This window comes from Sylvia atricapilla, chromosome 6 (assembly GCF_009819655.1).
Source record: "Sylvia atricapilla isolate bSylAtr1 chromosome 6, bSylAtr1.pri, whole genome shotgun sequence".
NCBI classification, from domain to species: Eukaryota; Metazoa; Chordata; class Aves; order Passeriformes; family Sylviidae; genus Sylvia; species Sylvia atricapilla.
This window is the reverse complement of record NC_089145.1, coordinates 46,349,600-46,413,864: the sequence shown is the minus strand read 5'-3', so window position 1 is coordinate 46,413,864 and position 64,265 is coordinate 46,349,600. Positions and strand designations below refer to the sequence as shown.

At 40.4% G+C, this 64,265-nt stretch overlaps 4 protein-coding genes, 1 long non-coding RNA gene and 1 pseudogene across 7 annotated transcripts; 5 read left to right on the top strand and 1 right to left on the bottom strand.

The window, feature by feature from the left end:
- The first annotated feature begins 8,309 nt into the window (after window positions 1–8,309).
- On the top strand, window positions 8,310–13,087 carry LOC136362893 (alpha-1-antitrypsin-like). 3 transcript variants are annotated; one of them, XM_066321821.1, is made up of 6 exons: window positions 8,310–8,378; window positions 8,458–8,459; window positions 9,170–9,853; window positions 10,275–10,545; window positions 11,261–11,408; window positions 12,145–13,087. In XM_066321821.1, the coding sequence occupies exons 1-6, from the start codon at window positions 8,332–8,334 to the stop codon at window positions 12,349–12,351; spliced, it is 1,359 nt and encodes a 452-aa protein (XP_066177918.1). In that variant the 5' UTR covers window positions 8,310–8,331; the 3' UTR covers window positions 12,352–13,087. The 3 variants fall into 3 exon arrangements, with proteins under 3 accessions (XP_066177918.1, XP_066177917.1, XP_066177916.1); XM_066321820.1 differs by lacking the exon at window positions 8,458–8,459 and having other exon boundaries at window positions 8,323–8,378; window positions 9,164–9,853; XM_066321819.1 differs by lacking the exons at window positions 8,310–8,378; window positions 8,458–8,459 and having other exon boundaries at window positions 9,144–9,853.
- Window positions 13,088–19,889: 6,802 nt separating this feature from the next.
- LOC136362886 (uncharacterized) lies at window positions 19,890–27,021 on the bottom strand. Its single transcript, XR_010743863.1, has 3 exons — window positions 26,340–27,021; window positions 22,245–22,308; window positions 19,890–20,356 (listed from the first exon to the last, which is right to left on the bottom strand). It is a non-coding gene; the product is annotated as an uncharacterized lncRNA (long non-coding RNA).
- LOC136362885 (alpha-1-antitrypsin-like) lies at window positions 25,403–31,527 on the top strand. Its single transcript, XM_066321810.1, has 5 exons — window positions 25,403–25,442; window positions 27,083–27,752; window positions 29,225–29,495; window positions 30,126–30,273; window positions 31,256–31,527. The coding sequence occupies exons 2-5, from the start codon at window positions 27,095–27,097 to the stop codon at window positions 31,445–31,447; spliced, it is 1,269 nt and encodes a 422-aa protein (XP_066177907.1). The 5' UTR covers window positions 25,403–25,442; window positions 27,083–27,094; the 3' UTR covers window positions 31,448–31,527.
- A 6,717-nt stretch (window positions 31,528–38,244) lies between these two features.
- On the top strand, window positions 38,245–44,117 carry LOC136362883 (alpha-1-antitrypsin-like). Its single transcript, XM_066321808.1, has 5 exons — window positions 38,245–38,341; window positions 39,971–40,612; window positions 41,306–41,576; window positions 42,130–42,274; window positions 43,727–44,117. Exons 2-5 carry the CDS (start codon window positions 39,985–39,987, stop codon window positions 43,937–43,939), a joined length of 1,257 nt encoding a protein of 418 aa, XP_066177905.1. The 5' UTR covers window positions 38,245–38,341; window positions 39,971–39,984; the 3' UTR covers window positions 43,940–44,117.
- A 2,173-nt stretch (window positions 44,118–46,290) lies between these two features.
- LOC136362884 (alpha-1-antiproteinase F-like) lies at window positions 46,291–48,615 on the top strand. The gene is made up of 3 exons (XM_066321809.1): window positions 46,291–46,583; window positions 47,214–47,361; window positions 48,344–48,615. The coding sequence occupies exons 1-3, from the start codon at window positions 46,396–46,398 to the stop codon at window positions 48,533–48,535; spliced, it is 528 nt and encodes a 175-aa protein (XP_066177906.1). The 5' UTR covers window positions 46,291–46,395; the 3' UTR covers window positions 48,536–48,615.
- A 6,726-nt stretch (window positions 48,616–55,341) lies between these two features.
- On the top strand, window positions 55,342–61,144 carry LOC136362894 (alpha-1-antitrypsin-like; annotated as a pseudogene).
- Window positions 61,145–64,265: the final 3,121 nt, after the last annotated feature.

The following is a 64,265-nucleotide window of genomic DNA, read 5'->3' as shown; positions in this document are numbered from 1 at the left end:
CATAATTGTATTGGGTTTGTATGGCAAGGTTTTGGTAGCAGGAGCCTGTGGAGGACCTATAGAGGTGACTTCACTTAGAAACTGCCAGAAGCCTCCGACATATCTCACAGACCCACTGCCAGCCAGCTCCAAGATGGCTCTGCTGCTCCTGAACGCTGAGCCAAACGGGAATGACAGTAACACCTCTGTGGTAACATATTTGAGTAGTGAATAAAGTTATTTCACACAAGTAATTGAGCCCAGAGAAGTGTAGATTGAGAATAAATTACAGAAACCACCCTCCAGACACCAAGGTCAGTGAAGAACAAGGGGAGGAGCCACTTCATGTGCCAAAGCAAAGATCCACCTGCAGGCTGTGGTGCAGACCACGGTGAGCAGACTGTCACCAGGCAGCCCATGGAGGTCCAGGGGAGAGCTGAGATCGACCTACAGCCCATGGAGGAGGCCCACTCGGGAATAGGTGGATGTCCACGAGAATGCTGTGATCCCATGGGCAGCCCACACTGGAGCAGACTCCTGGCAGAACCTGTAGAGCCGTGAAGAAGGAGCCCACTCCCAAACTTGCCCACCTTACACAGAGGTGGTTTTCAGGGACCCATGGGTGTTTGTAGGATTGGGTTGGGGTATGGTGACCTGTGCTTCTGACTCAGGGGGACTGGAGATTGCTGCCTGGTATGAGCCCCTTTGCTCCAAGTGGGAAGAACTCGGCGGAAGCCCTGAGCTGTTGCTCCTCATGAGGCAAGACGGCATCACTCAGGGGACTGGGAGAGACCATGCCTCTGTGCAAAGCAGAGGCTTTTACAGAGTTAAGATCAATGGTAACTTGCTGTGGTGTGAGGCAGCGTGCTCTGCCTATACAAACTCAACAGGAGCTGGGAGCAGTTCCCATGAGATCACATCCTGATAAATCTGTGCAGAAGGACTGATTAGAAGGTAGGATGGTGAGATTTTTATCAGAGCCATGAGATTTTTATCAGAGTATGCCAGAAAAACAGGTTTTTGGTCTGTTGCTAAAGGGAAAGAAGCTAGGAAAAATCCCATAGTTGCCAGGACAGAGCAAAATCTTTGGGAAATCACAAACAAAGCAACTTCCTTCCCCATCTACCTCCCAGGCCTTTGGGTTTGAGATAGCAAGACAACAGCTGCATTGGTAGTTTCCCCACTGCACTGCGAGGAATGGCTGCTACTAGCAAAAGTAAAAAATGGGATAGATACCTCTGAATACTGGTTTGGGACTTATCCACCAAACTGTAGGGCATCTCTACAGTTTTCCTCCAGCTGAGCAACTTCATGCTCCAGACCAGCAGGTTGACCTGAATTGTGGCAGGGACTGAGGGTATGAAGAGGGATCATCCTAAACCCCTCTGGAAGAAAGGGATGCACAGCGATTAGGAAACCAATAAATCTTGTGCCAAACATACACTAAAAACAGAAAAATGCCCACAGTTCATGCAGTAAGAAGACCTACAGAGCCTGGGCACTGAACATACCTCGCTGATATTACTCTTAGCACAGTTCTGATAATATTCTTTAGGAACTATTTTGGGATAATAAGAGTAACAGGACCACTGAGATATGTTTCAAAACATGATTTATTGCTCTTCTACAGTTTCATGAAAGGTGAGAACATCTTCACCATAAGTCAGAAGTCTGTGGTCAGTGATCCTCAGTGGTCAGTCGACCACAGGTTACAAGGTCTTTTAAAGGTTAATTAGCCAATGAACCACTGCCACAAAGAATGTTTCTAGTTTCACACCAATGCCTAATTAAATTGTATCACATCTTGCCACAGAGTGGACTTTCTTAACCAATCACATAATGGCACACAAAACTACCTGCTACACCTTAAAACTTCTACTATTTCTATAACTACTTCTATACCCAGACTTTAAAACCTTAAAACTTTCCACTACCTAGCTTCATATGTTTCTGTCAAAACTACAAATGCACATTCTTGCTTATGGTCTCTAGATCTGGAAGCCTTTTTTGAGGTGCCAAGTCAAACCCTGTATTAATTTCTGTGTTTGGGCCTGCATGCAGAAGATTTTGAGAATTTTCTGTGCCCAGATTTACCCCAGAACTGGGCAATTCTGCAAAGCTTTTGTAGGGAGATGGAGCATTTTTTCCTAATTCCAAGAAAATCTGTCTTGGTCTATTTCACATCATTTGTCCTTGCAGCTTTCTTTTGTCTTAACATGTGATAGGGAACCCTCTTCCTTCTATTAGTGTCATTAAAGGTAGACAAAAAAAGGAAATATTCTGATAGACATAAATAACTAAAATTTTCATTAGGGGCTGTGTACCTAATCTGTGGTAAACGCATGTGTTTTATGGTGCTTCTCATTCATCTGGAGATGTCTTTATTCCCCTACAATTTCCACTCATTCATTCTCTCAGCCTATGGGGCAGCTGGATCCAAACTAAGCCCTGAAAGAAAACTAGACCTTCTTCATAAACTAAAGATTGTAACCTTTACAACCTAATCCACCTGAATTCCTGCAGTGGCAGTCAGCAGAAGGGAATAATACAGCTTACGGTGAAGCATGTGACCACCTATAATAAACATCCAACATAAATGGCCTGCTGTGGGTTGGTGAGCCATGATCTGACACATTAATGGGAAGTTATGAGGAAAAGGACTTACCTAGAGAGAGCTCCACTTGAGTGAGAACCCCTGAGAGGCAAAATAGACACAGGGCTGGGTCCCTGGAAGGAAGCCTGGCTGTGCCCCAGCAGACCGAGTGCCAAATTTCTCCAGGCAGCCTATGATCCATGTGGGAGACTAAGTTTGTTCTGTCTGACCTTGTTTATGGTTCAGTGGGACTCTGCTTGATGACAGGATATCTTCTGTCAGTATTTCCCTGTTTGCTTTGCCACATGGCAGAGTCCAGGTAGAATGTTGTTACAAAACATGAAGCAGTGGAATTGCAGGGCTGCTGCAGAGTGTGTTCCTTTCAGCAGTGAGCAGAGGTGCAGACAATGCCAGAAGGCACAGAGCATTTGGGTAGTTACAGAAGCACCAGTTGCTCACATAAACTCTGCTGTTCAGATGCTACCAATACTTCGGAGTTTCTTGCTCCCAGCTATGCAGTTTGAGCCTCAGCCTTGGTATCTGGAATGCCTTGAATGGGCACATCCACCCTCTCCTCACAGCCCTATCATCTGTACAGCCTGTGATCATTGCTTTTATTGCAAGGAAATGGGAATTTGAACAGGTTGTAAGCCAATCCTATTCTAAATGTTTCAATAGATTCAGTGCAGCAAAAGCTGCAGGCCTTCTCCTTGTACTCACACTAATTTCAAGCAGAGAATCACTAAGATCTTAAAACCAGATGATTGTGATAGTTCCTAGGCATGGTTGGTTTTGAATGGGGATTCTGAGAACCCAGCTATTCATCTTTGACACAAGTCTTGGTAGCTTTGGAGGCATGAAAAAACCTCAAACAGCGTTAATCCCTAATCCAGCATTCAAATTGTGTCTCCAAAGCACAGAGGCACTAGGATTTCCAACCACAGAAAAAGTGCAAGAGAAACACAAGCATTCTTAAATGCGCATTTCACTTGAAAATTTTAAACATTCACTGCAGTGGGAGTTAGAAGGTGGGTACCAAAAGTGACTAGGAGGCATCTAACAGAAGCAGATATGCTCCAGCAGTTCTGTACACTCTTAGGTTGGCAGGTTGGGAAGGATGGTGCAGTAACCATGACAGAAAGCATGTGTAGGTGCATCCAAGATCCCAAAGTGTCCTGTGGATGTCTGATACTGTAATTGATGTAAATGGAATTGTGCTGACCTGCCAGGCTGTGATCTGCAGAGGTAAGGGCAACAACATAATCTCGTATTTTGCCTCCACTGAAACTGAGAGGAGAGTTGCTCCATTAAACCATCTTTAACCTATCAGAATCCACAAAATCCTAAAGTCTTAGAGTCTCAAAGAATTGCTTAAGAAAAGGGATTTGAGCAATAGAATCATACAATAAATTTCATTTCATTGAATATATTCATTCAGCTAGTTGGTCTTCCTTCTGCTTCTTCATTGAGGCCATCAATATTAATCTGTTGTACAAATAATAAATAACAAATAACAAATTATAAAACTTTGGAAAGTTTAGCCTTAATACTTTCTATCTGGCCTTGGAAGTAATAAACTTTAAATGTAATTCCAAAATATTGACATAAGGGATTTTTCTTAGTGCTTGATTAAGGCCATGTTTGCATCAAAAAAATATAGAACACAAGACATCAATTTGAATTTAATTTAACACCAAGAAGTTTCTCTGGGTAGACAACTTCATTTCAAAATAAGAACTTTTATTCTCTGGTGAACTTATTCTAAAAGTTGTTTGCATAAGAATGGCTCTTTTCTTTACAGCAAGAGAAAAAGGTCCATAGGGCAAATTCTACTAGTAAAATATAATTATTTCAGTATTTCAGTTATGACTAAGATCTTTGCAAGAAGCCAGCCTTTCAGTGTGATTCTTCTATTCTACTATCTTTGTGGAACTGTTATGCATGGAGCCTCGAGTTCTGGGGATTATAGAAAAAAGAGCCCTGTGCCACCATCTCCTGGCAAAATAAAGGAATGGACAAGACAAATTCTAACTCATTTTTTACAAGAAAGAGCAGTATCTTTCTTGTAATTGTGTTGATAGGGACTTTGATTTTCTGTCTAAGTTTTAGCTGCAGGTTTGGCAAAATGCTGCACTTGAACTGACTGCTGTCACACAGGATTAATGGTTTGTTGTTCTGGTAGGAAATACATACACACATCAGCTTAGTAGTGGAACAGAAATTATTAGAAATTAGTGGGAAAGAAAAAAAGAGCAAATTGCATAGCAAATCATCTAAATCTCTCGGCCATCCACACATGCTTCTATAATAATAGAGGGAAAAATGAGAGCTATTAAATCTTCAGAAAAAAAGTCATAAGATTAATCAAAGGTCTGGAACAGCTCCTGTTAGAGGCGAAATATTTTCAGCCTTGAAAAGAGACAACTTAGCAGACATAAAGAAGGCAAAACTTATTCGTGGCAGAGACTGGGCAAAGGGAGACTGTTCCATTACTATGTCTGATGCCAGAGCTACAGACCTTCACATGAAGCACGTAGGAGCCAAGTTCTATGCCAGGAAAATGAGATGCTTTTGCACACACAGGCAATGTATGTGGAGCAGCACATTGCAGAGTGATGCTACAATTCCAAAGGTGTTCCAGCACACTACTTGCTCCTCATGTGTTCCTGACACAATTTCCCAATGATCAGTATGACTTTTTTTAAAGCTGTACCTTTATCCACAATGCAGCCTACAAACCATAAGCTTCCTGGGTAGATATTGCTCACAGAGTTTTTCCACTTCATGTTGTGTCTGTTGCATATTTCACAGGAGTAGTCTCTGCTGAGCAATCCATTTTTCAGGGAGCCCAGATTGCTGATGGACTGAGGAAAGGCAGGACCAACGTGCAAGTGTAGGGCACTTGGTTGGAGGCAGATGGGGAAGGGGTAAGAGTTGGGAATGGGAACTTACAGGAGAGAATATGGAGGTTCCTCCACAATATGTTCATCTTCCATTGTAAATGCTTTTTTGGACACAAGGAAGAAGGGATTAAGTTTTGCATTTAAAATTCTGTAAGGATGATGATGGATGAAGCAAAATGTATTTGTTCCTCATGCATCTCCCTCTGGTGCTTCCCTGAATGACAGACTTAGGCTGAGAGCACTTTTTGTGAAGAATGCTTAGGCCAAATTCAAAGAATAAAAAATAGAATAAAAATAAAATACTATTTTATAATATCATAATAGAAAAAATTATAATAGAATAAAAAAAGCCCTTGACCTGTCATCCATCTCTTGCACTGCCACCCTCAGACTTTTCTGTTGAGGGGAAATTGAGCTAATATAATAAGAAAGGTTGGAAAAGACCTGTGTTTACCCAATTGGATGGGCAGACTCCCTGTGAAGGACTCCAGAAAGCAATGTGTAATGTCCTTCCACTACATTAGCACTCTGCCCAGAGATTGTTCTCCATGCATGAGGAACAACTTGGAGTTTTTTTCCATTCTCATATTAACTGATGTAAAAATATTTTAAACCTAAGAATCACTTTCAGATGTAAATAAAATGATAAAATTAATAAAAGTAAGATAATTAAATAAGTTTATTAGGCTGTAAATAATCAGGCTGAGAGACATTAACTCTCTCAGACAATCTGTCATCAGAAAAGAAAATGACCTTCTACATGACTTCATATCAGGATAGAAAAGAATGCCCTCATTTTTACTAGCTTTTAGAAAAAAAATGTTTGAAACAATTGCATATAAAATCTACCAAATGTGCAACTCTTCAAAGTTCTTAAAAATGTTTTGAGGTTATTATTTATGTTATCATATTATTTATATATCATATATAATATTATTTATATGTTATCAAAATATCACAAGTAATTCGAGATAGCATTTCTTGGTTTTTTTCAGTTCAAGTCATAGAATATTAATTATTATTGCCAAGGTTCTGTTCAGATTTAACAAAGGTAATGATTCTCTTTAGCAGAACTACTCACACACTGCTATGACTAGAATTAATAGCAATTCCACATACTCATCAATCAGTTATCACATTCAGGAACAATTCCTAGGGCCTTTGTTTCCTCTGTTTGAATTGATCTCAGAGGACAACCCAAGTTTCCTGTCTCCCAGACTTGTGTATGTATTATTACATTAACAGGCCACACTTACTAGATGATCTTTTTCCACTGCTGTGAATACTTAGAGGTGTGTGTATTTACATACATCTCATTCACAGATAAGTGAAAATACATTTGGTTATTCAGACACAATTATCTACAAACATCACACAAAAAATTTTATATTTATTTGATCTTTAAGAGGAAGACCCTCAGAAGGAAAGCTGTGAATGGCCTTTCCCCTCACTTTCTCATCAACCTCTTGCAGCTGCATATCAGCCAAGTGGGTCACTTGGGTCTGATGGTCTCAAGTAGGATGGTTTGAGGGTCTTGTAACCAGATCAAGTGATCAGGTGTTCCAGTCCCTAGTATACAAAAAGATGAACATTGCTGAATTCAAAATGAAAAGGTCTGTCCTGTTTTGCTACTTGACTATGCAGCCATACAAAAAACCTACAGGACAAGAGCCTTGATTTGAGATTGAGGGGAAGAAGGTCCAGTTCCCATTCCAGCATTGCCTTCAACTCCCTAAGTGAAGCTTCCCAAGTGCAGCTTCCCACCAGTCAGAGATGTTGAACATCTCATGTGGGGCGTTTTGATATCTGATATAGTCTGGGGCTCCTGCTCAGAAACCAAATGCTTGGGAGCTTGCAGAGAGGAACATGTTGGCAGCCAGATCTGTTAAAAAGGGCTCATTTTCTGCCTTAGTTCCTCTTTCAGTGATTTGTTCATATGTTATATTCAACCCTGAATATCATCCAGTGATGGGAGCATGTCTTCTTCAGTACTGGATGAAAGGTGAATTGGCAGCCTATTCTGTGTCCTCCTGGTGTCCTTTTCAGCTGCAAATGATGCAGAAGAATAACTCAAGGAAACAAGATGTCTGTTTCTGACCACGTGTTTCTCTTTGCAGTCAGTACTGCTTCTCAGCAGTGGTGGTTTTGTTGTATATTTTCTACAAAGCCAGATAAAAACTCTTCCCCAGTTCCCCAAATACTAGTCACAGGGGATGGCCAACAGGAATGAGTAAACAAGTTGTAAATGTCTCACTAGAGTGATAAAGTCACATGTTATTCTCCTAAGAAACTTAGAGACTGTTCACCAATTACACACAATCTGGTCTGCGTAAGAAATTCCCCAAAACCATTAACATGGTGTTGAAGGTCATGACTGAGGTATACAGTATGGCAGAAGGACTTTCTAAATCCAAACCCTGTTTTGAAATCCTGCCAGAGAGGTTATGGCTGCAGCAGTGCCCCCAGGATGAATCAAAGAGGACATCCTGGCAGGGACACTGTGATCCATGAGTGGCACTGGCTCAGACAGCCCCAAGCAAGGGGTGTCCCTCACCCCCAGTCACAGCTTCCAGCTCCAGCCAGGAGAGGCATGGCTGGGGGCTGTCTTGCCAAACACCCACAGCAGCAGGTTCCTCCTGTCGATCCACAAGCATGGAAGCAACAGAGATACAGCCTCTGCTCCATTCCTTCTTGTCTGCAGCCCCATCACCCAGCACTGTCAATATTTGTCAGGGTTGGACAAATTATCCAATATCCAAAAGATCCAATGTCATTACTGCTTGTTGTGCATCCTCATCTGCAACTTTTATTTGAACTAATTAATGATTAACAGAGTGCTCTGATTAACTCTGTTTAATGGTACTGAAGAGAAGAATGAGCAGACAAGATCAGACTATAGCAATGTAAGTACCCTTTTAGTTTTCCTACAGATCTCTTACGCTTCATTTTGGGGTGGTGGGAGGGTGTGTTGTTGCCTGGGAGTGGTGGCTTTGTACATGTAAATATATAAAAGAATGTACCTACCTCTTATGAAAAAAAATCAATACTTTTCAAAAGCAGAAAGAACCAATACTAAAGAACATACTTCACATAATAAAGTAAAAATTTGTTTTGGAAACAATAGAAATGCCTATAGACATTTATACCACAAAGATCAATTATTCTTTCATCTTTGAAGAAACTGCAAGAGTATTTTGTAATTGTGGTTCTAGATAGTATGATCTACACTTACATCCCATTTTTTTAATACAGATTAAATTCTCTAATTATTTGATTAGTTGAGGAAGGCTAACAGAGCTGTGATAACCTTCCTGCAGTACTGAGTACAAAACCAACTCATGCCAGTTACTCTGGGTAAAGAGTCATAAGCTTCCAGTTATTTACAAATTTTAAAATAATATGCTAATATTAAAGATAATAAAATTTTAAAAATTTTAAATTACCTATTTTGAAAGAGAACTAGAATATACATGCATATACATATATATATATAGTGAATCAGGAGGTGTATTCTTTTCAGGGAATACCGACAGGCATTAGAAATGTGAATTGTAAGATTGTAAGTTTGGGGGCCTTTGGAGAACAGGTATATGCTGAAAGCATGATTTTACTTTACTGCAGGACACAGGATGAACAAATTAGTTTCCATGATGCCTATCTAGTTTCTGCATGTCTCTTTCTTTTCCAGAAACAGCTGAAAGCAAAATGAAGCCCACTTTCTCCTTGTGTTTATTGCTGGTTGGTTTGCATACTGTTGCCCTGTGTCATCAGCACCCTCGCTACCGTAATAAGCAGGATGATGCCAAAGGGACACATTATCCAGGACATAGTTTTCACTGGGAAGAAGCTTCTCCACTTAAGAACAAAAGCTTTGTCAAACTAGTTTTAAGCAACGCTGACTTTGCTTTTTCCTTTTACAAGCTGGTCGCATCTGAAGCAACAGACAAAAATATTTTCTTTTCTCCAATAAGCATCTCTGCTTCCTTTGCAATGCTGGCACTTGGTGCCAAGGCTGTGACACTGACACAGATTTTGGAAGGGCTTGCCTTTAACCTGAAAAAGACTCAGGAGCAGGAAATACATGAAGGCTTTTGCCAACTCCTCCACATGCTAAACCGTTCAGACAGTGACTTCCAGCTGAGCCTGGGCAGTGCCCTTTTTATAGAAGAGACACTAAAACCCCTACAGAAGTTCATGGATGATGTCAAAAGCTTTTATGAATCTGAAGTCTTTTCTACTGACTTTAACAACTCTGTTGGTGCTGAGAGTCAGATCAACAGTTATATCGAGGAAAAGACAAATGGGAAAATTTTTAAACTAGTGGAAAATCTTGATCCTCTGACTGCAATGGTTCTCGTTAACTATGTCTTCTTTAAAGGTAATATATATGAAAGGGTGCAAGGCTAATGCTTATTACAGAGAAAGAAAATAGCAAAAATTGAAATATTTTAAATAGAGAAAATCATGTTCAGTACCCGGAAAGTATCACTATAAGTCCATGTATATTTGTTGTCAGTAAAAAAATCTGCTTTAATGATTATAGAACAATTATCTTTATTAAGTTTGGTTAATTTTGTCATGTGATCATAAAAAGATAGTGTTTTCAGTATTACCTGCCTGTAGTTGTCTTTAAGCACCTAAAAAAAAAAAGATGCAATGCTGTAACACCTGAGGACACAGTAACATGATAAGAATATTTACTCTAATGAAAGGAAGACTGTGGAACAATTCTGTTTTATTCAGGTCTTGTGACCATTCCTCTTTGTATTCCACTGAATTAATCTTCTTTTTCTCACAAGGCCATTGGGAGAAACCCTTCAGTACAGCACAGACAAAACAGGAGGATTTTTTTGTGGATCAGAAGACATCTGTAAAAGTTGACATGATGTATCGAAAGGGTTACTACAGAAATTACTTTGATGAAGAGCTGTCCTGTTGGCTGGTTCAGCTACCTTACGATGGAGACGTTGCAGCATTATTTATTTTGCCTGATGAAGGGAAGATGAAGCACGTAGAAAATGCCCTCTTGAAAAGAACTGTAACTGAATGGGAAAAGTCCCTCCGAGACAGGTAAGCTCTTTTTGCCAAGGTGAGAGGTGACCATGTTACAGATTAGTAGTGTTTATGTCACTGAGACAAAACATTAAAGTACAGGTTTTTTGACTGAACTCTATACACTTAATGGTTCCTCTGTGATGGACTTCCCTTTTCTTAGCTGTAAAATGAAAATTAAAAAGAGCCGTGGCTACTGAATATATAGGTCATTGAACATCTGATTCATCTTGGGTTAAGTTCCTGGTTCAAACAAATATTACTTAGCGCCATGATGACGTCAACAGACCCTTGTTTTGTACAAGGATTGGGAAACTACTACAGTGGAGTAGCTCTCGGGTGTTAGGGTGTTGAGGGCATTCTGTGTAAAAGTGGATTAATTCACCATTACTGCAGCTATTTCTGTGCTGGCCAAGGCCCTGTTGTGTATTTGAACAGCCTTTGGTCAGCTAGCTGCAATCTTTTGGAAAAAGCCCTCCTACCTGGCAGCAGGTGCTCTGTTATACCACTGAGGTGGTATAGCTGCGTCTTCCAACCCACTCCTTGAACCCCACTGCAGAGGCAGAAGGTTCTTATCCAACATTAAGTAGCTAACCTCATCAGCATTGCTATCTGAACCCTGAGAGAAGCCTGTAAAAATTCAGAAAAACAAACATGAAATGTCAATACACTGAAACCATTGAGGAGTGTTGCCTAGATCATGATTTGTCACCATTTGTATTGTTTGTTACAGAAAAATACATCTGCACATTCCAAAATTTTCTATTTCTGGTACCTATGATGTGAAAAATATAGTCAAAGAGATGGGTATGGTCAATCTGTTTACTGAACAAGCTGATCTCTCAGGGATTACTGAGGAGTCTGGACTGACCGTTTCAAAAGTAAGTTGGCATGTGAAAGCAACCACAGGATTTGCCTGTTCCCAGGAACCTGACATTAATATCCCATGAAAAGCTTATCCCAGTCTCTCTGAAACATCACTCAATTATCAATAGCTGCCAGTCTGGAGGCAAAGAAAGCCCTGTCTTTCATAAACCTGAAGCCAAACATGCTTACAAGGGGTTAGAAAGGCATGGTTGAAGGACAAGGACGAAAACATACATATAATTAAATGTTCTTTTGGCTACTAAGCAAAATTATCTAAATGTAGTGCATTAGCTTTGGTAAAATTTCCTCTAATTCTTCCTACAGAGGGCAAAGGGCTGTTATTCCTGCCCTTCTAGTGTTCTCAAAAAGTTATTTTTTTCAGCTAGATGACAGGGTAAAATCACAATAATACATGAAGCTGCCAAAGACAAAATTGAGTCTCGGCTAAATTACCAGGTTTCTTTGCTTCCAGAGTTTCTTGTCATCAGTCATCTTGAGTGCTCTTTGGCTGCCTGCAGTTTGAGGGTTACTCTTCTGCACAAGCAGCGGAGGAGGATGGCTCGAGTGGTGGGATGGCTGTTGGTGCTGCAGTGGGAACAGGAGCAACTGGTGATGACCTTCCCAGAAGCTGCTGCTGCTCAGTCTTGCTCCAGGCAGGGCTCCCTCTGGCTGGCCAAAGGGAAGAGGGTGGCAGGCTGCTCTCTTCTTGGTGGATTGTCAGCTGGAGGCTGTTTGCTTTGTTCCTTGCAGGTGATCCACAAAGCCATGCTGAATGTCCATGAGAATGGCACTGAGGCAGCCGGGGCCACAGCGAAGGAAGTTACCTGGAGATCAGGAGACTTTCCCCGCCCACCTCGGATCAGATTCAACAGACCATTTCTCCTGATGATTCTGGATAAATTCACCCACACTGTCCTCTTCATTGGGAAAATTGTAAACCCTCAGAAAAATGACTGACAAAACATCCCTGGCTAAATTCCTGTGATCCAGTGAAACGCTTATTATGCATACCACTCTGTGCTAGTGCTCATCTTTCAACCATGATCCTTAGAAACCTTATCAATCCCTTAAAACACAAAAAATTATTTTTCCTTGTCCAAAAGCCACTAGGATTTCCCACAGCCTACACCAGAATATAGCATATAGTGTTCATGAAATACACGTCACTTTTTGCCAGTTTTGTAAGAAGCCTTTTCTGACATCTTCTATGGGGTACTCGGTTAAAAGTCTCCAATTGATTAGGTATTGCTGTACAGTTACAGAATGTGCATGTGAAGGAGAAACGGGAAAAAGGACGTGCAAGTTGTAAGTCCCGTCTATTTAATCCACTAACCCTTGATGCAGATTTTTTTAATATTGGAGTGAATTTTCATTAATTTCTTTAGGTTTTGTAACCAAGTATGGCATGAAACTGCAGGATCAGTGACTGGGACATTGGAGGAAATATCCATGTAAAGGGCTGATGAGTGCAGCTGTTTTAGCTTGCCTTCCTGTTTCCTCCTGAGGCAGAAGCCCTCCACATGGAGACAAGAAGGCCGCTTTTGCTATACAGATAATTTTAATTCTACTAAGGAAGGAATCCATAGCAGAAAAAACCCTTCTGTTTTATCCTACTAATGTAATGATTGTTGCTAATGCCTTGAGATAAAAGCCTGATGGAGTAGTCCATGACAGCACCACTTTCATTTTCACAGATTTGTCGTCACTGTCATTTCCTATTTCTACTGATGCCACCTTCAGTATTCACTTTCCAGCTGGACTTGACAGATTGCGGTAGAAAAAAGGAAGAATGAAAATTGTGACCCCAGAAAATTTGCATTTCCTCAGTAGGAACAACAGAGCTTTCCTAGGGACTGTTAACTTAAGCTATCATAAACACACATAAAATGCAGAAAATATTTCAGAAGTCACTTTTCTAAATGTTAGATGTGGATTACTGTTATAGAGTAAAAACAGATTGGGAACTGATATTAGTACCATCTCTTAGCTTAAGGTTCTTTGAATCCAACTACACTAGATAGCTGCATGGTTATGGAAGAAACATTACTTACAAAACAGTCAATATTTAAATTATTTTATTATCTTTTGCTTTAGTTTTTAAATCAATATACTTATTAAAATATAGAAAGCCAAAGAAAACAGGTAAATTATAGACCAAGTCTTTTCTTAAAGAACATCTCCAACTGGTAGAAAAAATATAAATGACAATGGTTTAGACCTTAGTTTTGTAAGATGTCTGTGAAAAATGTAACATAAAAACTGTGGTGAATATTTCTAAAAAAATTTTCTTTTTTAGTTTGGGGATCTTTATTTTCTTTCACGTTAAATCAGTGTCATCAATATGAGTAAACTGTAGCACAAGAATACCAATAAGGAATAGAAAAAACATTCCATGTCTTTCTGCAGACAGGTAACACTTGATACTCACTTTCAAAGTCCTCCTCAAAATCACATATATCAATCACAAAAATTTCTCATCACTGTATTTAGTATGTTCTGTATTTAGCAACAAATAGTTGGCTTCACGCCTCTAAACATATAAGGACTTGGTCCCAGTGTAACACGGATAAATTTTTCTACAGAAGATAATTTAAAACTTTTTGCCAAATCTCAGGGCTAACTCAGGAAAAATTGTCAAAGTCCAGGTTTGCAATTACAAATAACTCTGTAGACAAATATCAAAAGACTATGTTTGTTGTTCCCCATGGAGCTCAGATCAATAGTTTCTGTTTGTTAGTAGGAAAAAAATATCTAAATGCTATTTTGCCAACCACATCTCACTTTGAGAAATAACCTTGCCTCTTAACTCATTTGAAAGTGGATAGGAAAAAATGAAGCTGATTTAAGAACTGGATGAACAGAAAACATCTTGGCAAGAAATCATCTTCAGACAGGTGTAGGAACCATACATATCTTGCTTTGGTTTTCTTTCTATTTTGGCAAAAAAAACAGGGCATGCCCCTCACTGCAAATGTGCAGCAAATTTGTGTAGCAAATAACGAACACAGAAGGATTGCACAAACCCACACCAAAAATGTCAGGTCAGCATTAAGGTTGTCAGAAAACCACTGCAGTCATGGTTTGCTCAAGACAGTCTGCTTCTTTTTTTGTTTCTTCTTTCATGGGTTTTTGTTTCTTGGTTGGCTCTTTGGCTTTGAGTGTTTTGACCAAGAATAAGATGGGAAGGAGGATTTCCATCCTAGCTAGTTGAGAGTTGCTGCTGCTGTTGCATGCAAGTACTGTGATGGGCCATTCAGTGCAGGGGCATTGTTAGAGGGTGGAGCTGGTGTGATGAGACACAAGGGACAAAGTGCAAAGGAAATCTTCTAGTGCAGTCTGCATTGGTGTCTGCACACAGACGTGATGTGGGAGTGCATGAAACCATGTGCATGCATGAGCTACAGCCTCAGCACTGCCTATGCAGACCCCGAGGGAAAGCTGGGATGGTATGGATGAAAGCAGTCTCTGTAAAGGCTGAAAGCAGTCTTCTCTTGTAGGCTAACACTATAGAAAAAGAATTGCCAACATGGCAGAAAGTTTGGAACAGCCCCCACTCAGTGGCTGTCTGAAATAAGGAGAGAAGAAAAACAAGCAGTGTGGAAATAGCAGTAAACTGTATTTGTTGTCATATTTAGGAACTATAAGTGAAACAAATACTAAAAACGTAAATGAAGAGCTCAGAAACCCAGGCTAACCCATGGTGGAGATAGATTTAACTGTCACCTACAAATTATGTGAAGTTCAACAGGCACTGGAAGAAAACCAGAGGCAATTTTGAGTGGTGTTAAAGATCATAAAAGAAGGAACAAGCAAAAGCAGGAAATTGTATATTGTTGTGGGGCCAGAGAAAGAAATAGGATGCTTGAGATATAAAAGAAAATTACCTATGTCCAACAGTCAGTGGTTGGTGCCAGTGCACAGGACTGTCATTGTTCCCAGTGCTGTACAGCCCCCACTAGGGAGAAACTAAAAGCACATAACAGAAGCAACAGCCTTAAATGTCATGGGCTGAAAACAAATTACATATTCTGCTGGAAAGATCAACTAATACTCTGTTAAATGCACAAAGTAAGGGTCAAACACGTCTCCTATGAAGAAATGCTGAGAGAACTGGAATTGTTCAGCCTGGGGAAAAGAAGGCATTGGGGTTATCTAATTGCAGCCTTGCAGTACCTGAAGAGACCCTACAGGAAAGATGGAGAGGGACTTTTTACAGCGGCCTGGAGTCACATGACAGGGGGGAATGAGTTCAAATGGAAAGAGAGTAAGTTAAATTAGATATTACGATGAAATTTTTTGCTGTGAGGGTGGTAAGGCACTGAAACAGGTAGCCCAGACAAGTTGTGGCTGCCCCATCCCTGGTAGTGTCAATTGCCTGGCTGCATGGGGCCCTAAGAAAAACTGGTGGTGTGGAAATTGCCCTTGCCCATTGGCATGGGTTGGGAACTAGATGATCTTCGAGGTCCCTTCTAACCCAAACCATTCTATGATTCTATGATGTCATGTATTTAATTTTGTTTTCTGATAGCCTAGTATTTGTCACACAATTAGTAATTAACAGATATTCCTGGAAAGTACTACTAGAATTTCTCAGTTTTTAAAGAACTTGATGATTAATCAGGGATGAAAATGTGGCTTCTATTGCCATCGGGAACTTAGCAGCTATGAAGGTGCCATGGAACCCTCACAGCCAGCATCCATCACCTGCCAATCACAATAACCTCTAGGCTCAGGAAATCTGTGTGATAGGTGTATGGCTCAAAGTAGTGCTGTCCTGCAACCTTTAAAGAGCACTGGTAGCCTCAAATGCCTCCAGCATACTCCTGGCATATCAGAATGAGTTACCTGCAGCAGAATCGCCTATGCTCAGGGACACCTGAGCAGCAGCCCAGGGCCTGTCAGGACCCATGAGCTCCTGTGAGCCAATCTGGTGAGGAGGGGATGTTGCCTGGGCATCTAAAGGAGATGTAAATGGCTCTGGGAGTGTGTGACTTGGACGTGTCACATCGGATGCTCTGCAGCACTTGGCATGGGCAGGGCATTCAGGGAGGATGCTGTAATCTGCGAAGAGGTCCACAGCTCAGGTAAGTGTTAAATGCTGTAAAGGTGGGCTCTTGCTTCACAGTCAAATCCACTGTGTCCACTGAGACAGCCCTGAGGAGCCTGGTGCTTCCACTCAGATGGGACTGGTGAGGAAGGAGATGTCAGTACAGGTGGTAGCTTGCAATGGATGACCAGATACTTCCACTGGAGAAAAGGCTGGTGCCTGCACAAAGTGTGCACATGTTGATGACCTGTTGTGGCATGTAGATGAATTCCAAGAGATAGTTAACAGGCTTGAAGAATTAGAGGGGCTGAAACAGAGCTAAATAACCTGGCTTCCGGAATGGGGTGTATTTAATTGAAGCACTGGCTACTAGGAGACAGTAAAAGGTGAAAGTAAGAACAAAACAAACAAAGAAATCAAAACACTCAAACGTTTCCAGGCCCTCTTAATGGAAAGCCATAATACTAAGTCAGTAGTTCTTCTATATATTAGATTCCTGGCTTATGCTCTATCACTTGGCCAGGAGACAAAAAAACATCTGTGGTTATTTGACTCCCGTGAAGGTTCAGAAAAGAGTAATATTTCTCTTCTTCAAATACAACATGGTTTAGTCATTTTTGTTATTTCATCTGGAAAAAAGGGCTGGGAAAGAAATAGGTTTACAAACCAATCAGAAGTGGATGGCTCTATAAGCAAAGCATGCTCTAGCTGAGGCTGTTGGCTTTTCAATCCATTGTTCAGATCTCTCATTCCCTCAGAATAGCTGACTTTGACGTTTCCTATGAGATTTCTCCAGTTTAAATAGACCCACTAGTGTTTGTTTTGTGTTAACTGAAAAGCACATCTTGGATTTTTATCGCAATACCTCTAAAAGAACCTAAACCACTGCTGCCTGCATTGAAAAAAGATGAAAAGGAAGTAATCTTCTTCAGAAGATTATTTACAGCATCCAGGATTATTTTTACATTCTCATTCAGTTGCCTTAAGCTGTGTGAAGTGCAAGCAGTAAAAGGATAGAGAGGACACCTTGGCTAAGTAGGCATCTTGTAAGTGGTGTGAACTTATATTAGAGCTCATATTACCTGTTACTCATGGTACAGTTTCTTAAGGGTGGGTTTGATGGTGGTGCTCAAGGACATCACTTCTCTGGAAAGGAAAACATAGGGCCTTTAAGGCTTTAAAAATTGGAAACACTCAGAATAAACATTCTGCCCTTGTGTTAACTTTCCACTCCAGTGTCATTTTGTGACACTTTCATTTGCATAGTCTTTTATGTACTTCAGAGCATATATAAGGCTTTAAGACTTTGACTCTTGTATCTTTGGCACTGGCTTCCTGAACTGTTTTCCCAAAGGCAAGGTCATGTGTAGGAGATGACAGGTGATGTGACACAAACACTTCTTGCTCCTTCTTCCTCATTTTGGGGAGTGCAAGGGGCTCTCCCTGCACCAAGCCATGTAGCATTTGCCGAGCACTGCAGCAGCTTCTTTCCTGAGACATTTATATCTGTTTTAACTGACAGCAATTTCCACACCATTTTCTGCTCAAAGACTGCTCCCTGCCAGGCTTAGTGAGGAGATGGCTCTCTCTCTCTTTTTGATTTTTTACATCTGGTATGGTAGGGTTAAACCCAGTCTTGGGTTCAGGCTCCAACTCATTCAATACACTGCTACGAATCACAGATGATCCTCAGACCTGTTTCAATCTGAGATGACTCACTTTTTGGCAAGTTTTTGGGTAGTATAACATGGGGAATCTCTTAAAGAAATAATTCAGTTTCTTTACTAAGAAGAAATTAAGAAAACGAGGGGTCAAAAAACACAACTGGGGCAAACAAACAGTTTTAATTCTTATTTTTTTAAAAGGTGCATTTTTCCTGAACTTGTATTGCTATGGAGATGAAGGCTCCACAGATATACATCCTAATTTAATTCAACACAGCAAAATTAAAAGAGTAAGCTAGTTCAGAGGCAGTAATAACAGTCAGATATATCTCTCATTTCTTTATTCAAAAGCAAAATCTATGTTTATCTAGTTTTTTTTATTTCTGAGTCTCAAAATGTTCTTCCCTTGATCCTGTCAAGAAGCCCAGCTCCATTTTCTTTCCAAGGCATTCCAGTTGGATGTGACATGTCTGCACTGGATGCAGGTGGAATTTGGGTGAGGGAAGATGATGAAAGGTCAAGAGAAGCTTAAGGGGAAAGCAGCCTCTCTAAATACTACAGTATTCATAGAGCCTGGCAACATTGAACTGACCACTGAGATCTAAGTCATGTAACTCATTTCTGTGGGAAAAATGAGGAATTATTTTTGGCACTCTGTGGATTTTCTAGGTGCTGTAATCTTTCTTCAGAAACTACTTCAAAGACATTAATTAAAAGCCTTTTTTCCCCTCATTGTTTTTACTCTGGCCTTTGAGTTCATAGATCTGAACTAGCATAAAATTAACCTCTGTAACAAATACTGATGGCTTTCTATGCAGAGGTGGGAAATTTTCATTATGCTTTCTCATACAGACATTAATTCCCTTCCTCATTATCTTGTGAATGACAGCTAGCAAATAAAAATTCCACTGTGTGAGTGGTTTCAATCCCATAATCTAACTGATCACTCCACTGAATAGTACCTCTCAAGAGCTGTAAATTATCTACATCTCCTGGAAAACAGCAGTGTAGTCAAAACCTGACCCTACTGAAGGTAGGCACCAGCAATGCTTATTTTATATTTTGGCTTTACAAGCAGATCAGGCAATAGCAGGTGACAAGAACATTTAATTTTCTCCTTTGAGTCTTTTGTGAGGCCCTCATGGGGTAGGGGGGGATAAAGCATCCATGCAGATTTGGCTTCACAAAGACCTTCCCTGAGATAAATGGAAGAGCAGAAGACCCATGGAAGTTCCCTCAATTAATGCTAAGCAATGGTCCAGCTGAGAAAATGCAATGGCTTCTCTATAAATGACAGCCAAGAAGTTCCTGGATCATGACAAAGAGATGTATGATGCTGGAGCTGGAAGACACTGAAGAGAAGAGCAGAGACCAGAACTGTTTGAATGTAGAAAATTCTAATAAGAACCATGTTTTTACCATGCCATGGTTAAGCACTGGAAGACATGGTCCAGAGAGGTTGCAAAATGCCTATGCTTGGAGATGTGTACATGAGAAACATGGAGATGTGTACACGTTTTGTGCAAAGGGCTGGACTAGATGGTCTCAGGAGGTTTCTTCCATCCTAGATTTTGCTTCTAAGATTCTGCTGCACAGACACAAAACCTGTGGGGAAAACACACTGGGACACTTGTTGACAGGTTTTCCCAAAAACTAAAATACTTAACATAGAGAGACAGTTTTAGAAATACGTTTTACTGTCTGATTATAACCCCCGAGTTTTAATGTTTCTCTGCTACATTGATTATAAGTTTTCCGCAAGGAACCACTGGACAATGTAGCTGGACAGAAACTGAACTAGATTTTATCACTAAGTGCATACATGCGTTTTGTTAGAGAAGCACAGAACATCTCCCTTGCTTTTCACTTCAGCCTCTTTCTGGCATTTCCAGTTCCCTGCCCTCCACTAGGTAGGTCTGTTTACAGTCCCTGGGCTGGAATTCCATAGATTCAATCACTACAGGGAGCCACTGCATCAGCAACCTTCCTTTACACTTTTAATGTCCAACCACTGATTCTATGAAATTTGCCTACTTTCTTAGCAGGACGTTCACAAAGACCTCCTGAATTTTGCTGGGAAGCTCACTGAGGCTGCACTAGCCAGAGCTACTGAATCTTGTCCTCTCACTACTCAGCAGTTGCCATTACAGCTGTAGGTTAAACTGTCTGTAGCAAAAAACACTGATGAAAACCTTGGCTCAAGAGTTTTGAGTTCGTAAATCCGTATAAGGCATGATGAACATCAACATCACTGGAAAAAAAAAAAAAAAAAGCATAAATCATATTTTTAAAGTAAAAAGGAGGATGCCATAAACTTCAATCCATTTTTATCTCTGTGCAGGCCTTATGCTGCCTTAAGCAGCTTGTATGCTGTACTCAGAGCTTTTGCACCCTCAAACAATTTTACATGTTGGAGATATTAAGGATTACAGGCTTGACTGCAGAAATTTTAGTTTCTTGTGTGATTCAAGCTTTTGCTGTGATTAAACAATAAGAATATAAAATTTCTAGCTTGAAGACAGCCTCTATCACACTCAAATTGAAGAATATGTCAATCTGGTTAACTGAGACTTGTTTTTATATTGTACAGAGGGAAGCAGAGTCCACAGGAGAAGACAATTTGGAATTCAATAACACAATACTAGAAGCAAAGAAAAATTTCAAGGAATGATCTTTATTTTATATGCATACATGCATCACTACCCAGCTGTACAAACAGACAGTGTGCCAGCAGCACACTGTCAGATTAAGTTGGGCTAATTAAACTTTATTACTTTGTTAGGCACGACTCATTGAACAGCCACTGTGTAACTGCTTACAGAAATTCAGCAATGCTTACAGTCCAAGCCAAGTGAAAACATGAGGGGAGAGTTTTCATTAGTATCAATGACAAAAATCAACATCATTATGTCTCTTGAAAGGATAAACAGAAAACATCAGATCAGAATGACTTTGCACACGGCCTGTGTTTGTATTAGAACTAAGAGCAATAATATGTTTCTTTCACAAGTGTGCTAACAAGAAAAATGAAGCAAATAATTGAGAGACATTTCAGTGTATCCAGAGCCTATGTTTGCATGTCTTATGCTGTTTTTAGAGTCTCTTGTAAGCCAATTATTATTACTAAAAAAACCCACCCACCAACACAAAACAAAAAAACACAAGAACAAAACCCCACTACATAACTACTTAGGACCAGTAGTACTTTCATGGACAAACTTTCCACTAGCACAACTAGAGTTTTCAAAGTTGGAGTTTTAAAATTACACTCTTTTAGTAACAACAGGGCCCTTGGATAAAAACACGACTTGGCCAGCAAACATCAAACACCTTAACATTTATTTCAAACATCTGCCAAATGTATTCCTGAAGTACAGACTGATTATTAGGACATTTTTTGTTTGGTCCATAAACACAGATTTAAGAAATCTGCTTCCAGATGTAAGAAGTTCACTTTCCACACAACACAGAAAAACTGTGTATTTGACTAACAAATTCTGGTTCTTCTCAGAATCAATAAATACAATACATAGAAAATAAACTTTTGAGAGCTTAATGAATGGAACAAAATAGGATCATCTCCTTCCTTTGCTGAGGCTTTAATTCTGAAATATTATTTTCAAGGCTTTGAATTATGAAAATGGTAACACAAAGATTTTGCACATCTCTTTTTAACTGAGTTGTTTCTCACTGTGCTTCACTAATAGAGACAGCTTTTAACATAGATAAATATTAAAAGAAAGCTAGAGAAAATCTTGAGCACATTTTAAAATTATTAAATACAAAATTCATTACCCTGAAGTAATGGTTTTAATGGCAGCAGAAACTGAACTCCTGCAATATTATATTTGACTGACATGTGCATCATAGATCTATGCTCCTCCTGGATAATTTGGCAATACCATTCATCATCTATAGCTTCTGTTATCAGTGTTTGAAATGGATATGTTTACCTCTCAAATTATGCAAATAATTAAAGACTCCTTGAAGCAAAAACTTCCTGACATTAATCTCCATGTACAGTATAAACAAGCACATGGGTTCTGTCAAATGGGATAACAGAGCTAAGAAAAATATTTGTGGGGAAACAAATGCAGGAAAGGTTCTTCTGTGGGCCATTACAAAACAGTGTCTTTTACCTTCCATGCATCCATCTTCCTCCCCTGCTGACTGGAAGGCCAGGGGTGGGCAGACCTTCCAGTCCTGTTGCAAAAACAGAAATCCAAGGGAAAATGACTCCAACTATGCATGCCTTCAAGACATCCTTTAGGTAAGTCCTTTAGCCTAACTCTGATTACTGCCCCAGAGCCACCACCCTTCATTTCCCCCACTGTCACTGCATCCTCTCAGCTGCAGCCTAGTGCCAGGTAAGCAATGGTGAATTTTGGTAATGCAAGTACTGTCTTTGTGGACAGGACATGAAGACAGCCTTGGGCCAGCCAGTAGAGAGGGTTTCACACCCACACCAGACATGTCTTTTGTCAGGTGGGTATTATAGGTGTGGAGTGGGGTGGCTGTGACTGCTCTGCAAATACTTTGTCCAGGTCCTTCCTCAGCCAAGGCTGACATTTTGCTGCTTTGAGACAGTGCCATTATTTTTCTTTCAGACGTCCCAGAATTACAGGGGAGTTTTGTAACAGCCTGCAATGCATTCAGCAGGGCATGGTTGGGGCTGCAGGCAAGGCATGCTAAATGTTTGCTTATGAAAGGAGCTAGGTAGCTTTTAAAAGGAGCATTTTTAATAAAATAGTAGGAATACAGTCACATTTTTTAAAAGGAACTAAGGCGTAGTAGCAAAGTAGTAGTGTAGGCATGCCTTACACATTACTGTCTCCAGAAGCAGGCCCTGGGGTGGACCAGCTGCTGGCTTGGAGAACCTCTGCTGACCTCCCTGCTAGAATGATGAACCTCTTGAAGCCACCACCTCATGACAACAAGGATAATTGAAGCAAAAAGAAGCAGATTTTGAAAGTTTTGAAAATCAGTCCACGTTGACTTTCAACAAGAGGCTAATGAAGAGGAATGTCTGAACAGCAAAACATTTGTGTTTGTGTCTGTGACACAGTTTTCTCACAGTACTGAAGCATATTTTGGTTCCCCTCAGAGTCATAGAGGGAATCCAGAATTAGCCCCTATGCTTGCATATAATTCTTTAGAGCACTGTCTCTCCTGCTACCTTCTGCTTCAGCTGGCCCTGCAGCTCCACAGTGGAGTCCACTCCCCAGGGTTCCTCTCCTGTTGAGCCAAACCAAGGCTCAAAGAAAGCCTCTGAATGTAGGACAGTTTCTGAACTGCTGCCAAGTTCATTTGTGGGGAAAAAAACAAGTTAGGTGTTAACTACCTCTTCAGATCTGGTCTTCTTAGTACCATGTTGAAGCAGGTGCCCAAGCTGCATGATCAAAAATCTGAAGCCCCAGTGCAGGCCATACAGGAGATGCCTCAGCACTTGTGTGACTAGCTGGCAATAAGCTGGGGAGGTGTATGTGGAAGTACAGCTGCTCATGGCCATGGACCTATCCCTTTCAGTGTGTGTTTGCAGATGGCTGTTGTGCATATCTGGGGACAACAAACATTAAAGCCAGCTGGCCCAGAAAGCACTGACTCCTACTTTTTCTGCACAGCTACATCAGCATTTATCTGTCCTCAGACAGGGTTTTTTAAAATCTATGCAATGTTTAACAGAAGTGTAAATATTTAACACTGCTCACCTCTATGACTAAAGAGGTGCCCAGAACCACCAACAGCCTGAATGTCTTGGAGCACCATGAGCACCTCTCTCACTTTCTCTGAAAGACTGCACTTCTGCCATCAAGCATTCTGGCTTATACATTCATTCAATTTAAATGCAGAGTTTTTGTGGCTGGCAAAAAAATAAAACAGGCTATTCATTCAAGCCTCACCTGATTTTCACAAGTGTTCCAAGGGGCAGCAGCAATTGGTACTCTTAATAAGAAAAAATGCAAAATCAAAATACTTTACAGCAAACTTTGGCTATATCTAAGGTGAACATGAAGAGTTCACCTTAGAAGAAACTGTAGTCTGGTACTAAAAAGAAAATGAAAGAAAGGTGTTGAGCTTGTAAATACCATGCAGGGAACCTATCTGCATGACCAAGGCCATGGATCCCAGCAGGTAAAGAATGACCTCTGAAAGCAGCATAGCTGGGGACTGGGAACTTCTGTGCTTCCACAGTTTTACATACACATCTCCTCGATTCTGCAGTATCAAGGGGATTGTGCTGTCCCTTGCTGAACAGGCAGTAAGTCCTGCTAAGTGTAGCAGAAGCACAGAGAGACTAAGCAGGCATTCTCCTTGCTGGCTGCTCAAATCATGCATCTGAACAGCTCATCCATTCGTGGATGGTGGTAAACCTGCTTCCCAGCACTTATCTTCATCTTCCTTTGGAAGATTCCTGGGAAATACATCTTTATCAAAAGGATGAGACTCACTCAGTTTGAGACTGCCTTGACTGGTTAATATTTCTGGGTTAGTCTTTTCCATCATTTGCTATAGTTTGATGTATTTGAGCCTAGGTTGCTGTATACATTACAGCAGTTGCATTTATTCAGCACTGTCTTTGGGCACTTGGGGACTTGCAGTGATGGCACATATTTTATACGACCTCTCCAAGTGCTGAATTAAGTACTTTGCAGATCTTGATAGGCTAGGTGGTCCTTAAAAGAGATACAGAAAGAATCATTTGATTGTGAGACCATTCAATGACTTGCCACAGACCTAAAATTCACCATTCCCACAAGACTGAATGAGGTACTGTCTTTATTTAAGAGGCTAAGAGGACTCATTGGCTGCTGAGCAGTGACCTGTGCAGTTTCTACTGTGTAGAAATAAAAGATGATATATTGACACATAAGTGGAGTCCAGTAAGCTGGACTGGAGTCCAGTCTACATGACTGAGGACAAGCAGTGCTCCTTTTAGCTCCCTCACCCTGGCCTTCAGAGCTTAGTGATGGGCAAAATTGGGCCTCCAGATGAACAGTTATATTCATCTCAGGTGGCACATAGGACAGAGTAGCTGCTCTTGACACCAAAATATAATTTCCATTAAATATTTGCTTAGGAGTCACATACCTTTTGGGACGTAACACTCTGCTGTACTGATCAGCCTGGGCCCTGTGGTCTTTGTTCTGTTTGGAGTGAAGAGATGTGGACATATGCATACAAGGGCCAAGAACACTGGCTTCACGAGCATTCAGCTTTGTGCTTCTAGGTAATATGTATCTGCAGCCATGTAATGTTTAACAGAGGAAAACAGCAGTACGAGTAAAGCAGCAAGAAACAGCACAGGCCATTGAGAGCAAGAGCCTTCTGAATATAAAGTAAGTACCCATTTATCTTTACCTTAATGATTTTGACCCAGCTGTATGGTATTTAGCTAAGTGAGTCATAAAGAACACCTGCTTTCAAGGATGAAACCTAGTTTCTAAGTATTCAAATGACAGCTGCACTTAATTTCAAGAAATACTGAATAGCAAATTCTGGCAATTCATTGTAGCAGCTCCACTGAGTAAACTCTTCTCTGAACATTTATCCCAAATAGCTCAAAAACATCTAGAAGAAATGCTTCAATAACAGAAGTATTCTGATCTTTCAACTCTCAATTTTATTTATCATTACTAATTTTTCCTAAAGCTAACCAAAAGATAACCAAAACTGAAGTGAATGAGTAATGTCTTGCATACACTAAGGTGGCCCAGACAGAATTCCCAAACTGGTTTTTCTATGACGATGTCCTCTATAAATTCCAATTTACCCAGATCACATGGAGCAAAGCTGCAGAAAGACAAGCTGGCTCCTTTTCACCCAAGCTTTAGTGGTCAGAGTGTTGCTCTAGGGTGAAGAAAATGCCTGTAAACATCCCACCTGCTTTGCTGAACCCATGCTTTTGAGTGCCTTTACCACTGACTGTGGGGTAAGCAGGTAGCCTGTGATCTGCCTGAAGCTGTTCTAAGTAGGGCATGAGGTGGAGGCTATTGAGAGCTTTTTTAGTCACTGCTACCATATTTTTAATGGGTATAGCTCTTACTTGTTTTCTGACAGATTAAGCATCTTAGACACCACAAATCATCCCAGCATATTCTCGGTCCAACTGGCAAAAAGAGAAAGCAGTAAACAAACAAAGTAAAGGCAAAAAGTGGCCACAGTTACTACTAATGTCTGGAACACCTTGATCCAATCCTGCTGCTAAGCACTACTCTGGCCCTAGGCATATTTACCTTACAAAAGGATACTTTCCTGCTGCTATGAAGTTTGGAAAGATAGGCAAGGCCAAGTCCACACCAGTGGTTTCATCTTCCCATAACCAGCTGTAGGATACACACAAGAAGGAACCCATCTGGAAGACAAGTGACACATGAGTGGCCATTTAAAATAGACAAACATATTCTAATTTAATCAGGTTCTGAAGCAAAAAAATTTTACCAGCTCTTACAATCAGTCGCTTTGTATGGTAAAATGAGTCAGGAATAAGAGAAAATAGCACTTTTGAATTCTGCAGTCTTGTATTGTTTCCCTTTGATAAAGCAGTGTAGCACTGCCATTTAACATAAACCTCATTCAAACCCTAATAGCATAATAATCCTAGGTCTTAAGAGATAAGCACAAAAAATTAATCACAATGCTTCTAATGTGTTGCTTTGCCATTAAAAAAACAAAAGGTACCTTTTCACTTCTTCTCTCCCTTGTACCCTTATTTTACTTTAATACTCACATGTTTCTTTCCCCACTAACAAGGAACTTTTGTAACTAGAATAAAGTAGAACTGAAGTAGGCAGCAATGGAAGGAATTACAAGTAAACGCAGAAGCACAAGGATTTAAAAAAACACTTCCATTGGGAAGGAGGAAGTCAGGAGGTAACAGTGATTTCCACTTGAAGGCAGTAGCAGACAGAAATAAAAGATGAGATGGTGATACAGCCAACCTCCAGCATCCCAAACCTTTTGTTCTTTGTCCACGCAGTATCTGTGAAGAATGATGGAGGCCACAGTCCCACTGTGCTTTCTGGTGGCCATGCTTCACCTCAGTGTCCACAGCCTGACCCAGACTCATCATCACACTGACCAGTCTGAAACAACTGACCTCCAGGAGCAGCATTCCCAGGACAGAGATCCTCTTGAGTCGTGCCAAAGGATAGTTTCAAGCAATACAGACTTTGCCTTTCAGTTCTACAGGCAAGCAGCCACTCAGAAACCTGACAGCAACATTTTCTTTTCCCCAGTCAGCATCTCTACTGCACTTGCCCTTCTGGCCCTGGGCTCCCGAGGCAGTACTCAGGCTCAGGTGTTGGAAGGACTGGCCTTTAACCTCAACAACATCCAGAAGGAGGAGATACACCACGGCTTTCAACAGCTCCTCCTCTTGCTGCACCGCCCTGACAGCCAAGTGCAGCTGAGCATGGGGAGCACTCTGTTCATGGACAAAGACCTGAAGCCAAAAAAAACTTTTCTGAAGGACATCAAAAAACTGTACAGAGGAAAAGCTGTCTCTAATAGCTTCCAGAATGCCACTGAAGCTAAAAAAGAGATCAATGATTACATAAAGAATAAAACCCGTGGGAATATAAACCAAATACTTGACGACCTTGATCCAAACACTCTGATGGTAATTGTTAACTACATTTATTTCAAAGGTAAGTTACATAGATGCTACTTATTGCATCTATTTAGTGCTGTTTCACCGGAAGTAAAACAAGTACACCCAGTTATTTCTGAATAATTTTCAAATTAATGTGTTTAGATGAGACTATTATTAAAAAAATTGAAAGTTTTCAACTCTGAAACTTCTTCCACATCTAAAGTTTTCAAGCGTATATTTAGACTCTGAAGCATAAAAGTTGCAATATTCAGGTTCAGGGAATTGCCAGAGCACAACACATTGTGCATTGTTAAATTATCCTGCCAAACTTCATCTACTTACTACTTCAAAAACTGAAATGCTTTCACATTGTATGTGTGAAGTAGAAAACTAAATTTTGAAGATGATGATTAACAAAAAGTGCCAAGAACTTTAATTTACTTACAGTCTATGACTATTAAATGGGTAAGTACCTCTGGGGTTGGAGTCTATATGTTCTACACCTTGTCATCATTTTGCACGTATCCCAAGAGCCATTTGCAAATGTATTACTTTGGAAATTATTAACTTCTTCTTGGGTGTTCATTTGTAGACGCAGAACATCCATGAGATTTCCAACCCAGAAAGGAATATTTGGAAAATATTTGGAAAATATTAATTTTCAGAAAAAATTAAAAAAATTCATTTCAAATACTTTATAAATTTGAGTTTCCTAATCTCAGGTTCCCTAGTCTGAGTACCATACCAGAGTACATTTCTTTTCTGGAGGGGAAGGGAAAAGGCTTAAACTTATAAAGTATCCAGAATTTTGTGGATTTCACAGTCTATTATTTATTTTTCAAATTACACTATTTCTATTCAATATTTTTTTAAAAAAAGGCAAAAAAAGCATACTTACATCATGGCAAGCTGTAATCCTTGTCTATTTGTTTAGTGAACAACCTGCTTTGGTTACATAATAAAATATCATAGAAAATTCATTTGAATAAACATCAAGAGCAAACCACTTTCAAGACTAAACACCTTGAGGCCCTATTCCATTTACCATACTGCAGTTACGTTGAGGTGTAAATGTTTGTGTTTCTCTAGCATGTAAACTTTTCCTTAGTGCTATAAGATAAAAAACATAAAAAACCCATGTGAGGAGCATAATATGCTACCTTTTAAAAGTCAGACATCTGCTGTGAAATTTGTTTTACAAGTAGTATTCTGAAAACAGACAGCAAATCCTTGGATTCTGGTCAGTTTTCGCTTTCTTCAAATAAAACATAAGGTAATATGATGAAGTTAATTCATTTCATTTGTCTGACTTAGAAAGATGGTGTACAAGTCCATACAAAATTTAACCTGTGATATTTAATTGTTACAGAGAATAAGATGTTTCATAAACTTGGAATACTTTTTATCTTCAAGTATAACTGTATATCTTCAGATATGGTTTTATTTATTGTACATTTGTTTGGACTATATTAATATATCCTCACTGAAATACGTATTCAATTCCATTCTTTCTCTTTTGGTTTTAAGCCTACTGGGAAAATCCTTTCAATATTAAGGGGACTCACAAGGACTATTTCCACGTGAATGCGAAGACCTCAGTTGAAGTGGAGATGATGATTCGAGATGGATTTTATAAAGCATTCTCTGACAGGAAGCTGTCTTGTGAGGTGGTGCAGATTCCTTACAAGGGAGACGTTGCAGCATTGTTCATCCTGCCCAATAAAGGAAAGATGAAACAGCTGGAACGTGCCTTGACAAAAAGTACTGTATCTAAATGGGAAAGATCTCTTCAAAGACGGTAAATATAGTATTTTGATTTGATGTTCAAGGTAGTCAGAATCCAAACGCTATGGTCAGGTTTATACAGATACTATCGTGTATTTTTGATAGCAGGTTTGAACAAGAGAATAACTATAAACCATCAGACCAAATGATTTGATACTTACAGCAAAAATTAGAATCAGCATTGCCTTGTGATGAGAGAAAAGATCTCTGAGGTGGGAAATTTAATCCTTTTTTAGTTGATACTAAGTGTCTCCATTTCCCTTGTCTCAAGGCCAATATTTAGAGCGGCAATACTGTGACATAGCACTCAGAACTCTCAGAGAAAATGGGGTGTGAATTACAAAATCAGAACACTTAAGGTTAGAAAAAGAATGCAAACTTTGTCCCAGAAATGCTGGCAGCACTATTGTTTACTGTCTCATAAAGTGATTGTGTTGCAGAATCATACAAGAAATATGAACTGATGTCTTTCTCCTTCCATACTTTCCTATCCTCCAGACCAGCATCTTCCTATCTTCTTGCCATGATTTTTAGATCAAAAACTAGCATTTTGGCACATAAGAACCACCATCAAGTTAGGAATCTTCAGTCCAAGGCATGCTCTCATTGCAATAACTACCGTAATTTACTTTTGAATTGACAGGAGGATGGAATTGCATATTCCAAAACTATCCATTTCAGCCACCTATGAATTAAAGAGGATCCTAATGAATCTGGGTGTAACTGATGTATTTTCTAATCGAGCTGATCTGTCTGGAATCACAGGAAACCCTGATGTGAAGGTTTCAAAAGTAAGTTTATTGGCAGAAACAACCATCTGTGGATTCCTTAAAGGCCTTACCCTGAGGTCACCTGTGAAATTTTACTTATTACTAGGGCTGGGCTGATACTGTGAAGTAGAACATTTAGCTGATAAAGTCCCTTTAAACTCGCTCAGACTTCTCCAAAACCTGGAGATAAGGATATTTTCTTTTGTAGGACAAGCAAAGCTGAAGGGTAGACGGAGGGGTGAGTTTTAGCATTTATCCAGGAAACTAAACACAGCATATTTTCTGTATATAAAAGAAGTGCCTATGGGTATCTGTGTTGTGCATGTCTTGCATCAGCATATCCACCAAAACAGTGGCCTTTATCTGACGTGCATTCTATAATTTTAAAGGATTTAGAAATTGTTGTTACCATTGAAGGCCCTGTTGAGGGCTAACAATGTAAAATGGACCAGGCTTGAGGAAAACATCCCATTTACTGAAAATAATATGAAGATAAAAACTAGCATTTTTACAGCCATTCTGAAAACAGCAAGTACAATTTTCTAACATCTTGGGGCTAGTAAAATAAAAAGATTAAAAATGCCTAAAAATACTTTAACAAAATATTTGGTCTTAAGATTGAATTTCTACCTGGCTAAACTGTAATGCATGTGCTGTTAGGAATACTTACAGAGCAGTTCTGGAGCTCCATTTCCTTTCTGTTTGAAAATGACATTGCCTGTGAATTTGCTTGGCTATTTTACTTTCAATGAATTCCAGGAGGTGTGCAGTTGCTAAGGCCTGCATTCATACACTTGTAGTGAGGAACACTGAATGTGTTAAATATTTGCTTATTGAGACAAGATTGCTGGAAAAACCCACAATGGGCTGTTGCATCCTTCTTCCTGGAATTGCTTAAGAGCAATTTTTGTGAAAGGCAATAGTTGAATTAAATTCATGTTAATTTGAACAATTTCACACAACATCTTTCACGTACATTAATTCTTGCCGTATTTTATTGCAGGCTACTCACAAGGCCCTGCTGAAGATTCATGAGAATGGCACAGAGGCTGCAGCAGCCAGCAGCATAGATTTTCTTCCTCATTCTGCTCCTCCCATTCTTAAATTCGATCATCCATTCTTGCTGTTGATCATTGATCAGTACACTCAGAGCATCCTCTTCATGGGAAAAATTGTAAACCCAACTGAAAAGTGACTGGTCAGTGGCTGGTCTTATTGATTTCAATTGTATTTTATGGAATTACTGTCCACTGTGATTAAAATGATATCCCAACAGTTGCTAACAATTTTCTTCTTCCGAAGAAATCAGGAAAGAGTGCAGTCATTCTTAGAAACATACTTTTTGCTTCGTTTTTCCAAAGAATAACCACTATTACCTATTAGTGAATTGTGAAGAATTTGATAAATCAGCCTTTTAGTGATCATGCCATCTTTCAAAAGCAAGGTAATATCCAGCTGAGAGGCTCAGTTAGAACAGTGTAAGTAAATAAAATTTGAGTGCATAAATCCAAATAAATTCCCCACAAACTACAGGTTGGCTTCGTACATTGGTAGGGTTTCCAGTAAAAGGAAGGCATAGCTGCAAATTACACACTGGGAGAGTCAGGGACTTTACACCAGGCCTAGGCACTTCCTTTGAAGGTCAAGTCTTAGTCCATACTCTCCTTTAGGACATTCAAGTTGATGGCATCCACTCACCTTGTGCTGGCTTCTTTGACCTGGCTGTTAATGTAACAAACTCTACACACAGAGAGGGGTTTTTTTCATGATATGTGCAAGTACCCAGAAAATTTATTGCTGAATTATGAGAAACTAACACGTCTCAGAAGCAGCAAGTACACTGTTGCCTAACTCCAGCAAAGACAAGATATTTTTCTCAAGCCTAGGCCGGCCTGCTTAGGTAGCACTAATCTTTCAGGCCAGTCCTAATCCTTGGCCAACTATATGAAGGATGTCACTGTTTCTTGAGATGAATTTCTGGGAACAGCAAAGGTGCTGCAGGGATTCCTCTCCTTCTCCCAGGAGATGCAGCAGCACTCAGCACACCATGGAGAGAGTGGAAAGTTGCTTCTGTCCCTGCTCACAACTCCCAGGCACCAGATCCTCTGGCCCTGGCCCAAGTGTCTTCCTGGACAAAGGTTAAGACCAGCACTTACAGCAGACCCACAAATGATCATTTTCAAAGAAACACCTTCCCAGCAATTCCACCCTATGTGGAAGCAGTGCTGGGGAATGCTTTAGTTGGCTAGATATCCAAAAGTTTCTACTGGCATTATATAGATTTATTTTATTATTTGCATTATATAGATTTAATCTTGTATTTCTTGTAAATTGAAGTCCCTTGGAAGTGGATGTTCAAAAGTGATAGGATATGAATACTTGGAAAGGGAAAGAACCAAACCTTGAGATTAATTCCATCTCCAGTGTTTACATCCATACTGGTAAATAAAGTTCTAGAAGATCTGTTTCCTAACCATGAGGTCAACTGGCTTATCACAGGTCATATCCACATTGCTTAACTCTGGCCCTGCAAGTCACCCCATCTACTTACGGGAAAGTCCCTTGGCCTGTGCTGACTCCAAACACAAGCACTTGTTGGGAAGAAACATATGGTGGTACCTGTCTGAAACTGTACTAAAAGTACAAGAATGTGAGTGTCTGCAGGCTGATGGCCAGGTCTGTTTCCCAGAACTGCTCTGAGTACTGGGACAAATGGGGCCAGAGTGAACAACAGAGGAGTGGGGAACTATCCCTTCATCACTCAGCTCTGTAAGCTCCCCCTTTGCTGGCAATCTGAATTTTTTGAATAACACTATGTTCCAGGTGAAGCTGATAGGTCTTCACAACAGCTCCTCAGAAATGAGGGAACTGGAGACCCTGATGTAGAATAAGACTAGGCAATTCAATAAATGCCCTTCAAAACTACGTCAAGTGACACTGCAAGACTCCCATGTACTTAGTACAGATGTGTTTGGCTGGTCTCTACTCATTATTCCTCCTCATTTGCTGTAATTGTGTATGTATGCTTATTTTAACAGCAAATGTGAGGGCTTTTTTCAAAAGGCCTCATTAAGCATTTGTGCTCTTCCATAGACGACAACACAATGCTTTGATGATGCAGATACCAGAAACACTTCAAAGCTGAGCACATGGAAACTACCATGAAGCATAAAATATGAAAGTTTAATTCTATTTCCTTGTAACATAAATGAACTCAAATGCAATTTAAAATCTGATACAACTTACCGTGGAAGCACAGGCACTGTCCATCATCTATATCCCCTTTCCTCCTTTAAAATATTGAATCCAAGATTTTTGTTATGATCCAGGAAGTCTGTCACTAGTTCAAGGACTGAGCTGCTTGCTAAATGTGGCCTGACACTGCAAACTGGAATGAGCTGGCTGAAAAAGGCCATTGGAGAGTCTCTGTTGGCAGGTGGACTCCTTGTTGAGAGAGGCTCAGCACCCAAGGCCAGTATCATGCAGCTGTCCATCCAGTAACTGTGCAGAGGCAGGCAGAGAGAGCAGGCAGAAATGGAGGTGACAAAGGGCATAGCTCCCCACTCCTCAGACCCGGCAGTAATGTTAAAGCAGAGCATCACTGCAGTAGTACTACTGCCAAATTAGTGCTGAGCCAGAGAGATAGAGCCAAATCCCAGGTGATCAATTAATTCTCAAAGACAGTGCCAGACCAAAGGGAAACTCGTAATTTTTGATTGCTAGAAATTTTTAGAAGTTATTTTACTGACAAATCAGAATGATGAATGTGGGTATAACCTGATAAAGTAAAAACTATAGAAGTTCTCAAAGGGCCAGATGGATAAATTTAGGAGCTGTTTTTGGCATAGTACTCAGATATGAAATCTCTTTACAATTTCACTTTTTCTTTATCCATGACTGCATGAAATGCTCCCTTGCTGCATGTGAGCTTCTTGTCCTTAACTGTCAACAGCTCAGTGGCCACAAGCAAAGTAAGAAAACGAAGTTCCACAGGAACAGCAGGCCCACAGTGGAGATCCTTTTGGGTGCTGCCAATGGATACTCCTCAGAAATATACACTCTTCCTTACAGTTTTACAGGCAACTGACTGCATGAGAACCTGGCAAGAGTGTTTTCTTCTCCCTGTCAGCTTCTCTAATGCTTTTGCTTGGCTCTCCCTGGTCTCCAGAGCCACCAGTCAGGCTCAGGTGCTGGAAGGGATGGCCTTAAAACTCACTGGCACTCACGAGGTGTAAGAGATGCTCCAAAGATCCCTCATCTGCCTCATGACCACCATCAAGGATGAAGATTGAAGCCCCCCAAGGACTGAGACTCAGACCCTTAAAATTCTAACGCAGGCATGCTGGCCTGACTGAAGTAGGATGTTTGCCAAGTGTTGCCTGCAGGTGTGTTCACTGGACCAAGACTGGTTTCCCATGGGAACCAGTCCTGAAACAATGGGTTCTGCTCACTGCTGGGACTGGTTTGTCCTGTTCAGAACTGGCATGTCCATATTGTTACTGTCCTGTACCTGTTCCCTCGACATACCATCCTGATCTCCCTCCCCGGCAGACCTCGAAAGGACTATAAAGACCCCTGAGTTAACCAAAGACTTGGAGATCTCCCCACGCAAGACGACGGATCTATTGGCCACACCCCAAGGATTTCATCTCTTTGTTGGTAGCTATTACCCTCCTCTTTCTCTCTCTCTCTCTCTCTCTCTCTCTCTCTCCTTTATTTCTTTTCAATTCCTTCTATCACATTTGCTGTTGGCACTCAATAAAGGTGCAGTTGTTTTGATGAATACTGAAATCCCCTCTGTGCTGTTTTTGCACTCTGAGATCAGTTAATGAACCATCACGACCCCTGCTTGTGTTTGTGAATCTGAACAGGGAGACACAACAGTTTTCCTTTTCTGTAATTTATTTGAATTCTGGGAGTTACACATGCCATATCTAAGTTCCTGTACCATTGTCATTTATTCAGGGTTTTGGTCTGTAGTCTAAACTACATGACTTTTATGTATCTTTTGAAAAAAGAAATTCAAGCTAAGATATATTGTGAGAGAAAAAATTCAGTCTTGAATTCTACCTACTATTACTTATATTCACCCATTTTATCTGAATGTATTTTGCAAAACTTCTAGCAACAAGTTTTAAAAAGATTTGGTAGTGTCAGGTATGTCTGCAACTCTACTATCTTCTGCTGGGAACTTAATGGAAAACATACCTGGAAAATCTGAGATGAGCTGTCAGTGACAGATTACTCATATTGAACATTACAATGCTGGCTGACTGACTCCAGTGGAATTCACATCAGGCCTTAAATGCTTGTATACCGTTGGAAGCACTTTTTCATTCAGTGCTAGGAGATTAAGTACAGACAAAGTAAAAAATATAAAATATTATTTTCGGAACTAATGAAATCATCATCTGAGGTGAAGTGTTTGTTACAACAAAAGGAATCACACTTGACAATAAAAGGCTGTTTTCTTCTGAGATATAACAAAGAAGGGGAGAATACAGTATTTGATTCTGCTTACAGAGCTTTCTTCTAGCAGACAATGAGTTTCTAAGGAAATTCAATGAAAATATTCCTAATTACATTGGTGAAAGAAGCTGACAGCAAAGTAGGAAAGGTCTAGTTTCTGTTCCTAGGTCTGTCACAGACTTTTTCTTAGCCTTCAGGTTTTTTCCTTTCGGTTAGTCATGCCAGTTCTTGAAATGGGAGCCTACAGCACTTTCATTATTTGAGGAGAAAAGGATGAAATATTTGTAAGACATGGAGAGTATATTTGGGGTGCCCTCTACAGAAAAAGATAAAATTACTGAAAGGAGTTGATTTTTATTCTACTTACACTAGTTTTGCCTGGATACCAATCTCCTGATTTGAATGGAGTTATGTATGTCAAGAAGTCAATTTAGATGGACTTTTGTAGACATGCCTTGAACAATACATATTTGTAGGGAAACAAGAAACAGCTGCATGAAGATTTATGTACACAATTATCTTGCTGACCTTTTGTTTTTACACTCAGAAATCCTTTGCCCTGGAAAGCCCACAAATATAACTTACAAAGCCAGCATATAATAATCAGGCAACCAAGCAGCAAGAGAAATAAGTTAATGATATGGGATGAAACTGCTCCAATAAGGATGAACCAAGACACATTGCATAACTGAGCAGAGACACTGGCAGAGAGTAGGGAGAGAACGAAATTATTCCTTAATTCCTTTCACATAGAGCATTATCAGGCCATTTTGTCAGTCCTTTTAATGATTCCCCTGATTCCTGGAGCAAGAGTTCCCCTGTCCCAGCCACCGCTCATCTCAAAGAATCCAGGAACTCCACACTCTCTTCTGTGCAATGCCCCTGAATGCCTCTCTTTTTGCAAAACTACACCAAATTTCTACTTTGGCTTTGCATTTCCCCGTGTTCTGCAGACACAGCCATTTTCAACAACAGTAATGTGCAGTGAAGAAACAAACTATTTTCCTCTCCCTGTGTTTTCACAGACTTGCCACCTACCTCACATGCAGTTGATACCTTTGTGTGGTGATTCATCTTCATTTTCCATTGCCTTCAACAGAAGCAACATAAGAGCAACAAAACCAAGAGTCTCTATTTCTGGCACATATGACCTAAGGGAGATTTTCAAAGGACTGGGTGTGACTTATGGATTCATTAATCATACTGACCTGTCTGGAATTGCTGGGAAGGTGTTTCTTTGAAAATGATCATTTGTGAGTCTGCTGTAAGTGCTGGTCTTAACCTTTGTGCAGGAAGACGCTTGGGCCAGGGCCAGAGGATCTGGTGCCTGGGAGTTGTGAGCAGGGACAGAAGCAACTTTCCACTCTCTCCATGACGTGCTGAGTGCTGCTCATCTCCTGGGAGAAAGGAGAGGAATCCCTGCAGCACCTTTGCTGTTCCCAGAAATTCATCTCAAGAAACAGTGACATCCTTCAGATAGTTGGCCAAGGATTAGGACTGGCCTGAAAGATTAATGCTATCTATGCAGGCAGGCCTAGGCTTGAGAAAAATATCTTGTCTTTGCTGGAGTTAGGCAGCAGTGTACTTGCTGCTCCTGAGACGTGTTAATTTCACATCATTCTGCAATAAATTTTCCGGGTACTTGCAAATATCATGAAAAACCCCTCTCTGTAGGAATATATTCTGACCAGCCCCGCCTCTGTTTTAGTAAGGGAGAGTAGTTACATAGCAATAACAATGATGGTGGATTCCCATGTGCAGATAAATTGAAAGTTTACCTGGGGCAAAATCGTGTACATTCAACGGAAATAATTAGTCATTGCTAATTAGGATAAGTGCCATGCACCACATCCTTAATTAACCTCCTAAATAGCTAAATTGTGCCTGTTTCACCTTCCTCTCAGAGGGATCCCAGTGTAAGATACACATGAAATGTATGTCATTCAAGCTCATCCCATGCATAGATGGCACAAGGGGTTAAGATCTTTTCTCCCAAGTAAACATTTTGCTGTGGAAAAAATTGCCTATTTCATTCTTCCATTTGTTTTCCTATTTTGATTAGTTTTCAAGGCATTCTATGCTTTGCTTTCCACTTTAGTAGTTTCTAATGCTCAGAAAAGGTCCCTCAAAAGGCTAACCAGTGTTCTGAGACCATCAAATAATGCCATTTAGGGCAGGGTGGAGATGTACCTGAACAAACTTGCTGCTGCCTTGGGTACTCAATTAGATGGCATTGTTGCATTAGGGTATCCTGAGCAGAAAGTTCAGTAGGACAGGGCATCCATGTTTTCTGGCCTTTTCTTAGCTTTTCAGTTTCAGGAACACATTTACCACAGTTATTGGTAAAGCTCTTTTACTTACAGTCCAGTTTGAGCCAACAAAGTCCCTGGTCTTTCTGTCCCTTTAAGCCCTAGGTGCTGGCATCATTCTGGGTATGTGATGGGAAAAAGACGTTAAATATTTGATATCCAGGAAAAAATAGTTTACCCGAACTTTGCTTTGCATATAACTCTTATTTGTGCTGTTTAATCTTTACCAGAGGAGTAAATACTAGGAATACTAATATGAGGAAGAAAAGTAATAGGAGGGAAGAAGCACTGTGAAAGAAAAGTCCAGCACAGTAAGTACCATAGTATACTTTCTTAAAAGTCTTTGAATTTATGCTCTGTGTGATCACTGCTAGCTATTTACTGCTGAGACTGATTTGTTTTGTACAGTAATTGGAAAATATTTTAGCTTCTGGAAGCATGTTCTGAATGTTTGAGGCAGAATTCATTCAGTGATCCAACTCCTAGCTATAGTGACAGGATAACAGGGATATGAGGTCCAAAATGAATACCCAACAATCAATACCAAGATGAAGAACAAAACCTTGTCTCCACTCCCAGAGGAATAAATTTAGTTGAAATGTCCCAATTATTCCAGGCTGATGCAGTGCTAAATGAGAGTTGCTTCATTTCTGTCCAGTGTGCTTAAAGACCAGCCTACTTCCAGTCAAGAGGCCTGGAAGAGAAATCATTCTCTCTCAAAGGCAGATTTGGGGAAATATCTTTGTTACCAGAACAAAATGCATTATCAAGAGCTAGAATGCCTTTTTTTCCTGAGTCAGTGTTTATACACAGAATTTTAGACATGCTGAGCATAGCCCCCATACTTCGCACTATAACAGCTTGTATCTCCAGTTTTTCACAATGGACATCCAGGAAAGGGCAAACCTGGAAATAACAACTCCCCATAATAAGTCTAGTGCACAATCTGAACCTGGCAGCCTGGGACAGATTCTGGGTACAATCTCATTCTCCAGAATAAGTACACAGCTGCTATGAACAGTATTCAGATCATCTCTATTTTCCTGAGGATCACTGCTTGCTTCATGGGTTTGGGTTTCTGTCATTTGAGATCATTTCAGTGAGCCACTATACGGAGAGCACTCTTCTCCAATATGTCACAGGGTTCTTCCTCCAAAATGACAGAAGACAGACTGTGGGCTTATGTAGAATTTGCTTATGTCAGTTGAAGGGAAAAGGAAAGGTAGTCAAATTATATAAACACAGCAAGGCATATTCCACTGTAGCTTTTCCTAAGCTCTTGAGTCTTGAGCTTTGCAACTTTAAGGATAGCTTATGTGCAATACAGAATGCCTTATAAACTTTCTCAATTTAGCCTTAATTTGCTGAAACACTTAACGTAAAATCTTGAGATAATTTAGGTCTTGAGTCAGAGCTGTTCTATAAGAGGCAGAAATATATAAACAGTTCAAGAGTTGAGCATTTAGGTGGATTTTATACACTGGTATAACTGACTATCTCTGCAGTTGTTGAAAACCAATGTCCAAACAAGACCATGGATACCACAGGAACATATCAGCAAAAGTTGGTCCCTCTGCCAAAGTAGTTACCAGGTAGATGAACTACAGTACATGAACTCAGCCATGTAGCCCAAGGCATTTAGGAAGGCACTGAGGCCATGCTGGTCAGAAGCAATAACTACTTCACACATAATACCTCGGGAAAGCTGGTCCTTCCCTGGCAATACCACAGTATTATCTTATTTCCTTTGCTCCTTGGTCAAAGACTAAGAGAACTGACTAGAAACTGACTGTCCAGAGGCCAAGCTGAAGAGTATTTCCATGAAGAATAGTAGTTCTAATGACTGACATCTGAAAATCAGTATCTAGAATATAGAATCTTTTTATCCAGTGAAGAAAAACTTCTCTAGATCTAAAAGTTGCCCTGTTTTTTCTTAACAGGACAGTTCAGGACAATGAAGCCTGCATTGTATTTGTGTTTGTTGCTTCTTGGACTTCAAGTCCAGGGTCAACAGCAGGAACAACAAATACACCATCCCCCAGGAGACCAGTCCCAGGCTGATGGTAAAAACTTGCCTCATGTCAAGCTAGCCCCCAGCAACGCTGACTTTGCATTTAAGCTTTACAGGCAGATCAGAGATGAATCTGGCAACAAGAACATTTTCTTCTCTCCCTTGAGTATCTCCACTGCCTTTACAATGCTCACCCTGGGGGCCAGATCAAACACTCTCCGAGAGCTGCACAAAGGCCTTGCCTTCAACCTGACACAGCTGGGGGAGCAGGAGATTCATGAGGGATTTCAGCATATCCTCCAGCTGCTGAATGACCCTCAGCGAGAAGTCCAATTGAACATGGGCAATACCCTGTTCATAAATCACAAAGTGGAATTGCTTCAAACCTTCCTAGATCATGCCAAAAATTTTTATGATGCTGAAGCTGTTTCTACCAATTTTCAGAATCCAGAAGCTCTAAGGGAAATCAATAAATACGTGGAAACAAAAACACATGGCAAAATTGTTGATTTCTTCGACAGTCTTGATCCAGCAGCTGTGACGATTCTCATTAACTACATTTTCTTTAAAGGTGAGTGGCAGATATGGTTAGCAGCTACAAAAATAAGCTCTGGAAGTTCTAAGAAACAAAACTTTTTCACACTGTGAACACGTCACATAATCTAATTTAAAACACATTTTTCTATTTTTAAATTACACAGGAAAATATTTGAAAGACAGGTAAGAAGAATCATTTTCTATATGAGCAATTTAAAAAAGAATGAAAAAATAAAAGCAGAAGTACTGATCAGTGTCTTATAAAGTTGACACCAGGTTCAGAGCTGAAGATATTCAGAACTTATGATCATTTGTTGAAAGGCACAGGTGTTTGGCTGTGCAGGACATGGTCAAACACAGACGACATTTGCATGAAAACAATAGGACTGAAGCTTGTATAGTTGGAGTCTGTGAAAGATTTGCCATTATCTGAACAGGCAAAGGATCTGTTTTCTGCTGCAAGCCTCAACCTATACATTTCTTTTCCTTTTTCTTTTCCTTTTTCTTTTCCATTGCAAGCTTACACTTTTCTTGTGTGATCGTTATTAAAAAAAATTGAAAAGAGCTGAGGCTTCTTTCCATGGCCAGGGAAAAAGCATCCTTAAATTGAGATAGGTTTGTTTCTGTCTCTACAATTCAAGTATATTATTTTAAGCATTAATTAATGTGACATGCCTTTATTATTCCTTTTTTTTTCCCAATTGTATACTCATTCTTTTTTTCAAAGGCTTCTGGGAAAGACCTTTCGACAGTTTCAACACAAGAGATGCTGACTTCTTTTTGGATGCCAAGAATTCTGTTAAGGTCCAAATGATGCATCAGAACGCGCACTTTAATGTCCACAGGGATGAGAATTTGTCTTGCTGGGTAGTAGAAATCCCATACAAAGGAAATGTTACTTCACTGTTTATTCTGCCTGATGAAGGGACAATGAAACAGGTGGAAGATGCTCTGCTAAAAGAAACAGTGTCTAGCTGGCTGAAATCACTTGAAAAAAGGTAATATTTTAATTGTGGCTTTGTTTAAATATTGAACAGGCCAAAACTATTCATCCAGGAAAGGTAAAGCTTGGGACACCATGATGTACAGCTCTGTATACCTCTAAGTACAGCTCTGAACAACAAGCACTACTCAGTTTCTTTAGCTCAGACAAGTTATCATGTGATTTCATGCCAAAAGAGGAACCCTCTCAGCTCCCCCAGTCACAGCTCCCAGTTGTCAGGATCCTGCACATGGGTAGACTGCCCTCAGGAACCTGCCTTCAGTAGGAGGAATCCAGTTAAAAAGAAAATACAATTTTTCTTCAGTCTACATGAAACTTTCCAGTCAGTCGCTTCCATAAAGCATCACTCTACCCCTGCACCACACATCAGACTGTGGCTGGTGGGACAGGTACCTCAGTTTCTGCTTCTCTAACATGAGACTTCTCATTGTCTTAGAATTCCAAGCCTTAGCTCCATGGGTATTTGGAATGGATTTATATACCTGCAAAGACATTGCTTCAAGGGATCTTCCAATAACAAACTCACATTTTTATTTATTTTTTAAAAGATATATCTACTTGGATCTTCCAAAATTCTCTGTCTCCGGTTCCTATGATCTTAAGAGCCTGTTTGAGAAAATGGGTGTGACGGAGGTGTTCAGTGATCAGGCTGATCTCTCTGGACTGGCAAATCTACATCTGAAGGTTTCCAAGGTGAGTATTCAAACAGGGATGTTAATCAGGAGATTTTTCTGCCTTGTTTATACAGGTTTAATCCTACCAATGGCTGATCCTACCCCTGCAGTGTATTCATTGCTTAATGGCGGTAATGGAGGAAGGAAAATGTTAAGCATTCAATGGCTGTTGTTCCTACAGTTTAATAATAAATTGTTTACTGCACAGTGATCCCACAAACATAGCTGCAAATCTCTGAAGAAGAAAACAACTGGAAAGCATAGCATGAATAATTTCACAAAAAGCTGGTGTTAAAGAAGTAATGCATGACAAGAATCATAGTTATGACATAAGTCTGGGAATAGTCATCCTTATACTATGTATACACCTTCCAGTATTACACTGTCTGAGCACTTCAGAATTTATATGGACAACAGACTTGTGGGACAGGGATAGTCCCAGTTCACAAACAAGATATGAGTACACAGATAAGCAAAATGATTTTTCTAGAATCCCGAGGATTATATTCCTTGTGTCATGAGGGTTGTGAGCCTCCCCTCTATTCTTCACTCATGAGACTACCTCTGGAGCTCAGCACATCCAGTCTGGGGCTCCTGAATACAAGGGACATGTGGGCACCCTGGGGCAGAGTGAATCCAGTGGAGGGTGAGCAGGATGGCTGTGTGGGTGGAGAACTGAATGTATGAGGAGAGGCTGGCAGAGCCAGAGTTGCCAGTCAGGAGAAGGGAGGGTGAAGCGGGGATTCTTTGCACTGCCTACAGATATTTCTTAGAAAGGGTCAGACAAGATGGACATAGACTCTTCTTGCAGATGAACTGTGATACATCAAGGGGCAACAGACAGAAGATAAAAAATGTGATATTCTGATAGGGTATTATGTAAAAAAAATCACCATGAAGGTGATCAAAAACTAGTATGGGTTACTTATGAAATTCTGTCCTTTGAAATACTCAAATCCTGAGCAACCTCCAACCTCATCTGGTGTCAGAGGTGACAGTGCGGGGGGGGGGGGGGGGGGGGTTGGTGGCATTCAATGGCCTCTAGAGGTCCTTCCATCATATATTATCTGTGATTCCTCACATTCCTCCCTATGTCATGTGGAGGGAATTATTTCGCTTACACAAAAATTGACGCAAAATGAAAAATTTTTTCTTTTGTGTTCAGTATTAAGGACAAAATCTTACTCTGAGAAACAACAGAATAATAAATATCCCCTATGTTGCTCAGTCTCTGCAAGCAGACATGTTTGACTCTGATTGTTGAAGAAAACTTCTCCTGAACTCATAGCAAACTTTGCTTGTCTTGCAAAGGCTGGACACTAGTATAGTTTTCCCATCAGATCTACTTTCGTTCTGTGGTTTCTTTTAAGAATTACCTACGCACAATGTTAAAGCAAGTAAATTTTCCCCCCAGCTGCTTCTCTCTCTGGAATTATAATTACCTAGATTACAATCTCTGTTTTCCTTTCAGGCAATGCACAAGGCCACGGTGGATGTTAGAGAGAATGGCACAGAGGCTGCTGCAGTGACTTCGATAGAAATACTAGTAGGAGCGAGTCCTCAATTTCGTCCTCCTCCTCATATCACCTTCGACAGGGCCTTCCTGATGATGATTATTGACAAAAACACTGATGGAGTCCTCTTCCTGGGGAAAATTGTGAACCCAGCTGCTAAGGAAGACTAGGCCAGAGCACTCACACTCTCCAGTGCAGAGAGGAGAACTCTTGCACTTCCCAGAAATTTCTTTGCAAAGTAGGACTAGAACTGATCAGATGCATAATAAAGAAATACAGAAATAAATAAATAAATAAGTAAGTAAATAAATAAATTTCCTGTCAAGTTCTTCTTTACTTCAAAACAGACATTTGAATACAAACATCATAGGCCATTTTTAAAAAACTACTCAACCCAAGTAGGCAGCCATGGGATTTTCAATAGATATACATTTTCTGTGTAGTTATCATGATGTCGGGGTTTTTGGATGCAGATAAAACTTCCTGCTGTTGGCTGAGAAACTTCCCGTGTCTCCCATTTCCTGTCCTCACCTCATAAACCACAAGTCTATCCCATCCAGCTAGGGAATCTTTCTTTCCCTCTCTCTCATTCCACCATGAATCCCAGAAAAAGTCTCCTTTATCTTTGAAGTCCTTCCAGGGGAAGGGAAACAGAGACATAGAGCTGTTATACCTTTCCTCTCCTAGATGGTGGATGCTCCTTGATAAAGAATAATCCTTTTCCTTCTAGCTTGACATCTGCCTTCTACCAGCTTCAAACCTTGCTCCCTTCTGCACTTCTCACTATTTGCTCCAGAATAAGGGGCCCAGCATTTCTGGCAAAGCAAGAATTTATCTTCTCTGTCAGTGAAAGCTGCACATCATTGCACAAATTATCATCTTTAATGGTCTTGTGCATGCACAGTAAAGCATAGGATCTCTAGGAGAACCAGATGTGGCAAGAACCATCCTCTGGTTCCAGACACTGGTGACTGCAGCTGGAGGCCATGTCTCTGTTGTCCACGTGTCAGCTGATTATACTGACCTCCACCAGCTGCAGCAAGCTCAGGCTGCTGAGTGCCTCCAAGTGCCTCTCTCTACTAAGCTGATATTCAGGGTGCAGAAAGATTTAGTGCTGTTTCACCGGAAGTAAAACAAGTACACCCAGTTATTTCTGAATAATTTTCAAATTAATGTGTTTAGATGAGACTATTATTAAAAAAATTGAAAGTTTTCAACTCTGAAACTTCTTCCCCATCTAAAGTTTTCAAGCATATATTTAGACTCTGAAGCATAAAAGTTGCAATATTCAGGTTCAGGGAATTGCCAGAGCACAACACATTGTGCATTGTTAAATTATCCTGCCAAACTTCATCTACTTACTACTTCAAAAACTGAAATATTTTCACGTTGTATGTGTGAAGTAGAAAACTAAATTTTGAAGATGATGATTAACAAAAAGTGCCAAGAACTTTAATTTACTTACAGTCTATGACTATTAAATGGGTAAGTACCTCTGGGGTTGGAGTCTATATGTTCTACACCTTGTCATCATTTTGCACGTATCCCAAGAGCCATTTGCTAATGTATTGCTTTGGAAATTATTAACTTCTTCTTGGGTGTTCATTTGTAGAAGCATGCAGGACATCCATGAGATTTTCAACCCAGAAAGGAATATTTGGAAAATATTAATTTTCAGAAAAAATTTAAAAAATTCATTTCAAATACTTTATAAATTTGAGTTTCCTAATCTCAGATTCCCTAGTCTGAGTACCATACCAGAGTACATTTCTTTTCTGGAGGGGAAGGGAAAAGGCTTAAACTTATAAAGTATCCAGAATTTTGTGGAGTTCACGTTCTAGTATTTATTTTTCAAATTACACTATTTCTATTCAACATTAAAAAAAAAAAAAGGGCAAAAAAAGCATACTTACATAATAGCAAGCTGTAATCCTTGTCTATTTGTTTAGTGAACAACCTGCTTTGGTTACATAATAAAATATCATAGAAAATTCATTTAAATAAACATCAAGAGCAAACCACTTTCAAGACTAAACACCTTGAGGCCCTATTCCATTTACCATACTGCAGTTACGTTGAGGTGTAAATGTTTGTGTTTCTCTAGCGTGTAAGCTTTTCCTTAATGCTATAAGATAAAAAGCATAAAAAAAACCATGTGAGGGGCATAATATGCTACCTTTTAAAAGTCAGACATCTGCTGTAAAATTTGTTTTACAAGCAGTATTCTGAAAACAGACAGCAAATCCCTGGATTCTGGTCAGTTTTCGCTTTCTTCAAATAAAACATAAGGTAATATGATGAAGTTAATTCATTTCATTTGTCTGACTTAGAAAGATGGTGTACAAGTCCATACAAAATTTAACCTGTGATATTTAATTGTTACAGAGAATAAGATGTTTCATAAACTTGGAATACTTTTTATCTTCAAGTATAACTGTACATCTTCAGATATGGTTTTATTTATTGCACATTTGTTTGGACTATATTAACATATCCTCACTGAAATACGTATTCAATTCCATTCTTTCTCTTTTGGTTTTAAGCCTACTGGGAAAATCCTTTCAATATTAAGGGGACTCACAAGGACTATTTCCACGTGAATGCGAAGACCTCAGTTGAAGTGGAGATGATGATTCGAGATGGATTTTATAAAGCATTCTCTGACAGGAAGCTGTCTTGTGAGGTGGTGCAGATTCCTTACAAGGGAGACGTTGCAGCATTGTTCATCCTGCCCAATAAAGGAAAGATGAAACAGCTGGAACGTGCCTTGACAAAAAGTACTGTATCTAAATGGGAAAGATCTCTTCAAAGACGGTAAATATAGTATTTTGATTTGATGTTCAAGGTAGTCAGAATCCAAACGCTATGGTCAGGTTTATACAGATACTATCGTGTATTTTTGATAGCAGGTTTGAACAAGAGAATAACTATAAACCATCAGACCAAATGATTTGATACTTACAGCAAAAATTAGAATCAGCATTGCCTTGTGATGAGAGAAAAGATCTCTGAGGTGGGAAATTTAATCCTTTTTTAGTTGATACTAAGTGTCTCCATTTCCCTTGTCTCAAGGCCAATATTTAGAGCGGCAATACTGTGACATAGCACTCAGAACTCTCAGAGAAAATGGGGTGTGAATTACAAAATCAGAACACTTAAGGTTAGAAAAAGAATGCAAACTTTGTCCCAGAAATGCTGGCAGCACTATTGTTTACTGTCTCATAAAGTGATTGTGTTGCAGAATCATACAAGAAATATGAACTGATGTCTTTCTCCTTCCATACTTTCCTATCCTCCAGACCAGCATCTTCCTATCTTCTTGCCATGATTTTTAGATCAAAAACTAGCATTTTGGCACATAAGAACCACCATCAAGTTAGGAATCTTCAGTCCAAGGCATGCTCTCATTGCAATAACTACCGTAATTTACTTTTGAATTGACAGGAGGATGGAATTGCATATTCCAAAACTATCCATTTCAGCCACCTATGAATTAAAGAGGATCCTAATGAATCTGGGTGTAACTGATGTGTTTTCAAATCGAGCTGATCTGTCTGGAATCACAGGAAACCCTGATGTGAAGGTTTCAAAAGTAAGTTTATTGGCAGAAACAACCATCTGTGGATTCCTTAAAGGCCTTACCCTGAGGTCACCTGTGAAATTTTACTTATTACTAGGGCTGGGCTGATACTGTGAAGTAGAACATTTAGCTGATAAAGTCCCTTTAAACTCGCTCAGACTTCTCCAAAACCTGGAGATAAGGATATTTTCTTTTGTAGGACAAGCAAAGCTGAAGGGTAGACGGAGGGGTGAGTTTTAGCATTTATCCAGGAAACTAAACACAGCATATTTTCTGTATATAAAAGAAGTGCCTATGGGTATCTGTGTTGTGCATGTCTTGCATCAGCATATCCACCAAAACAGTGGCCTTTATCTGACGTGCATTCTATAATTTTAAAGGATTTAGAAATTGTTGTTACCATTGAAGGCCCTGTTGAGGGCTAACAATGTAAAATGGACCAGGCTTGAGGAAAACATCCCATTTACTGAAAATAATATGAAGATAAAAACTAGCATTTTTACAGCCATTCTGAAAACAGCAAGTACAATTTTCTAACATCTTGGGGCTAGTAAAATAAAAAGATTAAAAATGCCCAACAATAATTTAACAAAATATTTGGTCTCAAGATTCAATTTCTACCTGTTTAAACCGTAATGCATGTGCTGTTAGGAATACTTACAGAGCAGTTCTGGAGCTCCATTTCCTTTCTGTTTGAAAATGACATTGCCTGTGAATTTGCTTGGCTATTTTACTTTCAATGAATTCCAGGAGGTGTGCAGTTGCTAAGGCCTGCATTCATACACTTGTAGTGAGGAACACTGAATGTGTTAAATATTTGCTTATTGAGACAAGATTGCTGGAAAAACCCACAATGGGCTGTTGCATCCTTCTTCCTGGAATTGCTTAAGAGCAATTTTTGTGAAAGGCAATAGTTGAATTAAATTCATGTTAATTTGAACAATTTCACACAACATCTTTCACGTACATTAATTCTTGCTGTATTTTATTGCAGGCTACTCACAAGGCCCTGCTGAAGATTCATGAGAATGGCACAGAGGCTGCAGCAGCCAGCAGCATAGATTTTCTTCCTCATTCTGCTCCTCCCATTCTTAAATTCGATCATCCATTCTTGCTGTTGATCATTGATCAGTACACTCAGAGCATCCTCTTCATGGGAAAAATTGTAAACCCAACTGAAAAGTGACTGGTCAGTGGCTGGTCTTATTGATTTCAATTGTATTTTATGGAATTACTGTCCACTGTGATTAAAATGATATCCCAACAGTTGCTAACAATTTTCTTCTTCCGAAGAAATCAGGAAAGAGTGCAGTCATTCTTAGAAACATACTTTTTGCTTCGTTTTTCCAAAGAATAACCACTGAAATATACCTATTAGTGAATTGTGAAGAATTTGATAAATCAGCCTTTTAGTGATCATGCCATCTTTCAAAAGCAAGGTAATATCCAGCTGAGAGGCTCAGTTAGAACAGTGTAAGTAAATAAAATTTGAGTGCATAAATCCAAATAAATTCCCCACAAACTACAGGTTGGCTTCGTACATTGGTAGGGTTTCCAGTAAAAGGAAGGCATAGCTGCAAATTACACACTGGGAGAGTCAGGGACTTTACACCAGGCCTAGGCACTTCCTTTGAAGGTCAAGTCTTAGTCCATACTCTCCTTTAGGACATTCAAGTTGATGGCATCCACTCACCTTGTGCTGGCTTCTTTGACCTGGCTGTTAATGTAACAAACTCTACACACAGAGAGGGGTTTTTTTCATGATATGTGCAAGTACCCAGAAAATTTATTGCTGAATTATGAGAAACTAACACGTCTCAGAAGCAGCAAGTACACTGTTGCCTAACTCCAGCAAGGACAAGATATTTTTCTCAAGCCTAGGCCGGCCTGCTTAGGTAGCACTAATCTTTCAGGCCAGTCCTAATCCTTGGCCAACTATCTGAAGGATGTCACTGTTTCTTGAGATGAATTTCTGGGAACAGCAAAGGTGCTGCAGGGATTCCTCTCCTTTCTCCCAGGAGATGCAGCAGCACTCAGCACGTCAGGATGAGTGTGGATAATTGCTACTGTCCCTGCTCACAACTCCCAGGCACCAGATCCTCTGGCCCTGGCCCAAGCGTCTTCCTGGACAAAGGTTAAGACCAGCACTTACAGCAGACTCACAAATGATCATTTTCAAAGAAACACCTTCCCAGCAATTCCACCCTATGTGGAAGCAGTGCTGGGGAATGCTTTAGTTGGCTAGATATCCAAAAGTTTCTACTGGCATTATATAGATTTATTTTATTATTTGCATTATATAGATTTAATCTTGTATTTCTTGTAAATTGAAGTCCCTTGGAAGTGGATGTTCAAAAGTGATAGGATATGAATACTTGGAAAGGGAAAGAACCAAACCTTGAGATTAATTCCATCTCCAGTGTTTACATCCATACTGGTAAATAAAGTTCTAGAAGATCTGTTTCCTAACCATGAGGTCAACTGGCTTATCACAGGTCATATCCACATTGCTTAACTCTGGCCCTGCAAGTCACCCCATCTACTTACGGGAAAGTCCCTTGGCCTGTGCTGACTCCAAACACAAGCACTTGTTGGGAAGAAACATATGGTGGTACCTGTCTGAAACTGTACTAAAAGTACAAGAATGTGAGTGTCTGCAGGCTGATGGCCAGGTCTGTTTCCCAGAACTGCTCTGAGTACTGGGACAAATGGGGCCAGAGTGAACAACAGAGGAGTGGGGAACTATCCCTTCATCACTCAGCTCTGTAAGCTCCCCCTTTGCTGGCAATCTGAATTTTTTTGAATAACACTATGTTCCAGGTGAAGCTGATAGGTCTTCACAACAGCTCCTCAGAAATGAGGGAACTGGAGACCCTGATGTAGAATAAGACTAGGCAATTCAATAAATGCCCTTCAAAACTACGTCAAGTGACACTGCAAGACTCCCATGTACTTAGTACAGATGTGTTTGGCTGGTCTCTACTCATTATTCCTCCTCATTTGCTGTAATTGTGTATGTATGCTTATTTTAACAGCAAATGTGAGGGCTTTTTTCAAAAGGCCTCATTAAGCATTTGTGCTCTTCCATAGACGACAACACAATGCTTTGATGATGCAGATACCAGAAACACTTCAAAGCTGAGCACATGGAAACTACCATGAAGCATAAAATATGAAAGTTTAATTCTATTTCCTTGTAACATAAATGAACTCAAATGCAATTTAAAATCTGATACAACTTACCGTGGAAGCACAGGCACTGTCCATCATCTATATCCCCTTTCCTCCTTTAAAATATTGAATCCAAGATTTTTGTTATGATCCAGGAAGTCTGTCACTAGTTCAAGGACTGAGCTGCTTGCTAAATGTGGCCTGACACTGCAAACTGGAATGAGCTGGCTGAAAAAGGCCATTGGAGAGTCTCTGTTGGCAGGTGGACTCCTTGTTGAGAGAGGCTCAGCACCCAAGGCCAGTATCATGCAGCTGTCCATCCAGTAACTGTGCAGAGGCAGGCAGAGAGAGCAGGCAGAAATGGAGGTGACAAAGGGCATAGCTCCCCACTCCTCAGACCCGGCAGTAATGTTAAAGCAGAGCATCACTGCAGTAGTACTACTGCCAAATTAGTGCTGAGCCAGAGAGATAGAGCCAAATCCCAGGTGATCAATTAATTCTCAAAGACAGTGCCAGACCAAAGGGAAACTCATATTTTTTGATTGCTAGAAATTTTTAGAAGTTATTTTACTGACAAATCAGAATGATGAATGTGGCTATAACCTGATAAAGTAAAAACTATAGAAGTTCTCAAAGGGCCAGATGGATAAATTTAGGAGCTGTTTTTGGCATAGTACTCAGATATGAAATCTCTTTACAATTTCACTTTATCCATGACTGCATGAAATGCTCCCTTGCTGCATGTGAGCTTCTTGTCCTTAACTGTCAACAGCTCAGTGGCCACAAGCAAAGTAAGAAAACGAAGTTCCACAGGAACAGCAGGCCCACAGTGGAGATCCTTTTGGGTGCTGCCAATGGATACTCCTCAGAAACATACACTCTTCCTTACAGTTTTACAGGCAACTGACTGCATGAGAACCTGGCAAGAGTGTTTTCTTCTCCCTGTCAGCTTCTCTAATGCTTTTGCTCGGCTCTCCCTGGTCTCCAGAGCCACCAGTCAGGCTCAGGCGCTGGAAGGGATGGCCTTAAACCTCACTGGCACTCACGAGGTGTAAGAGATGCTCCAAAGATCCCTCATCTGCCTCATGACCACCATCAAGGATGAAGATTGAAGCCCCCAAGGACTGAGACTCAGACCCTTAAAATTCTAACACAGGCATGCTGGCCTGACTGAAGTAGGATGTTTGCCAAGTGTTGCCTGCAGGTGTGTTCACTGGACCAAGACTGGTTTCCCATGGGAACCAGTCCTGAAACAATGGGTTCTGCTCACTGCTGGGACTGGTTTGTCCTGTTCAGAACTGGCATGTCCATATTGTTACTGTCCTGTACCTGTTCCCTCGACATACCATCCTGATCTCCCTCCCCGGCAGACCTCGAAAGGACTATAAAGACCCCTGAGTTAACCAAAGACTTGGAGATCTCCCCACGCAAGACGACGGATCTATTGGCCACACCCCAAGGATTTCATCTCTTTGTTGGTAGCTATTACCCTCCTATTTCTCTCTCTCTCTCTCTCTCTCTCCTTTATTTCTTTTCAATTCCTTCTATCACATTTGCTGTTGGCACTCAATAAAGGTGCAGTTGTTTTGATGAATACTGAAATCCCCTCTGTGCTGTTTTTGCACTCTGAGATCAGTTAATGAACCATCACGACCCCTGCTTGTGTTTGTGAATCGTGACAGGGAGACACAACAGTTTTCCTTTTCTGTAATTTATTTGAATTCTGGGAGTTACACATGCCATATCTAAGTTCCTGTACCATTGTCATTTATTCAGGGTTTTGGTCTGTAGTCTAAACTACATGACTTTTATGTATCTTTTGAAAAAAGAAATTCAAGCTAAGATATATTGTGAGAGAAAAAATTCAGTCTTGAATTCTACCTACTATTACTTATATTCACCCATTTTATCTGAATGTATTTTGCAAAACTTCTAGCAACAAGTTTTAAAAAGATTTGGTAGTGTCAGGTATGTCTGCAACTCTACTATCTTCTGCTGGGAACTTAATGGAAAACATACCTGGAAAATCTGAGATGAGCTGTCAGTGACAGATTACTCATATTGAACATTACAATGCTGGCTGACTGACTCCAGTGGAATTCACATCAGGCCTTAAATGCTTGTATACCCTTGGAAGCACTTTTTCATTCAGTGCTAGGAGATCAAGTACAGACAAAGTAAAAAATATAAAATATTATTTTCGGAACTGATGAAATCATCATCTGAGGTGAAGTGTTTGTTACAACAAAAGGAATCACACTTGACAATAAAAGGCTGTTTTCTTCTGAGATATAACAAAGAAGGGGAGAATACAGTATTTGATTCTGCTTACAGAGCTTTCTTCTAGCAGACAATGAGTTTCTATGGAAATTCAATGAAAATATTCCTAATTACATTGGTGAAAGAAGCTGACAGCAAAGTAGGAAAGGTCTAGTTTCTGTTCCTAGTTCTGTCACAGACTTTTTCTTAGCCTTCAGGTTTTTTCCTTTCGGTTAGTCATGCCAGTTCTTGAAATGGGAGCCTACAGCACTTTCATTATTTGAGGAGAAAAGGATGAAATATTTGTAAGACATGGAGAGTATATTTGGGGTGCCCTCTACAGAAAAAGATAAAATTACTGAAAGGAGTTGATTTTTATTCTACTTACACTAGTTTTGCCTGGATACCGATCTCTTGATTTGAATGGAGTTATGTATGTCAAGAAGTCAATTTAGATGGACTTTTGTAGACATGCCTTGAACAATACATATTTGTAGGGAAACAAGAAACAGCTGCATGAGGATTTATGTACACAATTATCTTGCTGACCTTTTGTTTTTACACTCAGAAATCCTTTGCCCTGGAAAGCCCACAAATATAACTTACAAAGCCAGCATATAATAATCAGGCAACCAAGCAGCAAGAGAAATAAGTTAATGATATGGGATGAAACTGCTCCAACAAGGAGGAAGCAAGACACATTGCATAACTGAGCAGAGACACTGGCAGAGAGTAGGGAGAGAACGAAATTTTTCCTTAATTCCTTTCACATAGAGCATTATCAGGCCGTGTTTGTCAGTCCTTTTTATGATTCCCCTGATTCCTGGAGCAAGAGTTCCCCTGTCCCAGCCACCGCTCATCTCAAAGCATCCAGGAACTCCACACTCTCTTCTGTGCAATGCCCCTGAATGCCTCTCTTTTTGCAAAACTACACCAAATTTCTACTTTGGCTTTGCATTTCCCCGTGTTCTGCGGACACAGCCATTTTCAACAACAGTAATGTGCAGTGAAGAAACAAACTATTTTCCTCTCCCTGTGTTTTCACAGACTTGCCACCTACCTCACATGCAGCTGATACCTTTGTGTGGCGATTCATCTTCATTTTCCATTGCCTTCAACAGAAGCAACATAAGAGCAACAAAACCAAGAGTCTCTATTTCTGGCACATATGACCTAAGGGAGATTTTCAAAGGACTGGGTGTGACTTATGGATTCATTAATCATACTGACCTGTCTGGAATTGCTGGGAAGGTGTTTCTTTGAAAATGATCATTTGTGAGTCTGCTGTAAGTGCTGGTCTTAACCTTTGTCCAGGAAGACGCTTGGGCCAGGGCCAGAGGATCTGGTGCCTGGGAGTTGTGAGCAGGGACAGTAGCAATTATCCACACTCATCCTGACGTGCTGAGTGCTGCTGCATCTCCTGGGAGAAAGGAGAGGAATCCCTGCAGCACCTTTGCTGTTCCCAGAAATTCATCTCAAGAAACAGTGACATCCTTCAGATAGTTGGCCAAGGATTAGGACTGGCCTGAAAGATTAATGCTATCTATGCAGGCAGGCCTAGGCTTGAGAAAAATATCTTGTCCTTGCTGGAGTTAGGCAGCAGCGTACTTGCTGCTCCTGAGACGTGTTAATTTCACATCATTCTGCAATAAATTTTCCGGGTACTTGCAAATATCATGAAAAACCCGTCTCTGTAGGAATATATTCTGACCAGCCCCGCCTCTGTTTTAGTAAGGGAGAGTAGTTACATAGCAATAACAATGATGGTGGATTCCCATGTGCAGATAAATTGAAAGTTTACCTGGGGCAAAATCGTGTACATTCAACGGAAATAATTAGTCATTGCTAATTAGGATAAGTGCCATGCACCACATCCTTAATTAACCTCCTAAATAGCTAAATTGTGGCTGTTTCAGCTTCCTCTCAGAGGGATCCCAGTGTAAGATACACATGAAATGTATGTCATTCAAGCTCATCCCATGCATAGATGGCACAAGGGGTTAAGATCTTTTCTCCCAAGTAAACATTTTGCTGTGGAAAAATTTGCCTATTTCATTCTTCCATTTGTTTTCTTATTTTGATTAGTTTTCAAGGCATTCTATGCTTTGCTTTCCACTTTAGTAGTTTCTAATGCTCAGAAAAGGTCCCTCAAAAGGCTAACCAGTGTTCTGAGACCATCAAATAATGCCATTTAGGGCAGGGTGGAGATGTACCTGAACAAACTTGCTGCTGCCTTGGGTACTCAATTAGATGGCATTGTTGCATTAGGGTATCCTGAGCAGAAAGTTCAGTAGGACAGGGCATCCATGTTTTCTGGCCTTTTCTTAGCTTTTCAGTTTCAGGAACACATTTACCACAGTTATTGGTAAAGCTCTTTTACTTACAGTCCAGTTTGAGCCAACAAAGTCCCTGGTCTTTCTGTCCCTTTAAGCCCTAGGTGCTGGCATCATTCTGGGTATGTGATGAGAAAAAGACGTTAAATATTTGATATCCAGGAAAAAATAGTTTACCCGAACTTTGCTTTGCATATAACTCTTATTTGTGCTGTTTAATCTTTACCAGAGGAGTAAATACTAGGAATACTAATATGAGGAAGAAAAGTAATAGGAGGGAAGAAGCACTGTGAAAGAAAAGTCCAGCACAGTAAGTACCATAGTATACTTTCTTAAAAGTCTTTGAATTTATGCTCTGTGTGATCACTGCTAGCTATTTACTGCTGAGACTGATTTGTTTTGTACAGTAATTGGAAATTATTTTAGCTTCTGGAAGCATGTTCTGAATGTTTGAGGCAGAATTCATTCAGTGATCCAACTCCTAGCTATAGTGACAGGATAACAGGGATATGAGGTCCAAAATGAATACCCAACAATCAATACCAAGATGAAGAACAAAACCTTGTCTCCACTCCCAGAGGAATAAATTTAGTTGAAATGTCCCAATTATTCCAGGCTGATGCAGTGCTAAATGAGAGTTGCTTCATTTCTGTCCAGTGTGCTTAAAGACCAGCCTACTTCCAGTCAAGAGGCCTGGAAGAGAAATCATTCTCTCTCAAAGGCAGATTTGGGGAAATATCTTTGTTACCAGAACAAAATGCATTATCAAGAGCTAGAATGCCTTTTTTTTCCTGAGTCAGTGTTTATACACAGAATTTTAGACATGCTGAGCATAGCCCCCATACTTCGCACTATAACAGCTTGTATCTCCAGTTTTTCACAATGGACATCCAGGAAAGGGCAAACCTGGAAATAACAACTCCCCATAATAAGTCTAGTGCACAATCTGAACCTGGAAGCCTGGGACAGGTTCTGGGTACAATCTCGTTCTCCAGAATAAGTACACAGCTGCTATGAACAGTATTCAGATCATCTCTATTTTCCTGAGGATCACTGCTTGCTTCATGGGTTTGGGTTTCTGTCATTTGAGATCATTTCAGTGAGCCACTATACGGAGAGCACTCTTCTCCAATATGTCACAGGGTTCTTCCTCCAAAATGACAGAAGACAGACTGTGGGCTTATGTAGAATTTGCTTATGTCAGTTGAAGGGAAAAGGAAAGGTAGTCAAATTATATAAACACAGCAAGGCATATTCCACTGTAGCTTTTCCTAAGCTCTTGAGTCTTGAGCTTTGCAACTTTAAGGATAGCTTATGTGCAATACAGAATGCCTTATAAACTTTCTCAATTTAGCCTTAATTTGCTGAAACACTTAACGTAAATCTTGAGATAATTTAGGTCTTGAGTCAGAGCTGTTCTATAAGAGGCAGAAATATATAAACAGTTCAAGAGTTGAGCATTTAGGTGGATTTTATACACTGGTATAACTGACTATCTCTGCAGTTGTTGAAAACCAATGTCCAAACAAGACCATGGATACCACAGGAACATATCAGCAAAAGTTGGTCCCTCTGCCAAAGTAGTTACCAGGTAGATGAACTACAGTACATGAACTCAGCCATGTAGCCCAAGGCATTTAGGAAGGCACTGAGGCCATGCTGGTCAGAAGCAATAACTACTTCACACATAATACCTCGGGAAAGCTGGTCCTTCCCTGGCAATACCACGTTATTATCTTATTTCCTTTGTTCCTTGGTCAAAGACTAAGAGGACTGACTAGAAACTGACTGTCCAGAGGCCAAGCTGAAGAATATTTCCAAGAAGAATAGTAGTTCTAATGACTGACATCTGAAAATCAGTATCTAGAATATAAAATCTTTTTATCCAGTGAAGAAGAACTTCTCTAGATCTAAAAGTTGCCCTGTTTTTTCTTAACAGGACAGTTCAGGACAATGAAGCCTGCATTGTATTTGTGTTTGTTGCTTCTTGGACTTCAAGTCCAGGGTCAACAGCAGGAACAACAAATACACCATCCCCCAGGAGACCAGTCCCAGGCTGATGGTAAAAACTTGCCTCATGTCAAGCTAGCCCCCAGCAACGCTGACTTTGCATTTAAGCTTTACAGGCAGATCAGAGATGAATCTGGCGACAAGAACATTTTCTTCTCTCCCTTGAGTATCTCCACTGCCTTTACAATGCTCACCCTGGGGGCCAGATCAAACACTCTCCGAGAGCTGCACAAAGGCCTTGCCTTCAACCTGACACAGCTGGGGGAGCAGGAGATTCATGAGGGATTTCAGCATATCCTCCAGCTGCTGAATGACCCTCAGCAAGAAGTCCAATTGAACATGGGCAATACCCTGTTCATAAATCACAAAGTGGAATTGCTTCAAACCTTCCTGGATCATGCCAAAAATTTTTATGATGCTGAAGCTGTTTCTACCAATTTTCAGAATCCAGAAGCTCTAAGGGAAATCAATAAATACGTGGAAACAAAAACACATGGCAAAATTGTTGATTTCTTTGACAGTCTTGATCCAGAAGCTGTGATGATTCTCATTAACTACATTTTCTTTAAAGGTGAGTGACAGACATGGCTAGCAGCTACAAAAATAAGCTCTGGAAGTTCTAAGAAACAAAACTTTTTCACACTGTGAACACGTCACATAATCTAATTTAAAACACATTTTTCTATTTTTAAATTACACAGGAAAATATTTGAAAGACAGGTAAGAAGAATCATTTTCTATATGAGCAATTTAAAAAAGAATGAAAAAATAAAAGCAGAAGTACTGATCAGTGTCTTATAAAGTTGACACCAGGTTCAGAGCTGAAGATATTCAGAACTTATGATCATTTGTTGAAAGGCACAGGTGTTTGGCTGTGCAGGACATGGTCAAACACAGACGACATTTGCATGAAAACAATAGGACTGAAGCTTGTATAGTTGGAGTCTGTGAAAGATTTGCCATTATCTGAACAGGCAAAGGATCTGTTTTCTGCTGCAAGCCTCAACCTATACATTTCTTTTCCTTTTTCTTTTCCTTTTTCTTTTCCATTGCAAGCTTACACTTTTCTTGTGTGATCGTTATTAAAAAAAATTGAAAAGAGCTGAGGCTTCTTTCCATGGCCAGGGAAAAAGCATCCTTAAATTGAGATAGGTTTGTTTCTGTCTCTACAATTCAAGTATATTATTTTAAGCATTAATTAATGTGACATGCCTTTATTATTCCTTTTTTTTTCCCAATTGTATACTCATTCTTTTTTTCAAAGGCTTCTGGGAAAGACCTTTCGACAGTTTCAACACAAGAGATGCTGACTTCTTTTTGGATGCCAAGAATTCTGTTAAGGTCCAAATGATGCATCAGAACGCGCACTTTAATGTCCACAGGGATGAGAATTTGTCTTGCTGGGTAGTAGAAATCCCATACAAAGGAAATGTTACTTCACTGTTTATTCTGCCTGATGAAGGGACAATGAAACAGGTGGAAGATGCTCTGCTAAAGAAACAGTGTCTAGCTGGCTGAAATCACTTGAAAAAAGGTAATATTTTAATTGTGGCTTTGTTTAAATATTGAACAGGCCAAAACTATTCATCCAGGAAAGGTAAAGCTTGGGACACCATGATGTACAGCTCTGTATACCTCTAAGTACAGCTCTGAACAACAAGCACTACTCAGTTTCTTTAGCTCAGACAAGTTATCATGTGATTTCATGCCAAAAGAGGAACCCTCTCAGCTCCCCCAGTCACAGCTCCCAGTTGTCAGGATCCTGCACATGGGTAGACTGCCCTCAGGAACCTGCCTTCAGTAGGAGGAATCCAGTCAAAAAGAAAATACAATTTATTTTTCTTCAGTCTGCATGAAACTTTCCAGTCAGTCGCTTCCATAAAGCATCACTCTACCCCTGCACCACACATCAGACTGTGGCTGGTGGGACAGGTACCTCAGTTTCTGCTTCTCTAACATGAGACTTCTCACCGTCTTAGAATTCCAAGCCTTAGCTCCATGGGTATTTGGAATGGATTTATATACCTGCAAAGATATTGCTTCAAGGGATCTTTCAATAACAAACTCACATTTTTATTTATTTTTTAAAAGAGATATCTACTTGGATCTTCCAAAATTCTCTGTCTCCGGTTCCTATGATCTTAAGAGCCTGTTTAAGAAAATGGGTGTGACGGAGGTGTTCAGTGATCAGGCTGATCTCTCTGGACTGGCAAATCTACATCTGAAGGTTTCCAAGGTGAGTATTCAAACAGGGATGGTAATCAGGAGATTTTTCTGCCTTGTTTATACAGGTTTAATCCTACCAATAGGCTGATCCTACCCCTGCAGTGTATTCATTGCTTAATGGCGGTAATGGAGGAAGGAAAATGTTAAGCATTCAATGGCTGTTGTTCCTACAGTTTAATAATAAATTGTTTACTGCACAGTGATCCTACAAACATAGCTGCAAATCTCTGAAGAAGAAAACAACTGGAAAGCATAGCATGAATAATTTCACAAAAAAAGCTGGTGTTAAAGAAGTAATGCATGACAAGAATCATAGTTATGACATAAGTCTGGGAATAGTCATACTATGTATACACCTTCCATTATTACACTGTCTGAGCACTTCGGAATTTATATGGACAACAGACTTGTGGGACAGGGATAGTCCCAGTTCACAAACAAGATATGAGTACACAGATAAGCAAAATGATTTTTCTAGAATCCCAAGGAGTATATTCCTTGTGTCATGAGGGTTGTGAGCCTCCCCTCTATTCTTCACTCATGAGACTACCTCTGGAGCTCAGCACATCCAGTCTGGGGCTCCTGAATACAAGGGACATGTGGGCACCCTGGGGCAGAGTGAATCCAGTGGAGGGTGAGCAGGATGGCTGTGTGGGTGGAGAACTGAATGTATGAGGAGAGGCTGGCAGAGCCAGAGTTGCCAGCCAGGAGAAGGGAGGGTGAAGCGGGGATTCTTTGCACTGCCTACAGATATTTCTCAGAAAGGGTCAGACAAGATGGACATAGACTCTTCTTGCAGATGAACTGTGATACATCAAGGGGCAACAGACAGAAGATAAAAAATGTGATATTCTGATTGGGTATTATGTAAAAAAAAATCACCATGAAGGTGATCAAAAACTAGTATGGGTTACTTATGAAATTCTGTCCTTTGAAATACTCAAATCCTGAGCAACCTCCAACCTCATCTGGTGTCAGAGGTGACAGTGCGGGGGGGGGGGGGGTGGTTGGTGGCATTCAATGGCCTCTAGAGGTCCTTCCATCATATATTATTTGTGATTTCTGCTTACACAGAAATTGATGCAAAATGAAAATTTTCTTCTTTTGTGTTCAGTATTAAGGACAAAATCTTACTCTGAGAAACAACAGAATAATAAATATCCCCTATGTTGCTCAGTCTCTGCAAGCAGACATGTTTGACTCTGATTGTTGAAGAAAACTTCTCCTGAACTCATAGCAAACTTTGCTTGTCTTGCAAAGGCTGGACACTAGTATAGTTTTCCCATCAGATCTACTTTCATTCTGTAGTTTCTTTTAAGAATTACCTTCTCACAATGTTAAAGCAAGTAAATTTTCCCCCCAGCTGCTTCTCTATCTGGAATTATAATTACCTAGATTACAATCTCTGTTTTCCTTTCAGGCAATGCACAAGGCCACGGTGGATGTTAGAGAGAATGGCACAGAGGCTGCTGCAGTGACTTCGATAGAAATACTATTGAGTGCTCTATTTCCTACTTCTCCTACTCATATCACCTTCGACAGGGCCTTCCTGATGATGATTATTGACAAAAACACTGATGGAGTCCTCTTCCTGGGGAAAATTGTGAACCCAGCTGCTAAGGAAGACTAGGCCAGAGCACTCACGCTCTCCAGTGCAGAGAGGAGAACTCTTGCACTTCCCAGAAATTTCTTTGCAAAGTAGGACTAGAACTGATCAGATGCATAATAAAGAAATACAGAAATAAATAAATAAATAAATAAATTTCCTGTCAAGTTCTTCTTTACTTCAAAACAGACATTTGAATACAAACATCATAGGCCATTTTTAAAAAACTACTCAACCCAAGTAGGCAGCCATGGGATTTTCAATAGATCTACATTTTCTGTGTAGTTATCATGATGTCGGGGTTTTTGGATGCAGATAAAACTTCCTGATGCTGGCTGAGAAACTTCCTGTGTCTCCCATTTCCTGTCCTCACCTCACAAACCACAAGTCTATCCCATCCAGCTAGGGAATCTTTCTTTCCCTCTCTCTCATTCCACCATGAATCCCAGAAGAAGTCTCCTTTATCTTTGAAGTCCTTCCAGGGGAAGGGAAACAGAGACATAGAGCTGTTATACCTTTCCTCTCCTAGATGGTGGATGCTCCTTGATAAAGAATAATCCTTTTCCTTCTAGCTTGACATCTGCCTTCTACCAGCTTCAAACCTTGCTCCCTTCTGCACTTCTCACTATTTGCTCCAGAATAAGGGGCCCAGCATTTCTGGCAAGGCAAGAATTTATCTTCTCTGTCAGTGAAAGCTGCACTTCATTGCACAAATTATCATCTTTAATGGTCTTGTGCATGCACAGTAAAGCATAGGATCTCTAGGAGAACCAGATGTGGCAAGAACCATTCTCTGGTTCCAGACACTGGTGACTGCAGCTGGAGGCCATGTCTCTGTTGTCCACGTGTCAGCTGATTATACTGACCTCCACCAGCTGCAGCAAGCTCAGGCTGCTGAGTGCCTCCAAGAGGAATCTCTCTATTAAGCTGATATTCAGGGTGCAGAAAGGTGACTTGGACACCTTCCTCGGTGCTGAGTAGGTAGAAGCAAACATTACCAACAGAAATACGTGAAGGGATATTCTTGCTGCAGCACGTTAATTTCATTAATTGCAATTAAAAATAGAATAGGATAGTAGTAATGACATAGTTGAAAACACCTTAGCTCCAACCCCTTCATTCTCCCAGGCTCAATTTCAATTCTAATTCCTCTACTCCCTTCTCTGAGTGGTGCAGGAAAGCAGATACAGGGGCTGGGGAGTTGAGGTGAGTTTACAATGCTTCATCTCTGCCACTCCTTCCTATTCCTGGTCTTCCTCTGCTGCAGCATGATGACTGTTGACAGTCCTTGAGGAACTGCTCTGGCATTGGACTTTCCTGCAGGATCCAATCTACCAGGAACAGACTGCTCCCGCATGGTCTTCTTTCCATGGGGCTGGAGCTCCTGCCAGGACCCTGCTCAAGGACAAGCTCTCCACAAGCTGCAACTTCCTTCTTGCCCACATCCACTCGCTCTGGCATGGGCTCCTCAAGCAGCATGGGTTTCTGCTCCACCACAGTCTTCCACAGGCTGTACCAAGGGGCGCAGCTGCCTCACCAGGGCCTTCTCCAGGGGCTGCAGGGCAATCTCTGCTCTAGAGTCTAGTGCACCACCTGCCCCTTCTTCTGCATGGATCTGAATGTCTGTGGGGCTGCTTCTCTCACTTGTTATTTTAGTTCTCCCTCTCACAGCTGCTACACAAAGTGTTTCCTTTTTCTCGAATGCTTTCCTCAGAGGTGCCACTATCTTGGCTGAGGGGCTCAGCTGTGTCATGTGGTGGGTCTGTTGGAACCCTCTGGAATGGGCTAGAACTGCTCATGTCCAGCACAGGACAGCCCTGACCCCTCCTCACAGAGGCTGCCCTGCAACCCCCTCTGCCAGCACCTCTGCACAAGGTGCAGATACACAGAACCCAGTCCTCAGCTGGGGCTCACAATGGGTAACGCTGTTTAATGGATGGGTAGAACACTTCGATGGTGCTAATGAACAGTCAGGAGCTCCTTCAGTGTCCTCTCAGCATCAATAGCTGGAGGGCACTCCTCCAACACAGCCTGAGCTGAGCCTCAGGACACTGCTTTCTCCCTCGGTTTCCAGCCTCAGCTCTGCCCTCCTCCTTAGGAGGAGCTGGAATCAAAGAGTCCACTGAGGGGGCCTGGGGCTCCCTGACACTGCTGCAGGCCTTTAGCTTCTACCTAGGATGGGTCAGAGCTGCTAAATGCTTCTGCAATGTGTTTTGTTTTGGGAGAGCCCTGGCAGGTCATGTGGTGGAGAGAAAACCATAGTGTCCATTTTTGCAGTGAGAGATAATAAAGCCTTTCATGTGAGCAAGCACAGACCTTTCCACAGTCCTATGGGGAAAAAAACCCCAACCTCTAGCCAACCTATTCACACAGACCTAGATTTGCTTAATGCAAAATATTTTTCTCTATAATCACCCTCTTGTATCCCCCATTTCCAGATTTTAAAGAAAGAAAACTAGCAGTGCCCCATGGAAAATCTGAGTCAGCTACACTTGTCTAAGGCATTTTCTCTCTCAGGAAAATAAAATCGTTTCAGCATTGCTTGAAGGGGCAAACGTCTGCTGTTGGACACAAACTAAGGATTTTAGCTTTGCACAGGGCTGCCAAGCTACAAGTCTCTTCATCTACAGCTACTAATACAACTTGCTCAGTCATTGTTCCCCTGCTTTGGGAGTGGTGAGGCTTAGGGGAGCAGTTAACTGTGTGCTACTTGAGACACGTTAAAGGGAAGGCAAGAATGAAAGTAAACAGGAAACTGTTCATATTGCCTCGTTTCTTCCCCTCCCCTCTGCCCAATTCTAAAAAATGAAACCCAGGGAAAACCCCAGTTTTATTGTTTACTAGTAAATACTAGACAACTGCAATAGAAACCTTTGTAAAATTTCTTAATTATCCTCTTACCAGAACTGTGAGCTTTTCTTACAGAAAATAGTGGAAGTTCACTTGGTGTCTAATGGGTTAAATGAAGTTTTTTGAGGGTGGAAAAATTATTTCAGCTGAGAGGATAGTTCCCAGCTATGCTTTTGTTACTTCTCTGCAACTGCAAATAAGAACAACTAAAAAAAATTTAAAAGGCAGACCAGTGATTTCTCAAATAAGCAGTTAAGTTCAAAGACTTTGTTGGAAACTTAGATGGATTTTGGAAAGGAGCTTAAAGAGTTGGAAGAGAACAGGAATGTTGAGCTGATTTGCTGAGTTATTTTAGCTCCACTGTGGAGCTAGGGGGAGTATAGCAAGAACATGATGATTTAACAGAAAAAATGAAAGCTTTACAGATGTTCAGAAAGTCTGCCTTCAAACCAAAGGCAACA

Excerpts from the sequence above, each read along its gene's own strand:
- LOC136362885 (XM_066321810.1), top strand. The coding sequence starts at position 27,095 with ATGATGGAGGCCACAGTCCCACTGTGCTTTCTGGTGGCCATGCTTCAC. Across the intron at positions 29,496-30,125 it reads GAAAGATCTCTTCAAAGACG|GAGGATGGAATTGCATATTC; the intron begins GTAAATATAGTA and ends TTGAATTGACAG. Across the intron at positions 30,274-31,255 it reads CTGATGTGAAGGTTTCAAAA|GCTACTCACAAGGCCCTGCT; the intron begins GTAAGTTTATTG and ends ATTTTATTGCAG.
- LOC136362893 (XM_066321821.1), top strand. The coding sequence starts at position 8,332 with ATGGTACTGAAGAGAAGAATGAGCAGACAAGATCAGACTATAGCAAT. Across the intron at positions 10,546-11,260 it reads GAAAAGTCCCTCCGAGACAG|AAAAATACATCTGCACATTC; the intron begins GTAAGCTCTTTT and ends TGTTTGTTACAG. Across the intron at positions 11,409-12,144 it reads CTGGACTGACCGTTTCAAAA|GTGATCCACAAAGCCATGCT; the intron begins GTAAGTTGGCAT and ends TGTTCCTTGCAG.
- LOC136362884 (XM_066321809.1), top strand. The coding sequence starts at position 46,396 with ATGATGATTCGAGATGGATTTTATAAAGCATTCTCTGACAGGAAGCTG. Across the intron at positions 46,584-47,213 it reads GAAAGATCTCTTCAAAGACG|GAGGATGGAATTGCATATTC; the intron begins GTAAATATAGTA and ends TTGAATTGACAG. Across the intron at positions 47,362-48,343 it reads CTGATGTGAAGGTTTCAAAA|GCTACTCACAAGGCCCTGCT; the intron begins GTAAGTTTATTG and ends ATTTTATTGCAG.
- LOC136362883 (XM_066321808.1), top strand. The coding sequence starts at position 39,985 with ATGAAGCCTGCATTGTATTTGTGTTTGTTGCTTCTTGGACTTCAAGTC. Across the intron at positions 41,577-42,129 it reads CTGAAATCACTTGAAAAAAG|ATATATCTACTTGGATCTTC; the intron begins GTAATATTTTAA and ends ATTTTTTAAAAG. Across the intron at positions 42,275-43,726 it reads TACATCTGAAGGTTTCCAAG|GCAATGCACAAGGCCACGGT; the intron begins GTGAGTATTCAA and ends TTTTCCTTTCAG.